Raw genomic sequence first — 72,089 nt, forward strand, 5'->3', positions numbered from 1 at the left:
AGTCCGGCGTTGGAGCTCGGACGCAAGAGGACACTGCCGCCCGGGAACAACTTCAAACCCGAGGTGTGGCATAAAAATAACAAGGCATTGATAAAGGCCAGAAACTTAAAGGGGCTCCTCGGATACCCGACGTGTAAACTCTTCGGATGCACTTCGGCGATCCTCAAGATCGAAGATGAGAAGATTTGTTGAACCAGTTTTCAAGACCGACGACCGAAGACGAAGAACAGTTCGGAAGAATCGAGGAGCGTCCCCAACTTGAAGACCGGTTCAGGGGGCTACTGACGGTGTCCTGGACTAGGGGGTACTCACCACGTCGTCTCTCGATCAGTTGGATTGGGCCGAGGACCCCCATGGCCGTATACTCATGGGCTAGTTCGGACAGCCCCTGCCGCATACAAGGAAGACTCCACAAGACTTGGCGCCCAAGACAAGGACACTCCTAAACCCTAGGTCTCCGATGTCTTATATAAACCGAGGCCAGGCTAGTCAATAGACAATCTCATATTCATTACTACAATCTCGTGGTAGATACATCTACTCTATACTACACCCATATGAAAACAATCAAAAGCAGCATGTAGGGTATTATCTCTTTAAGAGAGCCCAAAGCTGGGTAAAACCCCGTGTCCATGTTACCATCGCTCCAAGACGCCTAGATTAGGGCCCCTACTACGAGATACGCCGGATATTGAACCGACAGTGGGCCCCTGGTGTTGATTCTTTCGCCGGTATTTTTCATTAATTCCAAAAATATTCTCCGTGAAGTTTCAGGTCATTCCAAGAACTTTTATTTCTGCACAAAAATAACACCATGGCAATTCTGCTGAAAACAGCGTCAGTCCGGGTTAGTTCCATTCAAATCATGCAAGTTAGAGTCCAAAACAAGGGCAAAAGTGTTTGGAAAAGTAGATACGTTGGAGACGTATCAACTCCCCCAAGCTTAAACTTTTGCTTGTCCTCAAGCAATTCAGTTGACAAACTGAAAGTGATAAAGAAAAACTTTTACAAACTCGGTTTGCTCTTGTTGTTGTAAATATGTAAAGCCAGCATTCAAGTTTTCAGCAAAGATTATGAACTAACCATATTCACAATAACACTTAGGTCCCATGTTTAGTCATATCAATGGCATAATCAACTAGCGAGTAATAATAGTAAATCTCGAATGACAACACTTTCTCAAAACAATCATAATATGATATGACAAGATGGTATCTCGCTAGCCCTTTCTGAGACCGCAAAACATAAATGCAGAGCACCCCTGAAGATCAAGGACTGACTAGACATTGTAATTCATGGTAAAAGAGATCCAGTCATACTCAATGTAAACTAATAGTAATGCATGCAAATGACAGCGGTGCTCTCCAGCTGGTGCTTTTTAATAAGAGGGTGATGACTCAACATAAAAGTAAATAGATAGGCCCTTCGCAAAGGGAAGCAGGGATTTTTAGAGGTGCCAGAGCTCGAGTTTTGAAATAGAGATAAATAATATTTTGAGAGGTATACTTTCATTGTCAACATAACAACCAAGAGATCTCGATATCTTCCATGCTACACACATTATAGGCGGTTCCCAAGCAGAATGGTAAAGTTTATACTCCCCCACCACCAACAAACATCAATCCATGGCTTGTCCGAAACAACGGGTGCCTCCAACTAACAACAATCCTGGGGGAGTTTTGTTTGCAATTATTTTGATTTAAGCATGGGACTGGGCATCCCGGTTACCAGCCATTTTCTCGTGAATGAGGAGCGGAGTCCACTCCTCGTGAGAATAACCCACCTAGCATGGAAGATATAGATAGCCCTAGTTGATACATGAGCTATTCGAGCATACAAAACAGAATTTCATTTGAAGGTTTAGAGTTTGGCACATACAAATTTACTTGGAACGGCAGGTAATTACCGCATATATGAAGGTATGGTGGACTCATATGGAATAACTTTGGGGTTTATGGAAGTGGATGCACAAGCAGTATTCCAGCTTAGTACAAGTGAAGGCTAGAAAGAGACTGGGAAGCGACCAACTAGAGAGCGTCAACAGTCATGAACATGCATTAAAATTAATCAACACTGAGTGCAAGCATGAGTAGGATATAATTCACCATGAACATAAATATCATGGAGGCTACGTTGATTTTGTTTCAGCTACATGCGTGAACATGTGCCAAGTCAAGCCACTCGAATCATTCAAAGGAGGATACCACCCTATCATACCACATCATAACCATTTTAATAGCATGTTGGCACGCAAGGTAAACCATTATAAACTCCTAGCTAATTAAGCATGGAATGAGCAACTATAATCTCTAATTGTCATTGCAAATATGTTTCATTCATAATAGGTTGAATCAGGAACGATGAACTAATCATATTTACAAAAACAAGATAGGTCAAGTTCATACCAGCTTCTCTCATCTCAATCAGTCCATTATATATCGTCATTATTGCCTTTCACTCGCACGACCGAACGGTGTGGATAATAATAATAGTGCACGTGCATTGGACCAAGCTGGAATCTGCAAGCATTTAATACAAGGGAGAAGACAAGGTAATATAGGCTCTTTGTTAAATTAACAATAATGCGTATGAGAGCCACTCAACAGTTTCATCATGGTCTTCTCCTCTCGACCCCCAAAGAAAAGAAAAGAAATAAAACTATTAACACGGGAAAGCTCCCAACAAGCAAAAGAAGAATGAGAAATCTTTTTCGGTTTTCTTTTAATTACTACTACTACAGGCATGGAAAGTAAACTAGCTAAAAGCTACAACTAATTTTTTTTTGGTTTTTCTTAAGGTTTTTCAAACACACAATAAAATAAACTAGCATGGATAGTACAATGAAAAAGTATGAGCACCGACAACTAGAATGAGTGTGTGAACATGAATGTAATGTCAGTGAGAAATACGTACTCCCCCAAGCTTAGGCTTTTGGCCTAAGTTGGTCTATGGCCACGGATCAAAGCTACTCTCTCCGGTGTACGGAGGAGTGTCCTCTGGGTGCCACTGGTTGGCGATCTCCTCCGGATCTCATTGATAAACAGACTATCGATAAGGGTCAAGGGGTGGCTCTGGAACTTGTGTCAGGCTCCAGTATGCATAAATGGCCTCCGGCAAGATGAGGTACGTGCCTGAAAGTATGTTAAACAGAGAGGGTGTAGGAAAGGTAACAATCTCACAGTAATTTTTATCAAATATCAATTTATACTTAAGCATCTTCTTCTTATCTTTAACAATAAAATCATGTGCTACCATACTCTTATAATCTAAAAAAACAGGGGGCAGCAACTTTTCCTCTATCTCATAATGCCTAATGGGTATCTCAAAGTGTTCAGCAAGGCGTGAAGCAAAGATGCCTCCGAAGATGGGGCCCTTTGTACGATTCAGACTTAATCGTTTAGCTATAATAGCGCATAAGCTAAAAGTGGTATCACGAAACAAAGCATGGTGCAAAATGACAATATCAGGGGCACTAAGATTTCCACTGTTCCCGCGACCAATTAAGCATCTACTAGCCACTATCACAAAGTAACGTAGAACAGGAAAATGTATACTAGTAATTCTTGCATCGGAAACTTTCCTCGTTTCCCCTACAGCAATTGTACCAATAAACCCCTTCACATCATTACGATGTGGTTCATCTATGTTGCCCGCAAAGGGTATCTTACAGACCCGACAAAAATCATATAGTGACATCTCCTTAACCTCATCATATAAGTGAAACTCCACTGAAGGTGGTGATTTCTTAGCATGGAAATAAAAAATTTGCACAAAAATATTAGTGAGTAGGAGATACTGTTCGCGTGGGTCGTTGAGGAAGTCGGTGAGGCCTGCATTCTCAGCCAAGTAATAAAAATCATCATAAATTCCGCCGGCTCTCAAGAATTCTTCGCAAGGCCATTCGCACGGCCGAACCTCCGCAGTGCGAGGAAGATTGTATTTGGGCTTTTTATTTTCCTCATCCTGCTTAGCCTTCGAGCTTCGGCTCGAAGAGCCTCTCAACAATCTCTTCAACATTTTCTTCCTCTGAAAATTTCTGAAATTTTTAGTGACTCAAAATAAAAGTGAAACAAACTCAACAAAATTGATAGCAACTACTCCCACAAGTTCCTAGAGACTATATCATGCATTAAAACTACTTTTGACCATATAAATTTGACATGCAAGCTCAAGAACAGGGTCACATAAGCAGCAAAAATTTGCAATAAATAAAGCACTAGAACAAAAACTAATTGGACCATTGGATGACTCACATACCGAAGAACAATCTCCCTAAACAGTTTTGTGAATGGAGCTTTGAGCTAGGAGATCAAAAATGGTAGCAAGATGAGCTAGAACACGGGTTTGAGCTATGGGAGGATTTTTCTAGAGGAAGACGAAGTGAGTGGGTGCTGGAATAAGTGGAGGGGGGCACGTGGGGTCCATGATACGTCTCCAACGTATCTATAATTTTTTATTGTTCCATGCTATATTATATTCTGTTTTGGACATTAATGGGCTTTATTATACACTTTTATATTATTTTTGGGACTAACCTATTAACCGGAGGCCCAGCCCAGAATTGTTGTTTTTTGCCTATTTCAGTGTTTCACAGAAAAGGAATATCAAACGGAGTCCAAACGGAATGAAACCTTCGGGAACGTGATTTTCGGAACGAACGTGATCCAGAGGACTTGGACCCTACATCAAGACATCAACCAGGAAGGCACGAGGTAGGGGGCGCGCCCTCCCCCTCGTGGGCCCCATGTTGCTCCACCGACGTACTTCTTCCTCCTATATATACCTACGTACCCCCAAACTACCAGATACGGAGCCAAAAACCTAATTCCACCGCCGCAACCTTCTGTACCTGTGAGATCCCATCTTGGGGCCTTTTCCGGAGCTGCGCCGGAGGGGGCATCGATCACGGAGGGCTTCTACATCAACACCATAGCATCTCCGATGATGTGTGAGTGGTTTACCTCAGACCTTCGGGTCCATAGTTATTAGCTAGATGGCTTCTTCTCTCTTTTTGGATCTCAATACAATGTTCTCCCCCTCTCTTGTGGAGATCTATTCGATGTAATCTTCTTTTGCGGTGTGTTTGTTGAGACCGATGAATTGTGGGTTTATGATCAAGATTATCTATGAACAATATTTGAATCTTCTCTGAATTCTTTTATGTATGATTGGTTATCTTTGCAAGTCTCTTCGAATTATCAGTTTGGTTTGGCCTACTAGATTGATCTTTCTTGCAATGGGAGAAGTGCTTAGCTTTGGGTTCAATCTTGCGGTGTCCTTTCCCAGTGACAGTAGGGGCAGCAAGGCACGTATTGTATTGTTGCCATCGAGGATAACAAGATGGGGTTTATATCATATTGCATGAGTTTATCCCTCTACATCATGTCATCTTACTTAAAGCGTTACTCTGTTCTTATGAACTTAATACTCTAGATGCATGCTGGATAGCGGTCGATGTGTGGAGTAATAGTAGTAGTTGGAGGCAGGAGTCGGTCTACTTGTCTTGGACGTGATGCCTATATACATGATCATACCTAGATATTCTCATAACTATGCTCAATTCTGTCAATTTCTCAACAGTAATTTGTTCACCCACCGTAATACTTATGCTCTTGAGAGAAGCCACTAGTGAAACCTATGGCCCCGGGGTCTATTTTCCATCATATTAATCTCCCGTCAACAAGTTATTTCTAGCGTCGTCTTTATTTTGCTTTCTTTACTTTGCATCTTTATCATAAAAATACCAAAAATAGTATCTTATCAAATCTATCAGATCTCACTCTCGTAAGTGACCGTGAAGGGATTGACAACCCCTTTATTGCGTTGGTTGCGAGGATTTATTTGTTTGTGTAGGTGCGAGGGACTCGTGCGTGGCCTCCTACTGGATTGATACCTTGGTTCTCAAAAACTGAAGGAAATACTTACGCTACTTTGCTGCATCACCCTTTCCTCTTCAAGGGAAAACCAACGCAGTGCTCAAGAGGTAGCAGTCCACGAGGCAGGGGGCGCGCCCAGGGGGTGCGCGCGCCCTGGACCATCGTGGCTAGGTGGTTGCTCCCCCTGGTGTGTTCTCAGTGCCAGATATTCTTAAATATTCTACAAAAAATCATATTTCATTTTCAGGACATTTCGAGAACTTTTATTTTCGGGGTATTTTTTTATTGCAAGGGTAATTCAGAAAATAGACAGAAAATACTATTTTTGCTTTATTCAATCTAAATAATAGAAAGTAAAAGGAGGGTATAGAAAGTTGTGCTTTCTAACTTCATCTACCTCATGCTCATCAAAAGGAATCCACTAACAAGGTTGATCAAGTATTGTTAACAAACTCTTTCCGAATAACATGGAACTGGAGAATTTTCGAATAACACTAGGTTACCTCAACGTGGATATGCATGTCCCCAACAATAAGAATATCATATTTCTTCTTGACAGTAGGAAGAGGGAATTCAAAACCTCCAATAATAATCGTTGGAATTTTTCCAATAGAATTGATACTATGGACTTGAGGTTGTTTCCTCGGAAAGTGTACCGTATGCTCATTACCATTAACATGAAAAGTGACATTGCCTTTGTTGCAATCAATAACAGCCCCTGCAGTATTCAAAAAGGGTCTACCGAGGATAATCGACATACTACCGTCCTCGGGAATATCAAGAATAACAATGTCCGTTAGAATAGTAATGTTTGCAACCACAACAGGCACATCCTCACAAATACCGACATGTATAGCAGTTGATTTATCGGCCATTTGCAAAGATATTTCAGTAGGTGTCAATTTATCCAAATCAAGTCTACGATATAAAGAGAAAGGCATATCACTAACACCGGCTCCAAGATCACATAAAGCAGTTTTAACATAGTTTCTTTTAATGGAGCATGGTATAGTTGGTACTACGGGATCTCCTAGTGTCTTTGGTATTCCACCTTTAAAAGTATAATTGGCAAGCATGGTGGAAATTTCAGCTTCCGGTATCTTTCTTTTATTTGTCACAACATCTTTCATATACTTAGCATAAGGATTCATTTTAAGCATATTAGTCAAACGCATACACAAAAATATAGGTCTAATCATTTCAGCAAAGCGCTCAAAATCCTCATCATCCTTTTTCTTGGATAGTTTAGGAGGAAAGGGCATGGGTTTCTGAACCCATGGCTCTCCTTCTTTACCGTGCTTCCTAGCAACGAAGTCTCTCTTATCATAACGTTGATTCTTTGATTTTGGATTATCAAGATCAACAACAGGTTCAATCTCTACATCATTATTATTGCTAGGTTGAGCATCAACATGAACATCATCATTAACATTATCACTAGGTTCATGTTCATTACCAGATTGTGTTTCAGCATCAGAAATAGAAATATCATTGGGATTCTCAGGTGTGTCAACAATAGGTTCACTAGAAGCATGCAAAGTCCTATCATTTTTCTTTTTCTTCTTCTTAGAAGGACTAGGTGTATCTACATTAGTTCTCTGAGAATCTTGCTCAATTCTCTTAGGGTGGCCCTTAGGATACAAAGGTTCCTGAGTCATTCTACCCCCTCTAGTCAGAACTCTAACAGCATTATCATTTTTCTTATTATTTAATTCATTGAGCAAATCATCTTGTGCTTTAAGCACTTGTTCTACTTGAGTGGTAGCCATAGAAGCATGTTTACTAATGAGTTTAAGTTCACCTTTAACTCTAGACATATAATCACTCAAGTGTTCAATCATATAAGCATTACGTTTCAATTGTCTACCAACATAAGCATTGAAGTTTTCTTGTTTAACAATAAAATTATCAAACTCATCTAAGCATTGGCTAGCAAACTTAGTAGATGGGATTTCACCCTTATCAAATCTATAGAGAGAATTTACCTTTACTACCTGTGTCGGGTTATCAAGACCATGTATTTCTTCAATAGGTGGTAAATTCTTAACATCTTCAGCTTTAATACCCTTTTCTTTCATAGATTTCTTTGCCTCTTGCATATCTTCAGGACTAAGAAATAGAATACCCCTTTTCTTTGGAGTTGGCTTAGGAGTTGGTTCAGGAAGTGTCCAATCATTATCATTACTCAATATATTATTCAATAGCAATTCAGCTTGCTCTGCAGTTCTTTCCCTGAAAACACAACCAGCACAACTATCCAGGTGGTCTCTGGAAGCATCGGTTAGTCCATTATAAAAGATATCAAGTATTTCATTTTTTCTTGAGAGGATGATCAGGCAAAGCATTAAGTAATCGGAGAAGCCTCCCCCAAGCTTGTGGGAGACTCTCTTCTTCAATTTGTACAAAATTATATATTTCCCTTAAGGCAGCTTGTTTCTTATGAGCGGGGAAATATTTAGGAGAGAAGTAATAAATCATATCCTGGGGACTACGCACACAACCAGGAGCAAGAGAATTAAACCATGTTTTAGCATCACCCTTTAATGAGAACGGAAATAACTTAAGGATATAGTAGTAACGAATTTTTTCCTCATTAGTGAACCGGGTGGCTATATCATTTAATTTAGTAAGATGTGCCACAACAGTTTCAGATTCATAGCCATAAAGAGGCTCAGAATTAACCAAAGTAATTAACTCAGGATCGACAGAGAAATCATAATCCTTATCAGAAATACAGATAGGTGAAGTAGCAAAAGCAGGGTCATATTTCATTCTAGCATTCAAGGACTTTTCTTTCAGCTTAACTAACAGTTTCTTAAGATCATATCTATCTTTGCAAGCAAAAAAGTCTCTAGCAGTTTCTTCATCCATAACATAACCCTCAGGCACATCCGGCAATTCATATCTAGGGGGAGAATCTTCATCATCACTTCCATCAATATTATCAGTTTCAATAGTTTCATTCTCTCTAACCCTAGCAAGCTGTTCATCAAGAAATTCACCTAGTGGCACAGTATTTTCCAGCATAGAAGTAGTTTCATCATAAGCATCATGCATAGAAAAAGTGGCATCATCAATAACATGCGACATATCAGAATCAATAGCATGTGTAGGTTTAGGTGTCGCAAGTTTACTCATAACAGAAGGTGAATCAAGTGCAGAGCTAGATGGCAGTTCCTTACCTCCCCTCGTAGTTGTGGGAAAAATCTTAGTTCTTTCATCTTTCAAGTTCCTCATAGTGATCAGCAGATATAAATCCCAAGTGACTTAAAGAATAGAGCTATGCTCCCCGGCAACGGCGCCATAAAATAGTCTTGATAACCCACAAGTATAGGGGATCGCAACAGTTTTCGAGGGTAGAGTATTCAACCCAAATTTATTGATTCGACACAAGGGGAGCCAAAGAATATTCTCAAGTATTAGCAGCTGGGTTGTCAATTCAACCACACCTGGGAGACTTAGTATCTGCAGCAAAGTATTAAGTAGCAAAGTAGTATGGAAGTAACGGTAACGGTGGTAAAAGTAACAGTAGTAGTTTTGTAGTAATTGTAACAGTGGCAATGGAAAAGTAACTAAGCAAAGATCAATATGTGAAAAGCTCGTAGGCAATGGATCAATGATGCATAATTATGTCAGATGCGATTCCTCATGCAACAGTTATAACATAGGGTGACACAGAACTAGCTCCAGTTCATCAATGTAATGTAGGCATGTATTCCGAATATAGTCATACGTGCTTATGGAAAAGAACTTGCATGACATCTTTTGTCCTACCCTCCCGTGGCAGCAGGGTCCTATTGGAAACTAAGCGATATTAAGGCCTCCTTTTAATAGAGTACCAGACCAAAGCATTAACACTTAGTGAATACATGAACTCCACAAACTACGGTCATCACCGGGAGTGGTCCCGATTATTATTACTTCGGGGTTGCCGGATCATAACACATAGTAGGTGACTATTGACTTGCAAGATAGGATCAAGAACTCACATATATTCATGAAAACATAATAGGTTAAGATCTGAAATCATGGCACTCGGGCCCTAGTGACAAGCATTAAGCATAGCAAAGTCATAGCAACATCAATCTTAGAACATAATGGATACTAGGGATCAAACCCTAACAAAACTAACTCAGTTACATGGTAAATCTCATCCAACCCATCAGCGTCCAACAAGCCTACAATGGAATTACTCACGCACGGCGGTGAGCATCATGAAATTGGTGGTGGAGGAAGGTTGATGATGACGATGGCGACGGATTCCCCTCTCCGAAGCCCCGAACGGACTCCAGATCAGCTCTCCCGAGAGAGATTAGGGCTTGGCGGCGGCTCCGTATCGTAAAACACGATGAATCCTTCTCTCTGATTTTTTTTCTCCCCGAACGTGAATATATAGACTTGGAGTTGAGGTCGGTGGAGCCTCAAGGGGCCCACGAGGCAGGGGGCGCCCCGGGGGGTGGGCGCGCCCTCCATCCTCATGGACAGGGTGTGGGCCCCCTGGTGTTGATTCTTTCGCCAGTATTTTTTATTAATTCAAAAAATATTCTCCGTGAAGTTTCAGGTCATTCCGAGAACTTTTATTTCTGCACAAAAATAACACCATGGCAATTCTGCTGAAAACAGCGTCAGTCCAGGTTAGTTCCATTCAAATCATGCAAGTTAGAGTCCAAACAAGGGCAAAAGTGTTTGGAAAAGTAGATATGTTGGAGACGTATCATGCATTGCCCTTTCTCACATCGAGACGTGGTGCAAACTTCGCCGGTGCATCCAAACCCCTTGATATGATACGCTCTATTACACATAAGCCTTATTATATCTTCCTCAAAACAGCCACCATACCTACCTATTATGGTTTTTCCATGGCCATTCCAAGATATATTGCCATGCAATTTCCACCGCTTTCATTTGATGACTTGAGCATTCATTGTCATATTGCTTTGCATGATCATGTAGCTGACATAGTGTTTGTGGCTCAGCCACCGTTCATCATTTTTTATACATGTTATGCTAGATCATTGCACATCCTGGTACATTGCCAGAGGCATTCATATAGTCATACTCTGTCATAGGTATCGAGTTGTAATTTTTATTTCTTTTGAGTTATAAGTAAATAGAAGTGTGATGATCGTCATTATTCATTTTTAGAGCAGTGCCCCAGTGAGGAAAGGATGATGGAGACTATGATTCCTCCACAAGTCGGGATAAGACTCCGAACAATGAGAGGAAAAAAAGAAAAAGGAAAAAAAGAAAGAAAAGAAAAAAGAAGAAAGAAAGAAGAGAGAAAAAGAAAAGAAAAGAAAAAAATAAAAAAAAGAGAGAAGGGGCATTGTTAGTATCCTTTACCACACTTGTGCTTCAAAGTAGCACCATGTTTTTCATATGGAGAGTCTCCTATGTTGTCACTTTCATATACTAGTGGGAATTTTTCATTATGGGATTAGATGCACATCCACGTAGTTTTAATATTGAGCTTTCATACACTTATAGCTCTTAGTGCATTCGTTGCATGGCAATCCCTACTCCTCACATTGATATCGATTGATGGGGCATCTCCATAGCCCGTTGGTTAGCCGCATCGGTGTGAGACTTTCTTACCTTTTTTTCTTCTTTATACATACCCCTATCATCATACTCTATTCCACCCGTAGTGCTATATCCATGGCTTGCGCTCATGTATTGCGTGAGGGTTGAAAAAGCTGAAGCGCGTTAAAAAGTATGAACCAATTGCTCAGCTTGTCATCGGGGTTGTGCATGATAAATACTTTGTGTTAAGAAGACAGAGCATGACAAGACTATATGATTTTGTAAGGATAGCTTTCTTTAGCGTTCATATTTTGAAAGACATGATTGTTTGTTGGGATGCCTGAGTATTGATGTCTTTATGTCAAATCATAGACTATTCCTTTGAATCACTTATGTCTTAATATTCATGACATGATTAGATATATGATCAAGTTTATGCTAGGTAGCATTCCACATCAAAAATTATCTTTTTTATCATTTACCTGCTCGAGGACGAGCATGAATTAAGCTTGGGGGTGCTGATACGTCTCCATCGTATCTATAATTTTTGATTGTTTCATGCCAATATTATAGCACTTTCACATACTTTTGGCAACTTTTTATATGATTTACTGGACTAACCTATTGATCCAGTGCCAGTTCCTGTTTTTTGCATGTTTTTTGTATCGCAGAAAATCCATATCAAACGAAGTCCAAATGCAATAAAATTTCACGGAGAATTATTTTGAAATATATGTGATTTTTGGGAGTTGGAATCACCGCAAACGTGAGGGGCCACCACTGTAGGGTGTTGCAATATATTCATGGTTCGCTTATGGTGGGTTGCGAGAGTGACAGAAGTTTAAACCCGAGTAAGTGGGGTATGACGTATGGGAGTAAAGAGGACTTGATACTTAATGCTATGGTTGGGTTTCACGACCTTAATGATCTTTAGTAGTTGCGGATGCTTGCTAGGGGTCCAATCATAAGTGCATATGATCTAAGTAGATAAAGTATGTTAGCTCATGCCTCTCCCTCATATAAAATTGCAAGAATGATTACCGGTACTTGTTATCGATTGCCTAGGGACAAATAACTTTCTTGTTGACACAAACCCTTCTTTCTAAACACCTAACTTTTATTATGTTGCAAAGTACTTCTAGTTTTATTCTTGCAAAGTAGTTCTAGTATCACACCTACAAAACAGTTTCATACTTGTTGTAGGTAAAGTAAACGTCAAGTGTGCGTAGAGTTGTATCGGTGGTCGATAGAACTTGAGGGAATATTTGTTCTACCTTTAGCTCCTCATTGGGTTCGACACTCTTATTTATCGAAGAAGGCTACAAACGATCCCCTATACTTGTGGGTTATCAGTATGCAAATCACATTGCTACACACAACATTGGGGATAAAACAAATTCCCAAATGATAACGCCCACACGTGTGGCATGTTTGCACATCGCCCACACGCCTTGATCCATGTTGATTCTATTTTGCACGAATCCTAAAGGAATATGTTAGAGTCTGAGTGCCACATGGGCATCATCGTGTGTGTGGGCGTTGAAGAGTTCGCCCACACACCCCGCAGCACGCGGTTTGCCAACTGCGCTGTGTGGACGAACTAGTTTCTGCCCACACCGCCACCACCTAGTCCACCCGTATGTGGGCGAACTGCTTTTCGCCCACACAACACCCGTACATTGTTGGATGGCAACTGCAGTTGCGCGTACGTGGCAACTAGGTAAACACACATGGAAACTATGATTCGTTGCTAGACGGCAACTACAGTTGCGCGTACATGGCAACCAGATAAACACACATGGGTGATAAACCATACATGGCAACTATGGTTAAACCACACGTGGCAACTAGGTAAACACACATGGCAACTATTGTTTGACCATATGTGGCAAGTAGTTAATCATACACGGCAACTATGGTTTGGTTACACGCGGCAACTATCATAAATTAGACATGGCAACTATAATTAACCAAAAGAGAGAGTTGCCATGCTTTTACAGCTACATTTGCCATCTTGAATAACTACATCTGCCCACCCGGATGGCAACTAAATCGTCATCCCACGGGTACCTAACGTAGCTGCGCCAGGACGTGTGGGCATATTTGCTTCGTGCCACGTGCTTGGGGTGGGGATGAGTAGTACTTGTTGGGCGTGTGGCACGAAGTAGCTGCGCCCACACGTGTGGGCAATTCTAATGTTCGCCCACACACAGCCCGTGTGGGCTGCCTCCTGCTCACGCCACACACGGTGTGTGTGCGGATGTCTAGTATGCCACACGTGTGGGCGTTATCAGGACCCAACAAATTCAGTCCTCATGTCTTTGTTATTTTTTAGTTATGATTCATTACAACATTTTTCACTTGCTTTTGTTCTAACATAAATATTCAATGGATTTACATGAGGTAGCCGAACTCATAAGTGGATACCGAGGATCTGCTTTTTCAACTTTCTTATTCACTAATTCCATAGGCATTGCATGATCATCTTGCACGGCGGATCATCGAGAAAGGAGGGACATGGCTGGCTGCATGAGGAGGGCGATTAGATTGGCCTCTTCTTCTTCTTTGTGTTCTTCACCAATTGTTGTTGTTGCTGGTATGGTGGATTGTCACTTTCTTATCCTCTTGCATTTGTGATTGAATCTTTAATTTTCTATCCATCTTGATGCAAACAACGCTGACACAAGAAGTTAAACTGGTGCATTCTATACAAGCACTTGAAGTCTTGAACTGGTGCTTTGCGTCTCCCTTTCGAACATGGTGCAATGCTGACTGCTTTTGTTCTCGCCATTTGTCCATACAGTAGATCAAATAGCTGATACCAAGTGAACCATTGAAGTGAACTTGATTACTGCCTTGATGTCTTATTCAAATTTATTAATGCCTTAATGCCTAATAATTACCTAAATAATCCTGCCATTTAATTACTTCTTTTGGTTTGTAAGCTAACCTTTTAATAGTTGATGAGTTTTTTGGTTGTTACAGCAGAGGAGATGGATTTCGGGCTATTGTATTTCGGATGCCTGTAACGCAGAGTTGCAGTCTCAAGGATGATAATATGCTATGTTCTTTTCGCTTCAGGTATATGACTATTTGGTCTGCTACATAGTACATGTGTTCACTCCCAAGTTTTGGCATTACTATTATCATATTTACTCTTTTTGGTATTAATTTATACCAAGTCGTTGGTAAAATCCTACTAGAAAGATCACTTAACCAATATTGTTGCCATAAGATATGTGTACAACCATAACTAAATTAGGACAAAAGGGATTTTGAAATATTCTTGAGTTCAATTGTTATAAATCAGCCTGATGTGCGTGTTTGCTGGCGGAGATAGCCTGATGTGTGTGCCTGCTACCGAAACAGAGACGAGAGATTTGGGGCAATTTATACGAAGGAGAGTTCAATTGCTCTGTTGTGTGCTGCGTATGAATACTTGTATATGTATGCTTCAATGATTGCCTGATTAACTGCAATTCAGAGATGAACATAATTCTGCTTACTATTCTAAATGGACAAGCGAGACAAAGAATTTTGTGTGTGCTAATTTGTACTTCTGTAAATGTTTACAAGATTGCAGGCTTTGGCTGGTCTATTCATACCTTTAACTGAAGAAGGACCAACTATGCCTCCTGAAATGGGCACTTCCCTTTCCATTTACTTCAATGTCAGAACGGATTCATGGTGGAATAGACTAGCACAACTTGCAGAAAACTGAAGGGCAAGAAGTTGGTGCCTCAAGAATGATGTAAGTGATGTAGTTGGTGCTTATAATATTGTCTTAGCACCTAAAGGGCAAGAAAGGGGATGAAAGGAACCTGATGGATGACATACTGCGTGTTGTTTGTGCCAGTCGAAATCTGACAATTAAGTTGTTGGTCACATTGCAATAGAGGTACGTGAGGGTAAGCTTTTTGAAACATGGACAAAAAAGTTATGTTTTCTGACCCGTCCCTCTTTCCGAACAGCAGGAATATGTAGGTTTTAAACCTAAATGTAACCAATGGCTTTTCTGTCTTTTTGCTGTAAAGGGTGCCACGGAGATTATATGAACGAAATGTCTACTTATCTAATTTCATTTGTAATGAAGAACTCCGTGGTTCCAAACATGGAGAACTTTATAGATGAGGTGAGGAAATTCTCACTCATTGACAGATGACACGTAAAAGATTATCCTTGATCATTCATGACCAATGTAAACTTGAAGGCTGAAAATATTGATATCGAATCATCATAGCATGACAACACATAGCAAACACAGTCCTCTCGTGTGCGGCACATGATATTGCAACCAACGAGGCTGCCACCGACATCAGTTTTGCTACGTGTAAATTTCTCACAAATGAGAAAAACGTGTCTACATACATTCAATTAATAGGTAAAGAATTCGTATTGGGCGGAGCCTCCTCTAATCTATCGTTTTCTTACTAGCCCATGCAATGGCATGGGCTGATGATTAAATTTTTTTTATGCCGGTCTATTATAAATAAATTGATATTACATTGATTGTACACTTAACATGCCACGCATTATATATTTACAGAATGCACTACTCTAGTGTGAGTAGCGTGAGATGATACACGATGAGTAACAAATCATAATGCATAGAAAGAAGAACAGTACAACAGATAGCAATCTACACTATATATATATACTCTATGTGGTAGTTTCAGGGCTTAATTCCAGCCCTTGTTCATCTGCTCCAACGCCGACTGGACGAGGGAACAGACGCTGGTGTCTCTGCGGCTGAGCCCGACGCTGCCGGAGAAGACGTTGAAGCACTCCAGCTGTGAGGTGGTCATGGCCACGCGCCTCAGCTCGCTCTCCATGCCGAGCTCCACGAACAGGACCACGTAGCGTGCGTCCGACTGCATCAATGCCATGGCAAGCTCTATGGTGTACCGTCGGGCCCGGGGCACGTCCATGGACGGGCGGCTGTACTCCCGCAGCACCTGCACCAGCGACCTCGCCAGCACCGTGTCCACCACGCCCGCTGCGGCGAGGCTCCCCCGGAGCTCCCCGGGCTCCATGAAGCGGAGCATCTGCGCCGCGAGCCCGATAAAGATGTTGAGGATCTTGGCCTTCTCCACCGTGATGGACCTCAGCACCTTGTCGGCGCCGACGGTGACCCCTCTCAGAGGGAGCTGCCACTCGTCGCCGGAGTAGGAGCAGAGGTTGTGCATGATCCTCGCGGCACCGACGACGACGACGGGGTCGTTCAGCGCATCAACGAGCCGCCCGATCCCTCCGCCAAGAGCCATTATGATCGCTCCACAGTTCTTCTTGTTCTCGAGGGCCAGCATCGCGAGCGCCTCGCCGGCCTCCACCCGGACAACGTCCGCCCGTTGACACTCCTTCGTCGTAAACGCCGCCGGCAAGAACGTGGTGACCAGCACGCTCACCACGTCCCCCGTCCCGCCGATGATCTCCCTGGCGTCCTCGTCCATCGCGAGGCTCGTGAGTATCTCGATGGCTAACTGGTGCAGCTCCGACTGGAACTTATTGTCGTGCCGCTGCAGGATCTCCCTGACGTTGCTCACGGTGAAGACGATGTCGGTGAGCTCCCGTCGGAGCAGCTTCCCGGTGTCCCCCCTCGTGCCGGCCAGCCTCTTGACAACGCGGAGCGACTTCTTGACAGCCTTGAGCCTCATGTCCCTCTGCGAGGGCGACGCCAGCGCATGGTCGATGCTGGAGTAGGAGATGATGGTTTCGAGGAGGCCCCTGGTCTTGCCAATCTTGTCGCAATTGTCGTGGTCTTGCGCCAGCTTATTGAGGGTGGAGAGGCCGAGGATGTTGAGCTCGTCGAGGTCGGCATAAAGCAGCGAGGCGACGGACTCGATGGCACCTGGAATGCCGAGGACGCGGAGCGCGACGAGCTTCCTCCCGGTGAGCATGGACACGACGGCGGCGGCCGAGCGCCGGACATCGCGCTCCGAGGAGTCCTTCCAGCTGAGCATCTCGATGAGGCGCTGGATGGTGGGCGCGGAGACGCTGATCCTGCGGAGCGTGGCTTCGGCGAAGCGGTCGGACTCGACGAGCGCGACGAGGATGCCGGCGCCGAGGCTCTGCTCGTCGCGCGAGCCCGCGGTGATGAGATCATCAGCGTAGGAGACGAGGCCCATGTGGAGGCCGTCCAAGATGCTGCCGTTGAGGCAGCGCGAGTAGGAGTCGTAGAAGAAGCGGCGTACGGCGACCTGGCCGTAGGCACCGGCGAGATTGCAGTCGTCGGCGACGCACTCGAGGAGGCGGCGGTGGCCCACCTTCCACTCCCATAGCGCCTTCTCGACAAGGAAGAGCAGCGCCTCGGTGAGCGCGAGGCCGTAGAAGATGTTGAGCGCTGCGGCACGGTTGGAGCGGGCGTCCTCGGTGCCGCCGTAGTGCTGGTGGATGAGGCGGACGAGGGAGAGCAAGACGCACGCGGACGCCGAGAGCAGCTGCATCCAGAAGAAGGCGGGGACGGCGGCGCGGGTGGCGGGGCGGGCCTGGCTGGCCTGGTGGCGCTGCCACTCCACCTCATGGTTGCGGCCCAGGATGCGGATGCCCTCGATGACGAGCAGGCCCGTGATGCACCAGAAGTCGCTGCGGTCCAGCGTGATGGCGAAGCCGCCCAGCAGCACGACCGTGGCCCAGATGAAGGCCAGCGTGCCCAGCCGGCTGGCCGCCTTCTCGAGCACGGCCAGCTGCAGGGCCAGCACGGTGAGGCGGTGCTCCGGCCACGGCGGCGGCGCGTCGCCGGCAGCCTCGGCCTCGGCGGTGCTGCCGGAGCGGGTGGTGCGCGGGTTCGGCGTGGCCTTCTGCGGCTCGAACAGCGTGGGCAGCTGGTCGGGGATCTTGACGCGGATGCTCGGGGCGTGAGGATGCATTGGTTCAAGGTGTTGTTTGCTTCACTATGTAAGGTATGCGTGTGCTGATGATTGCACTGCCCAAGTGGAGCGATGCTACACACACTTTACACGATTCACGGGATGGCTTAGTCGGGATCTGTTGATTGGATAAAAATCAGGGTGTGGGGCCCACCCCCACTGAAAATAGGGGGCAGAAGACTAGTTTAGAAGGACAATCCGTGAAACACCCCGTGCGTCTAGGATTTTCAAGGCAAGTGTGGTGTGTGTGCGGCGCTACCTCGGTACTATTTATAAGCGGGCGTCCAATGTATGCATGTGAATGTGAGGATGATCGTAAGCATTTTGAAGTGGTGGTTTCTTGCTTGCGTACATGAGGGTGAGTGTCCGTGTGGAGAGAAATTGAGATGGACACTCTCCTACTTTTTTCTTGTTAGTGGAGAATATTGCTATTGAGGCAATAGCAGGGACGGAACATGCCTAATGGTCTCTAGATTTTTTTTGTTTTTGGATCTGCCATTGGGTAATAGTACCACACTAATAACTTCTTAGTTATGGACTATTCAAATGAGTGCGGCGAATCTGCACCCGCTCTCACGGAAAAAATCAAAACAAATACTAGAAAAATTCAAAAAATCTAATTTTTTGTGTGGTAGATAATTTGATGTGTGAGGTCCGTTCCAAATTTTAACTCATTTGGAAATTTGAGGAGCTCTGGCAAAAAAGACAAAATCGGGGTTTGTAAAACAGTTTATTGCTCGGGAACTGTTTTAACCTGATTGTCTTTTTTGCCCAGAACTGCTCAAATGTTCAAACGAGTTGAAATTTGAAACGGACCTTACGCATCAAATTATCTACCACACACAAAAAAATAGATTTTTTTTTGAATTTTCTAGTTTTTTTTTTCTGAGCGGGTGCAGCTGAGCCCGTGCTCAGATGCAGATTTTCGTATTAAAGTACGCAAAAAAAATACTTCCTCTGCTTCAGAATAGATGATTCGAGCTAGTATAAAATCGAGTCATCTATTTTGAAATGGAGGAAGTATGTTTCAAACTCTTAAGGCCACGGGAAACGAGGTACATCGACGACGGGGAGGCAAGGGAAACCCCATACATATTTTTTTTCGAAGCACCCTAGACGCTTTGGAGTCTCTCGTGAGGGAGATGAAAACGTTTGAAGCTTTCTTCGCTTGGGTAACCTAGCAAGGGTTCACGGGAAAAGTAAGGTCGGTTGGCAGGAGGCTGCTAACCATGGCGCACCTCTAACCACCCTTTCATAAGCAATAATCCTACACCTATACAAAGACTAACGCAACCTTTTACGTAACTTTCCATCAATACTTCTCCCTCCCTCTGAATTTAACTGGGGTTAGGCCCTCCTTCCCCCTAACCCCAATCATAACTTGCGAGCTGTCTAATCACGTAAGAATTACACAACCCCTTCGTAGGTGTAGCATTACTTCTTTCATCAGCCATGAGATCCGCATGCATAGTCATCTGACTCAGTCAAGCTAACTTTGTATAGAAATGTCGTTGAGGGCACATATCCAGAGGTATTGACGCGTGTCCATTTTTAAAATTGACGACATCCAATACTGGAGCCGAAGAGGCCAGGACCCACGGTTCCGAAAATCCACTTTCTGTTTCGCTCACGCCATCATGCTCCAACGACCTCCACATTGGAGAAAATGAGAATCATGCGCTCAAATACCGTTCTCCACAAGTTGTGTCATTTGTGTGATGAAATAAGTTAAGGTTGCTGCATCGCCCAGCTCTCCTGTTCAATAAGAGCAAGCGTCTTTCTGTTAGGCCCAACTATGTTTATCTTCCTTCAGTTCTCATGCTACAATGATCATCTCGCCTCGGTGGCTGCCAGACTTCCTCCAGTTGTGATATGATGAAGATGAATATGTTGGTTTCCAAATTCTTCCAGATGTGATATGAATATGCACATGTCGTCGTTACAAAGTCGATACACATCATATTCACTAAAACAGATCATAACGTCCAGACTTTTACAATCATTGATCGTGTAACAACTCAGTGAAATCTACTTAATACTAGCAAGATGCTCGTGCATTGCACAGAACATCAAGATGCATTTTTTTTACAAAACACCTGTTGTGATTGACACATGCAGGAGTAATCCCATGTGTAAAAACTAACGATATCTCGAGAATTTTATCGAAAAAATGTATCTCGAGAATTTCATAGAAAAAATGATATCTCAAGAAAGATGAGAGATAAGGTGAGGAGGAGTGGGGCGTGGTGGTGACTGGTGGTCGGACTGGGCGGAGGCATGGGGATGAACTGCGCCGGCAGTGGCCACCATGCCAGATTGTTCCAGAGACTTCCTTGCTCATCAATGAGGTTGTGGGAGATAAGGATGAACAAGGCAAGGCCTTATCTGTAAATGTGGAGAGAGGTGCGGGTATCTTTTGTAAAATTGTTATAGTTTGCTTTCTATCCATCGGATATAGATCGGACGGTTTATACTACAAGATGGCAGGCACACCATCATCACCAACTCGGTTTTTTACAAGAGTAGAGATTTTTCCCTGCGGTATCAGAACTTGAATCGATTACTGTGCGCCTGGAATTCCAACCACTGTTCGCAGAACTAAATGGGAGCTGAGAACCGGGCAATAGATAAGCTCATCTTATTTACACGGTTCTTTTCACTATATATACATATATATGGGCCTGCATGGCACAGAAAGGACCAGACTTGGAACAAAACCCCACCTCTAGTGCAAGTACACAGCAACTGTAACATTTCTATTTGGTCCATATATACTCATTAAGGGCATGTGCATCGCATATTTTTGTGAACGAAAAGGTAGAACGCTCTCTACCGAAAACTCACTCTCTACCTTATATGTACATCCCATTTAAAAGATTGGGTTGCATCATATTCTACTTTTGTTAACTGGGAGCAACCGATGGTTGTCTTCTTACATTAGGCAAGCCCTACCATTCAACGGACTCGGCCACTTGTGCACAGTCCAATCCTCTATTCTCAGTAGGTGTGCCCTGCTTTCTTTTTCCATTTGTCCAATCAATCGAAGTTCATATTCTGATCTCCAGCTGAAGCAAAGCCCTGTGTGTGCTCGTTTTCAAATGCGGCAAGTCGAGAATCTGATAGAACAGAGAACATCTGTGTTTCCACGAAGAGCTGGAAAACATATCGACTGCTATAAGAATATGTGGGGACAACAGTGGCACATGCATATAGGAAGGAAATCACTCAGTAAAACTCGATTGACAAAAAACCTTCATGAACGGTCGATCTTTCGAGGGGAAGGAATCAATAAAACTGTCCTTCAGAAGCAAGGAAACCTGATCAGACAGAAGACCAACATCGTTTAGTGCATTTTTACGGTGTTTAAAAAAGGTAAAGCACTGAAGCAGCGTCATGGTGTAAAGTGCAAACAGAACTGTATAATTCTAACCCTGTCATTATCTGACTGTACATTGGTGATGGTATGATAGCGCAACTCAGAACAAAGTGACTCCAAGTAGGTTCTCAGAACATTTAAGAACTGACAAGATGCCTTAGCCTGCAATATCAGCCAAACAAGTACCATCTTTACCTTAAAAACTACAAACATGGAGTATAGGCAAATTTGCTGTACATGAACAGGATCTGGGGGTAAAACTTTCTTCTCGATGAAGAAATAATGGCTTCCAAAGAGGATGGAGCCGCACTCCACATAGTAAACAAAAATTAATACCTGAACTTCGTTGCATTTATACATAGGATGTTTCTTGGCCAAAGCATTCTCACATGAAAGTCTAGCATGAATTGGACTGAGATCAGAAACAAGGTCCTTGTAACGTGGAAGTTGAGGCAATAAATTTGCCTTGACCTGTATTATTAATAAATAAAAACTAACATTCAGTACGAATGAACCTTTTCTGCCATTACATCACCAAATATGCTCGCATTGTAGTGTGCATAGTGTGTGATAGTATCTACTCATGAATGCTACTTCATACAAGTAAAATACTGCAAATCAGACATGATCAGATCAGGAGATACTTGTTGTCATTACACAGACGTGGAATAATTAGACTGGATAGTTTATTCCCCTAGGGTGGACCATGCTCATATAGTAACAAACAGAAAAAGAAAGCCTTTGTAGTTCTTGTTTATGCTGGATTCTGAAGTGATATGGCACTTGTGGGGTAAAATCAACTCCTACCTACTAATATTGACCATGTTCTCTTGAACACTTTCCTAGGGCTCACAGGTTCACGTGTGAACATATCAACAATACAATAGAGAGAGAAAAAATAAAGACTCCATTTGTTACAACAAAAGAAAGGTTCGGACATCCTTTTCCAAGACAGTTCTAATATCAGGAAAGAACATGTCACACTTGCCTGATCTTTCTGTACATTGATTCTGACAAGACTAGACGCTTTCATCTTGATATCAGGGGGTTTATGTTGGATACCAGCCTGTAGAAGAGAACATACAATCCCTGAAAATTTGGCTAATAGTGACTACCTATCATAAGACTGGTTCAAGATTGCTAACATGCAGAAATTGGCAATTGCAGTAACTGGTAGTTCTTTTAAATAGCAGCAACCCAATAAATGAGTTTAAAAGCATAGTCAAACTTACAATGAAAGGGACAGGGGCATCGATGAAATCAATCAATTTTCTTGGTAGAACCTGCAAAGCAATTGTTTGTACCTTAGAACAGAATACTGTTGGGAGACATGTATAAGCTAAAGATCTATCATTCTTTTAGTTGAACATAATCTCGACAAGTATGTATATGTTCTGGTAAAACATATAAGTATGGTTGGGTAACATGTGCAAATACACAAAACAATCCAGCATATTTTACTGAATTTGGTGACATGTGAACCAACTCTTTTGAACCATTACCAATTCATTGTTTGACGAAATATCAGTGACACTTTGCGTCATAGTGAAATGTAACAAGAAGGCACACCTGCTGATCAACTTTACAAACCACAGACCTTGTTCGCGATTGTCTATTTAAGTTGCCAGTTTATTTGCCAAAATAGAGTTACCAGTTTATATTCTTCAAAAAATGTCCATCTACAACTTGATTGGATAGCTTAAATAAAAGGGTGGTGGATCATTTGAAGAGAAAATAGTATTAATGGCAGCCAGACAGCCAGTAGTTTCACCAGTTTCTAGCTAACACAATCCTTACGGCATATTGACATATAATAAGATGCAACAGAGATGAGCAGAAGAATGGACAAAACTGAGCAGAATGCAGACCAAAGCAGATGAAACCCATGCTCCCAGTCCCACCCCCAAAAAAACTGATATACTAACATGGTATTACTAAAATCAAAACAGGATAGAAACTTCAACAGCTACAGGATACAATATAACTTACAGGAAGCAGTAAACTTTGCCACTGGAATGGCCTAATCATCGGTATAATTGACAAAACAATTGCTGACAGTACACCCTGCAGTTAAGCATTCGAGAGAGCTGCTAGAATCAGCAGGATCAAGTATAGCATAAAACCAGAACACATTGTCACAAAGCTAAGGTACTTGAAAGACCATACCAGATTTGGGCATATTACCACAATTTGCTTCTCCAACAGAACTCCAGTGAATAATGCTAGTATCTGCAGGAGAACAGAAACAACTTAACATACACAAAGCCAACAAATGATGGCAACTAATCACTTATATAATGTATAGGGAGTTATTACAGGCCTCAAAAAAGGAAAAGAGAAGGGGAAAGAAGTAAGTCTTGCTGCAATCTTCTTAACAAATTTCCTTGATATATGATAAATAGTAATGCAAACTCATGGACCTCCTTAACTGAACCAAAAAGGGGTAATGCAACATACACTTTCCAGAGATAAAGCACGGCAAACTGTAGCCATAGTCCATATTGATAATGCAAGAGCTTCTTCTGCAGCGACCAAGCGGGCATTCACAATGACCTAAATAAAATTGATGATTAGTGAAGGGGCGAGGTGCTATAGATAATGCCGTAAAAAGTCAATTATCTACCAGATTTGTTTCTGCCGAATTCAAATCATTGTCCAAATTTGTGTCTCCTAACCCCAATGATGATAATCCAGGTCGGGAGTATTTAACAGGCTGGAGATGTTCAAGGGGTTGGAAGACAATTTCTCCTCCGCGAGGTGGCAGAGGAAGAACATGGTAACCACAAACAATTTGTAGAGGTTCATTATTGTGTGCCTAAAATAGGAATGATCAGTATGGACAAGAGCCATCAGATGGAATTCTTCAAACTTGATATTACAGACAAACCTTAGCCCATCCCAGAACTTTGCCATCATCAACACCACTTTCATTCTTCACATTTACTTCATCGTCTTCTTCATCTGACCCAGCACCTTTGACTGAACTGTCACAAACCATAAGGATGCTTAATTAATAAGGTAAATGATGTGATAATACTGGACGTATCATAGTTCACAATGATCTATGCATTCCAACATCATCATTAATAAGATCCTAAAACAGATTATTTATCATTTCAGATAAATCCTAGCAGATGTGATCGACACCATAAATTGCACTCCACAATTGCAGGAATTATTTTTCAAATTATCAGGGTTACCTGTGTAAAGACTCCATACTCTGTGTGCGTTCTAATCTTGTAGAGATAGGAGAATGCATGGACAGAAGATCTGGGGAAGTATGTCCATTCTCAGAAGTACTACTTGCTCTTCCAAAGCTATCACAGCGGGATTCCGTGTTCTGTGATATACAATCTTCATATTGTTGGAAACTATGTCTTCCTTCCTTCTCAGGTTCTTTTGCATAACTAGATTCTGAAGTCTCACTAGCAGATATACTTTCAGGAGAATTAGGTTCCCAACTCCTGAACAAATATGAAGGGGCGTCTCTTTCTGATGTAAGTCCTGGTGAAGAAACAAGACCTGATATACTGTCGACAGGTACAGCATATTCTGTCCAGTCATTGTACGAAAGCCCATTTGGAGATTCAAAATCTCCATCTGATTGATCTTGTAACTGTTCTCTCAAGGAACGGGGGACTGGCCCTGCCAGAGCAATTTCACTGGCAAACTGTGTTATCCTTTCGAGCCTCTCCTGTGAAATTATGCTGTTCATATAATTGACAGCCAACACACAGATCACATCTTAGTACTGAACTCGGGAGATAGAAAACTAGGAATGTTACGCATGGTTATTAGCTCAGACAAATAGAAGTATATACACTGGACAAACCTGTTTAACATCTCATAATGTAGCTCAAAAAAAGGTACTCTTGTGAGTAAACAGTAACAACGTGGTGCAGAAACCAAGAAACGGCTTGGCTTGTAGGAAGTCTGATTTAGGGGTGAGACTGCTCCTAGTATACCAGGGGCTCTTTGAACAATTTCCTGGACATGAAGGCAAACACCATATAGTGGTGCATTGTCCGATACCTGGTGTCATCAACAATAATTAATAAGAAAAGAACAATCGAGAATACCTGAATACAATCATCCAGGAATGTCAAAATTTGAAATGAATAAACAAACAAACCTTTAGGAAGAAGATAAAGGACAAATCATCTCGGCACAGATGTTCCTATGTAAAATATGCATACAATTTAGCAAGTTTGATTCAAAAGAAAGCCTCCACTAACTGGAAAGCTCAAGTTGGAACCTCATGTGCAAGGAACCATCAGAGATAAAGTTGAGAAGTACTCCCTCTGTAAACTAATATAAACAAACACTGGTCTACACTTTACACGAGAGTCATGTTCTCAACGAAAATAAGGTTAGCAGATTATTCATTGACCCTAAACAGGATTCCTAAATACCACAGGTGGGCGGTAAGACGAAAAACTGCCAATATAAGGAGGTTTCCCAAAACCTGCTACAACTAATTTTCACCTGCCCAAATATCACTTCATTTAGATCACTCATGGAAGGAGTCCTCTCGACTAAGCGAGCCTGAAATTTTGAATTAAAAAGAATCAAGAAAATTGCAGCAGAGCATATCTAAAAGGATTAAAACAAAGAGAGAAGGGAAAGAACTTTCTTAAAGAAGCCAATAGGAGCAGTACAAATTCAGCAAGAACATTATTTATCTAACCTTTACACCTTCAGGAAAACAGAACGAGGGTAAATCAGCCTCTCTAATATCCTCTTTCTTTCCAGGTGGATATTTGAAAAGAATCTGCAAGTAAAAAAGGGGAAAAGTAGATCAGAGATGATTTATCAGAACAGGCAAGTGAGTCTACAATCTAGAGGCCAAGCTCCCAGAGAAATCAGGATTAAAGTTTGCTGTCTGTCCCAGTGTAAACTAGGATACTGAAGTTTCCAGAGCTTAGCTATCAAGGCTTTACAAGATGGAAACCAATATTACTGTCAACGAACCAGGCTTACAAGATGATGACACACAGGGCCGGCGTCAGGGCCCTAGGCAGCCCAGGCCGCCGCCTGGGGTGTGGCCAAGAAACTCAGGGGTGACTGTAGATACAGTATCTTCTGTAGTGCACTGTAGCGCATGTGCCTATAGGGCTGGCCTGGGCATGAGCTCAGCCTGGCTCCGCTACTGGTGAAACAGGTACTGAAAGTACATGTGCGGACCTTCAGATGAACTTGAAATGAAATTTGTGATAAGGAGACCTTAAGCTTGTTACTCTGGGATTATTTCCAAATAATCTGAAATTTCATCCAGATCATGATTCTTACTCCTATGAAAAGAATTAACTACAAAGTATGCAGAGCCAACTCACACAAGCACAACAGTTCAGCACTCAATTGAGAACACACAGTTGTTTATCCTCTCTCCCTACCCAAAAAGAATAGCCACCGACCATTGATCCAAAGTGCAATTTACTCTAAAAAATGCCCACAAGCTGCATCCATTAAAAAAAGGTAGTACATTCAGTTTCTTTAAACAACGGTTATTGCGTGCTTTTTGGTATTACCATGCTGCAGACATATAGGGGTGCTCTATAAGTTTTTTCATGCTATGGGAAACATATAGTAACATTAATACACAAAAAGAACTTGTTATGGTAAATAACTTTGCATGCATTATCAATAAATACAGTTATCATTGATTACTGACCTTGGAGATAATTAATATGTATCCTTTGTTATGCTGTGAGTAAATAAATTTATGGATGGATGAACAGTGGTCCTATGTAACTATGACATGATCCAGCTACCTAACCAATTGGCTCAAACACCTCTCTTATGTTTTGTTTTGTTTTGTTTTTGCAGAGTCTCTTATGTTAATGTTAAGTATGCCCTAATGTACAGAAAACCAAAAGACAAATAAGAGGATAGCTAACTACAAAGAATCATCTAGAGAAGACGAGTGTATTCTCAGCTAAAATTCGATTTAACACACAACATTTGCGAAATAGACGGGGCTGAAATAGAGAATTTCCCTTAAAGCATAAGAACACCTAGTAGTCAACAAAGCACCCTACCTGTGGTTCCATGGTTGGTATTGGTCCATGGTACTGAATTTTACTAAGATCAACAACCTCTGAGCATGCTACATTAGACTCCCAAGCTTTCTTTTTTGCAAAAGCATCCTCAACTACTGCAACATTTGCATAAGAATGGAGTCCAACTACGAAAAAATGTTCAAAGAGTGATGATGGTTCCTTAAATTGATTCTGATCCTGCAAGAGACGTAAACATAGCTTTAAAAAGGGAAAGTTCATGGTAAGTACAGATAAAAACTGCAAGAGAAACTAAAGGAGCAGGTGAATGTAGCTAAGTCTCAAAGCCCTCTCTATAAACTTAAAAGTGCAGGAGAAATTCCACACACTACCAGGAAAGCACTCTTGTAGTTGGACATATGCTCTCAAGAAAACATACTTGGACATATTTAGCAATTAAATCCAAGCAGTAAGAGATAACTTCACTTTGGCTGCTCCGCAATCACACACTCAAATACCGCAAAGATAGTCTGTTCATGGTATGCCAAATGTCCGAAGAGAATGAAAAGCATCGTCACGCATCAACTGCCTTGCTAAGAGTATGCAAAATTTCTCCAATGCGGCCCTAAACAATAAAGTATGGTATAGTAATTCGATCATCTGCTTACCAACCTGACTAGTGACTGTTGCTGAACCGTATATAACAAACAGTGAAAATAGGAAAAGGAAGTGTTAGAACTCCATCTGTCAGCTGCTATTTCACATCTTCTTACAGTGTGAACCTGCCCATTTCTAAGTATGCGAAGACTGTCGAGCTAGTTGCATTGATTTACCACTTAAGCTATCATTTATCTATGCAGATCACCCGGCTACACAAAAGTTGCATCCGAACGCACAAGTATATGATGAGCAGGATTGAACAAAACAGCAGTCAGTGTACCCGCACCTTGGCGTGGACTTGATACCACTGCCGCTTCTGGTTCGCCATAGCCTCAATGTTCACCGTAGTGCGCAGCAACTGCTCCCTGGGGCTCCTCTCGGCGTCTCCTCCACCTCCGACGGGCCCCCACTTCCACGCGCGCTGCATCTGCTGCCGGAACCGCTGGAAGCTGCTGGTCCGCACGTGCCTCGGGTGCGGCCTGGTCTGCGGCGCAGGCGACGACGGCGGCCTGGGCGAAGGCGGTGCCGACGAGGACCTGGACCTCGAGTCCTCCATCCCTGGCGAGCCTGCTGCCCCCGACGGGGCCACCCAATTCCCCACCTCCTCGGCGCGCTGCCCCAACGTCGAGGCGCTGCCCTCTCGCGATTCGGAAACCGAAGGCGACCACCCCGGGCCGTCAATCCCCGTATGCCCCGACGCCCCCGACGCCGGAGGTGACTCGTACGCCTCCTCCTCCTCGTCCGCGGCCCCCGCCTCGTGGCGGTGCGGTATCGACACCGACATCGACGGCGACGACGACGGTGCGGCCTCGCCCTCGCGCCATGTCACCGGGTGCGCGGAGGCGGTCGGCGACACGTCCACCGCATCCTCGAACAGCTCCGCCTCCCGCACCTCCTCCTCCGCCAGCCTGAGCGGCTCCGGCTCCGGCGTCGGCGCGGCGGGGCCGCCGGGGAGCGCCATACGCGCCGCGCGATCGGAGCACGGGCTACGCCTCGCGCGCAATTGAATGCCAGGGATCAAACCAAACGGAAGGGGGAGGGGAAGAGGACGAGATCGTAGAGAGAATTAATAATAAATGGTAAAAACAGAAACGAAAATGGAAAAGAAAATAGCCCGATGGAAAGGGAACCGGGAACGGGAACGGGAACGGGAACGGGGGTCACGTGGACGGAGGGGGAGGTGGGCGAGCGAGGTGGCCCACCTGGCAGGTCTGCTCTTTGTAAGGCTTGTCTCGCTGACAGGTGGGTTCACAATACGGCCGCATCACGTGAGATTTTGCACATACTGTATCATACTGTATACACCAACGAAGCCAAAAGGCACGAACCTTTTCCGGTGTGAGCTTCGTTCGAGCTTTTTCTTTATTTTATTTATTTCGAAAAATAGCTCAACGTGAGAGCAAGTTGTGCGTATGTTTCCATTTCAAAAAAAACATGGGCCTTCACCTCCATCTCGACAAAAAAGGAGAAAAAACCTCACATTCATCTTTAAAAAACTTCCTCACTCAGCCAACCAGCAAGTGACACGTGGTATGCTTGTTTTCATCTTAAAAAAGCACATGGGTCGTCACCTCCATCTCAGAAATAAAAGTCGCACGTTCATCTTTAAAAAAACATCTCAAAGAAAAACCTCAACTCCGTCAGAAAAAGAGAAAAGAAAAAGAAAAGGTTCCCACCGCAGCCAACGAGCGGACGCCACTTGGCATAGCCCAGCATTGTTCGTTTCTTTCTCGAAAAGAACCCTCACCTCTATCTAAACAAAGAAAAAGAAAACGTTCCCCTTGTAGCCAACCAGCGGACGCCATTTGGCATAGCCTAGCACAGGCCCTTTCTTTCTCTGTAGTCGGTTTAATATGCGAATTTGGTTTATTTTTTTTGGAAGGTACACTTTTGAATTTGACAATCTCAGGTTAGTCTCAAATTTGGATTATTTTTGTGTGCTCAAATTCTCAGAGCTCAATATTATCTCCCCAAAGAGCATGGTTGAAAAGTAGAGATGAAGTATATTAAAGCATCTCCAACGCGGACCCTTATTTTCTTTGCTATATGTCTGGATAGAACGATTCGAACACTTTTAGACCTTTAATGCTATTTCTCATTTCAGTTGAAGAAAAATGTGTCCTCCTTTGTCCGTGGACTGGACTGGACGTCTGAAATGTACCGCTCTATCTACAAATTGAGGGAATGAATAGGGGAGTCTGGACAATCCGCCCGACCCGCTGTCAGTCCAGCCACACCTTCCCATAGCACACATCTTCTCGCTCGACTTTTTCTCCTCACAGTTCGTCCGGCTCATAGTCAGTCACAGTCCACGGCCAAAAATGAGGGATACTGTTGGAGGGCCTCCGCCCGACCAACCGTCCGTGGACGGAGTGGGTGCAAACTGTGCTAGAGATTTTTTTTCTACATAACTAAACGATCAATGACAATTGCCAAGCATGTGAAACATGGGACTCTAGAGACCATAGTAATAAGATGCTATTCTATAAATACACCAATAGTATACAAATAATTTTGAATATTAACCGTTGGATAAAGCCAGTCCAATGTTGTATAGCTTGCAAATTCAAGCACTATTACTCATTTGTTGTCATCTTCACTTCATAGATTCTATCACATCTACTATTAAAAAAACAGTACAACGGAGCGACCACCGAGCCACCATAGCGCTTTGCTGTTCGAGCCGTTAGATTGTACTGTTGTACGTCCCAGATTGTCAAGTCATCCCGCTGATCGTCGCTGTGACTTTATAATGGTACGAGTCCATACGTTGGCCTAGCCCAACGTTCTTGGGCAGCTGCTGTGACGCCCCCATTTTGACCGTACACTAATCATACATGCAAACGTGTACGATCAAGATCAGGGACTCACGGGAAGATATCACAACACAACTCTAAAAATAAAAATAAGTCATACAAGCATCATAATACAAGCCAGGGGCCTCGAGGGCTCGAATACAAGTGTTCGATCATAGGCGAGTTAGTGGAAGCAACAATATCTGAGTACAGACATAAGTTAAACAAGATTGCCTTAAGAAGGCTAGCACAAAAGTAGCAACGATCGAAAAGGCAAGGCCTCCTGCCTGGGACCTCCTAACTACTCCTCGAAGCCGAACTGCACGTAGAATCATCCTCGGGATCTCTAGCTCCTGGACTCCAGCATCTGGTTGTGACAACCAGGTATAGAAAGGGGAAAAGAGGGAGAAAAGCAACCGTGAGTACTCATCCAAAGTACTCGCAAGCAAGGAGCTACACTACATATGCATGGGTATATGTGTAAAGGGCCATATCGGTGGACTGAACTGCAGAATGCCAGAATAAGAGGGGGATAGCTAATCCTGTCGAAGACTACGCTTCTGGCCACCTCCATCTTGCAGCATGTAGAAGAGAGTAGATGGTAAGTTCACCAAGTAGTATCGCATAGCATAATCCTACCCCGCGATCCCCTCCTCGTCGCCCTGTTAGAGAGCGATCACCGGGTTGTATCTGGCACTTGGAAGGGTGTGTTTTATTAAGTATTCGGTTCTAGTTGTCATAACGTCAAGGTACAACTCCGGGTCGTCCTTTTACCGAGGGACACGGCTATTCAAATAGATAAACTTCCCTGCAGGGGTGCACCACATAACCCAACACGCTCGATCCCATTTGGCCGGACACACTTTCCTGGGTCATGCCCGGCCTCGGGAGATCAACACGTCGCAGCCCCACCTAGGCACAACAGAGAGGTCAGCACGCCGGTCTAAATCCTATGGCGCAGGGGTCTGGGCCCATCGCCCATTGCACACCTGCACGTTGCGAGGGCGGCCGGAAGCAGACCTAGCCTAGCAGGCGTTCCAGTCCAATCCGGCGCGCGCCGCTCCGTCGCTGACGTCACGAAGGCTTCGGCTGATACCACGACGTCGAGTGCCCATAACTGTTCCCGCGTAGTTGGTTAGTGCGTATAGACCAAATGGCCAGACTCGGATCAAATACCAAGAACTCGTTAAGCGTGTTATTTTTAAGTATCCGCGGACGCCGACCAGGGCCAGGCCCACCTCTCTCCTAGGTGGTCTCAACCTGCCCTGTCGCTCCGCCACAAAGTAACAGTCGGGGGCCGTCAGGAACCCAGGCCCACCTCTACCGGGATGGAGCCACCTGTCCTTTCAGCCCCCTCATCAGAATCACTTGCGGGTACTCAACGAGCTGACCCGACTTTAGTCACCACATGTGTCATGTATATAAAGTATATAGTATATACCCGTGATCACCTCCCTAGTGATCACGGCCCGATAGTATAGCATGGCAGACGGACAAGAGTGTAGGGCCACTGATGGAACACTAGCATCCTATACTAAGCAGTAGGATAGCAGGTAAGGGTAACAACTGTAGCAACAATGACAGGCTATGCAGCAGAATATGATTAACCGAAAGCAGTAACATGCTACACTCTTCTAATGCAAGCAGTATAGAGAAGAATAGGCGATATCTGGTGATCAAGGGGGGCTTGCCTGGAAGCTCTGCTAAAAAGGAAGAAGTGTCGTCGTCGACGTAGTCGATCACAGGGGCAGCATCGGTCTCGGGGTCTACTGGAGAGAAGAGGGGGAAGAAACAGTAAATATAAAGCAAACATAGCATCACAAAACATAACGTGGCAATATGTTGTGCCGGTTGTGACCTAATGTATGGCTACACGATGTAGGTGAAGGGGGAATTCAACCGGGAATGTATTCCCGGTTCCGGACCTGTGTCAGACAGATAACCGGAGGGGGAATGTTCCATGTTCAGATAGTTAGAGGCATCTGACAGGTAAACGGACCACGTATCCGGATTCGTTGGATTTTTCTGAGCAACTTTCATGTAGAAAACATTTTCATCGGAGTTACGGTTTAATTACTATGAATTTTCAAAGTTTAAACAATATTATGGAATTATTAATATTAACAGAAAAGGAATTATGATGTCAACATTTCGTGGGGATGATGTCAGCAGTCAACAGACTCGTTGACCAGGTCAAAACTGACATGTGGGTCCAGCGGGGCCCACATGTCATAGACAGAGAGTTAACAGAGTTTTAAAACTAACTAAACAGAGTTATTTAGCAGGTAGGTCCCGCCTGACATGGACTAATTAACTAAACTAATTAGTTTTAATTAATAAAATGTTTAATTAGAAGATTAAGCGGCGGGGCCCGCATGTCAGTGTCACAGAGACGCCCAGTCAGCACGTTGACTGGGTCAACCCAGTCAACGGGGCCCGCGGGGCCCGCTGGCAGTGACCCAGGGGAGGCCCCAGGTGTGCCACGTCAGCGGCGGCCGGCGGCACGTCGCCGGTGACGCCAAACACGGCGGAGGGCCTCGGACCTCGTCGGATTTCGCCTACGGGCAACCGTTTCGCGCGCGCGAGGGCGCGTTCGAACGAGCGGAGCAGCGCGCGTCGAACATCGGTGGTGGCCTGGCCGGAAATGCACTAAAACGATGGCGGCGCGCACCGCGGTGGTCGTCGGAGTTCGGGCAAACGCGCGGTTGGCGCTAGAGGCTACGGGGAAGGGACCTAGCGGCACGGGCGGACGCGGCGAGGTGGCCTGGGCACTCTCGAGTGCTCGGGCGAGCGTGACGATGCCCATGGCGATGGCGGCGAGCTATGCGGCAGAGCTGAGCTCGGCCCTGGCGGACGCGGTGGCTACGGGAGCGCAAGAGGCCAGGGGAGCGATGGAAGGGGAAGAGGGGCTCACCTTGCGGCACGCACGGTGGCCCTCGGGGGTTTAGTAGCTGCAGATTCGAGGCGGATCGAACGACGGCGTAGCGGTGGCCGCAGTTGGGGAAGAAGATGCGAGCGACGACGGTGGCGCTCCTCGGGATCGATCCGGTGACGAGGATGAAGAAGCAGTCCACCCAGACCTCCTGGACACCTCGGAGGGAGGAATGGGCGTCGGTGACCGTGGTGCAGCGCGATGCTCGGTGGTGATGGCGTTCAGTGGCGATGGGGAATGAAGGGGAGAGGCGAGGAGCGAGCGGATGGAGAGAGGGGAGTGGATCTAGGAGAGGCGAGTGGGAGAGGGCGGGGGGAGCTCGAGGGGGCACGGTTGTCGGCCTTATCCCCTCGGGACGGCGCCGACGAGGTGGGTTCGGTGGCGACCGCGCCCTGTAGCGGCGCGCGACCGAGGAACAGGAAGGAAGGGTGCGGTGCGGGGAGCTGGGCCGACTGGGCCGACCAGGCTGGTTGAGGTCCAGAGGGACAGGGGGGGTTCTCTCTCTCTATCTCTCTCTTCTGCTTTTCCTTTTCTTTTCTTTAATTACCAGAGAAGGAAAATGATTTATCTGGGGACCCTAATGATTTAGGAAAAATGTGGAACTGGATCATAAAGTTCCAGTGCATTTTTAGGCACTATCACAATTATTTTTGGGAGAGGTTTAGATTCATTTGGAATTTTCATAAGTGAATTTGCATTTTAAATTGCTGGAATGGCACTGTTATAAATGTTAGTGTCCATTTTAGCATAGGAGTGATGTTGTTTTTAATTACATCAAATTGTATTGGAATATTTGCTAAATGATGAACATTTTTCCAGCAACTTTTGTGCAACTTCAAATTTCACTTATGATTTGAATTTGAATTCAGATGGGAGTTGAAAGGAGATATTGAACAAAGGTGATTAAGCATTCTTTAGCCAAATGATTAGGCTTAATCACAGAGAGTTACTGTAGCATGACACTGGGGGTGTTACAGCTGCTCCGAAGAACGACCTGGGAGCCGTCACGTGAACTGGGCCGATTTTGATCACATACATAAGCCGCTGATTAGCTGATGGGCCGCTGTGCTCTGCAAGCCTGATTTCGTTGCCGCACTGTTCTATGCTAAGGACAAGGGCCTTAAGGTTAAAAAAAAGGACAAGGGCCTCCCCCAAAAAAAATACTTAATGTCAGAGTGGAGGTGCGTAACCTATGGTAAATTCAAGAATTGTCTTACTAGACTTGTGTTAGATATTTTTCTTAAGTTTCAACTGAAATTTTGCACTAACCCCTTTGGTAAATTTAATAACTATCTTACTAAAGTTTTATTATGGTGCCCAAGAGTTAACATGTAGCCATTTTACAGAAAATGCATGTTGGATGCTCCAAAGATACCAAAGAGGAAATAGTCAAGAGACAACGAGTGTTGTACTACACGTTGATCAATAAAAATTCAGAATGAATATTGTGCCACATTGCATTGGCACAAGTAAACCTTGATACCAGACACGAGCAAATAATGGAGTTTTGACTTCAACTTATTATGTTGGAGATGACTTATTTTCCGTTTTTACTGTTTCGTTCACCAAGGTCTCTAAACAACCACTTTACTGAGGTCAATGGTGGAAGACTCGTATGAAATTTTATTATTTCTTAGGTAAAATATATTATTTAGAGATACTTGTACCATTTATATTTTTTTCAAATATTTTGCACGTCTTAAATAGATGAGGGCAACAACACGCGCTTTTATGTTCTTGAGGGGTTGTGTAGACCTTCTTTTCTAACTGCTCACACCGGGTCATTTTCAGCTCTATATAGAAATTGTGCTGCATACTTGGATACACACATGCACATGCAAATTGTACTTAACGTTTTCAACCAAAAAATCAGAAGGAGTAAAACTTCCCATCAATTTCAAACAATAGATACAACCCATGCGACTTTTTTAATAATCATATTTCAACCCTACATAATGGTACTAATCATGTACTGCATTCTCACTGTATCTATATCCGTACAAAATTAGATCATGTCATCAAACATGGACAGGGCGCGGCAACGCGAGCCATCATGGTCTAGTCTAGAAGATAGTATATCATGGTTGAGATTAAGTGCAATGTTCAAACCTTAAAACACATGTATTTCTCCTTTTTTTCAATATGCCATTGAAAGAACATGCGGTGCCCCCATGTTTGGTTTTGGTAATTGATGACAATCTCTATGGACTAATGGTTTCCTTGAGTTATATTTGAAGGATTTGTCCATAGGCATTTCTTGAAGTCCATGTGTTGGTTTCAAGGAGTTTATGTGGTGACCAAGGTGTTATTAAGGAATTATCCAAAGATTGGTCATGTGAGAATTGAGCTTATTGCAAGCATGTCTTGAAGAAGAAGATTGTGTGATCATTCATGTTTACCTTCAAGACATCATCCAAACGAAGAGAGTTGGAAAGAGTCAAGGTTGATCAAGACTAAGTCAAGAGTGAATCAAGTTGATCAACACACAAAGCGCACAAGATGTACCGAGGGATCAAGCGATCCCATGGTATGGTAAGCATTGTCAATTACGCTTTGTGTACTAACACATGGTCTTCGTGAGAGTTCTTTGTGGGGTTAGGTTGCGGTGTGCAAGTTCAAGTGAAGCGGGCAAGTTCAAGTAAAGCATCACGAAGAGATCAAATGCTTGAAGCCATTGTGGTGACAATGGACTTGTGAAGATGTGCGGAAGGGTGGCTCACCCATAGTGGAGTATGGGGGAGCAATCAACTAGTCTTCATCGAGCCAACGCAATCAAGAAAGGTGGTCCATCTTGAGGGAGTCAAGATCGTCATCATCTAGCTCAAGTGGACCATGTGCAAGGCAAAGGTTTGCTCTTGATAGGTTTTCTATTTTACCGGTCTCATGATGGTAGTTGGGAGACCGGGTTATAGGATCGATTGACGTACTATCAAGGGGGCTCTCGATGAGTAGCTTGATCGTATCGTTCATAGAGAGCTCAAACCATTTCATCCTTGCATCATCTTTATTGGTTGTTTGGTTCTTCTCTTTATGAGTTTTGGAGATTATGGTCATCTTGATGACAAGCTCGAGTTCATCACAAACGGAGTTCACTCGCATCTTCTATGATGTTTTCGATGTTGGAAGGTTATGCCAGTTCTTCTCGGTTGGAGGTTTCACTCCTCTATTTGTTGGCATACCTTCCCTGCCTCTTCTTACTCCTCTATTTGGAGTTTACTCGCATCTTTATTGGTCGTTGTTTTGATGCTACTCGTCGTCTTGTATCCAACAAGCTTGAGTTTGCTCAATTCGGAGCTCATATGAAGAAGTTTTGGCAGTTCTATTTTCTCCCTGCGGTAGTACCGCGGTGGCAGCGGTAGTACCGCTTGTAGCGTCAAGCGATAGTACCGCTCCAGTACCGCTCTACTACCGCCTCGATTTTGGGTTTGCTCTTTTCGTGTCGGGTTCAGCGGTAGTCGCGCGGCAGTAAGGCATGGTAGTACCGCCTATAAGCGGTAGTACCGCTCCGGTCGAGCGGTAGTACCGCTACTGCATTACTGCCACCGTACTCTGCTCTGTCCTGCCTCCTTTTGTCCCGTGTTCTGCTCCTCCAGCGGTAGTACCGCTGGGGTGAGCGGTAGTACCGCTTATCGGCGATACTACCGCCCCAAGGTTCTTGGTTTGTTGCTCCTTTTCACTGCTTCTTCCGCCCGAGCGGTAGTACCGCTCGTGCAGCGGTAGTACCGCTCGTGTGCGGGCTGAGCACATAACGGTTGGATTTTCCCCCTCCTATAAAAGGGGGTCTTCTTCCCCAATGAACCTTATCCTTTGAGCTCATGTTCTTCCCCCATTGTTGACCTTCTTCGAGCTTGCTATCTCTCAATCCCTCCATGGATTCTTGCTAGTTTTTGGGGGGAAAGAGAGAGGAGATCTAGATCCACATTTCCACCAATCACTTTCTCCTCTAAGTGAGGGGAACCCCTTGGATCTAGATCTTGGAGTTCTTGGTGTTCTCCTTCTTGTTCTTCCTCTCTTTTCCCTCCCTAGCATTAGTTGCTTTGGTGGGATTTGAGAGGGAAGGACTTGGGCACTCCGTGTGCCCTTGCCATTACATTTGGTGCATCGGTTTGAGTTCTCCACGGTGATACGTGGAAGTTACAAGTTGAGAAGCTTATTACTCTTGGGTGCTTGGTACCCTTGAGCTTGTTCCTCTTGGGTGCTTGGGCGCCCTAGACGGTTGGTGGTGTTCGGAGCTCAATCATTGTGGTGTAAAACTCCGGGCAAGCGTCGGGGTCTCCAATTAGGTTGTGGAGATAGCCCCGAGCAATTTGATGGGTACCGGTGACCGCCCCCAAGCGTTGCCAAAGTGTACGGGTTCGGTGACCGCCCCCAAGGGTTGCCATTTGTACGGGTTCGGTGACCACCCTCAAGGGTCCCTTAGTGGAATCACGGCATCTTGCATTGTGCGAGGGCGTGAGGAGATTACGGTGGCCCTAGTGGCTTCTTGGGGAGCATTGTGCCTCCACACCGCTCCAAACGGAGATTAGCATCCGCAAGGGTGTGAACTTCAGGATGCATCGTCGTCTCCGCGTGCCCCGGTTATCTCTTACCCGAGCTCTTTACTTATGTACTTTACTTTGTGATAGCCATATTGTTTCTTGTCATATATCTTGCTATCACCTAGTAGTTTATCTTGCTTAGCATAAGTTGTTGGTGCACATAGGTGAGCCTAGTAGTTGTAGGTTTTGTGCTTGACAATTTAACCGCTAGGTTTATTCCACATTTGTTCAAGCCTAAACCGTAATTATTTTAAAGCGCCTATTCACCCCCCTCTAGGCGACATCCACGATCTTTCAATACTTTAATTGTTTACCAAATCTTCTAAATGAATTACCATTCCTTTTTTGCATTTTGAATTACAATGTACAAACCTCAAACACACAAACATTTCTCATTTGTTCTAGAACCTTTCATATTTTAATTACCAAAACATTCTCTTTCAGGTGTATTACTATTCATTTTTTTACTTTGTAATTTACTGTGCGCAATATGCACGAAGCCTCACATCATAGACACTTCTCATTTTGTTCTTCTTTCATATGTTATTTTTTTAGGCATTTTTCTTTTTAATAATTATGATATTTTTTGTTCAAGCCTATGACAACACGTTAGATACTCAAAAACTGCAATGTGTGATACCTAAAGACAAATGTGCGGGATATATTTTACTTGAGTTTCCGTTAGTACCATGCCATGAAGTTTTTTGATATTCTTTACCTATGGTTTGATTTGTTTATGAATGAACTACGGGAATTAAATCAACATCAACGTCATGCATATACAAAACTCACATGTTTATCTGTTATAATATGGTCATTCATACTTTGGTTATCTAAACTTCTTATCCACGTCAGCTTGCCACGTTGGATCCTACGTGGCCTGGGGAGGCTGCTAGTGACCAAAAATTTGGTCGCAGAACCAACAACCTTTTACATATCACAAAGAAGGTCGTTAATTTCAGTTTACGATGGCCAGCTTTTGACCATTTGTTTTTGGTCACAAAAAGGTCACAAATGAAAACACAATGACCATTCAGCGACCAATAGTGATGGTCGCAACTTGACATATTTCTTGTAGTGATATTCAGTGGTTATGCGCCAAACTACACACACACAGAGAGGATGCGTCTCTCAAGTGGCTATATGAGCGATCTTAATCCTCTGCTTTGTCGATGAATGCAGCCAAGGTAAACGTTAGGGATAACATGCTAAGACTAGACCTGAAGCAAAACATGTCAAATTGAATGTTGGTGCAGCTTATCATGAAGATGAAGGTTTTGGTACAACCGCATGGTTCATTACATTTGGCTAATTCTCCGGGGAATCATTTGGTGTAGATAGCACTGGATTCAATGGTCGTGATCAATTTATATACTGGACAACCTCTGCATGGAGTGTATACACGAATACAATGATTGTGAAGGTCGATTGTATACATTATCAAAGAGTAGTGAATGGTGTGGCTCATGAACTATGTAGATTTTATTTTCGTGACAAAAAATCATGTAATTGGATCAATGAATTGCTGAAATTTGGGATGGGCTTTAGGCCCATATAGCAATTTCTGAAAATCTCTAAGGGCCCATGTGGGTTTATTGGCACTAGGTGGAGGTGGGAAGTTTAGTCCCACCCCGGAAGTGGAAGAGGAGTTGGACCTTTTTATAAGGGATGTTCTTCCACATGCTATTGGAGCTTGAGAATAGAAGAGGCCCTCGCGCACTCCTCCTCCGCAGCCTGCCTTGCCACGCCTCGTCATGACGCGCCGCAGGTTGCAGGATTGAGCCGAGCCGAGCTCACACCTACGCGCTTATTTTTGCCAGTCACTAACGGAGAGTTCTCTGACAGCTGGGCCACGATCTGAGACGTCGGATCGTGGGCTGTCACGGACTCGGACGTGGGTCGAGCCCACATCTCTCCACGCGGCTGCGCCTATATAACTGTGCGGTGTCTCCTAACCCTAGTCGCCACGATCAGATCGCATCGCATCTGCTCCACTCGCACGCCCACTGTCGTTCCTTTACTGCTGCTGCCGTCGGTGACTCCATCCCGTCCGCCGCGTACACGGTCGAAGGGAGAGCAGGTCTCCGAAACCCCGCCCTTTCGGTTCCTGTATGGGAGAGGGGCGAATAGGTTTTTGGGAAGCGACTACACGACTGCTCGCTGTTCGTCTACTTCCTCTACGTCCGCTTCGTCCTCGTCATCATCATGTCCACCGACGCCGACCGTGCTGCCACCGAGAAAGCTGAAGCCAACAAGAAGGCTGCCGAGGATGCCGCTGCTCCTGTCACCACCGCCGGGGCTTCTGCCTGGCCTACTGGAGGGTATAACATGTTTATCCCGCTCCTGTTTACTTTCGTATTAGCAGTGCTAGCAGTATGTGTAGATTTGTCTACTGTTTGCTTAGTACGTGCATGTTTAGATCAGAACCAGTATGTCGTCAATTTAGTCAATGCCATGCTAGTGATTTATCTTTGGATTAAATTAGTCAAAAAATTGCCTATTTACTCAGCAATCCAAAAACCTATTATGTGTAGGAATTTTTCGGCAAGTGGCTTTGCCGCTGCACTGAAACCGGATAAGTTTACCGGTACGTATTTTAAGCGTTGGAAGACTAAGACCACTTTATGGCTCACGGCTATGAACATGTTCTGGGTCACCGGTGTCTCCACGGGAACGATTGCTCCTGAACAGGAGAAGGCGTTTAGGGAGGCCACCATTGTGTTTCTCAGAGCAGTTCTTAGCGTGATCGGAGATAAACTGGTCGACGCATATTTACATGTGCATGTCGTGAAGGACTTGTGGGAAGCGCTCGAATCTAAGTTCGGGGCCGCCGATGCCGGGAGCGAGATATATATATTATGGAGCAGTTTCACGATTACAAGATGGTTGAAAACCATCCTGTTTTGGAGCATGCTCATGAGATAATATGCATCGTTAAGGAGCTTGAGCTTCTTAAGTGCGATTTACCGGGCAAGTTTGTCGCGGGCTGCATAATCGCTAAGCTCCCTAATTCCTGGAGGAACTTTGCCACCACTCTGAAACATCAGAGGCGTGAATTCTCTGTGGAGGATGTCATTGGCCATCTGAGTGTTGAGCAGAATTCGAGGGCAAAGGACTCGCACGGAAAAGGGGCCGAAGGGACTTCTATCGCCAACATGGTGAACCAGAGGAACTTCAACTCCCACAAGCCCAAGGGAAAGAACGGTGTCCAACACAATACCGACTTTAAGAAGAAGGGTAAGAAGACCTTCAAGAAGAACAAGAAGGATGAGGGCTGCTTTACTTGTGGTTCGGTTGAACATTGGGCCAACAAGTTCCCAAACAAGTACAAGAAGCCAGGACAGGACTCCAAGTCTGTCAACATGATTGTGGGCAACAACGAGAATGGTGCATCTGGGTACGGTAATTTATTTACTGTTTTTTCAGTGTTTCAGCCCACCGATTGGTGGGTGGACACAGGTGCAAGTGTTCATGTGTGTGCTGGCATTTCATTGTTTTCTTCTTACCAGGTCACAGGCCACGGGTCCGTATTGATGGGGAATGGCGCGAGTGCTTCTGTTCATGGTGTTGGCACGGTCGATCTAAAGTTTACTTCGGGAAGGATCGTGCAGCTGAAGAACGTGCAGCATGTCCCCGCCATCAAGAAGAACCTCGTTAGTGGCTCCCTTCTATGTAGAGAAGGGTTTAAGTGGGTTTTCGAGTCTAATAAATTAGTTGTTACGAAATATGGACTCTTTATTGGAAAGGGTTATGAGAGCGGAGGGATGTTCCGCCTTTCCCTCACAGATTTTTGTAATAAAGTCGTGAACCATATTCACTCGAATGTTAATGAATTTGAAGTTTGGCATTCACGTCTTTGTCACATTTGTTTCGGTGTTATGATGCGGCTAGCTAAGTTGGATTTAATCCCGAGTTTCACTTCAGCCAAAGGTTCTAAGTGCCTTTCATGTGTGCAAGCTAAGCGACCTCGCAAGCCTCACAAGGCCGCGGAGGAGAGACACTTAGCACCATTAGAACTCATACATTCTGATCTTTGTGGGATGAATGGTGTGTTGACTAAAGGTGGAAAGAAATACTTCATGACAATGATAGATGATTCCACTAGATATTGCTCTATGTATCTGTATACTAAAGATGAGGCTCTACACTACTTTAAAATCTATAAGGCAGAAGTTGAGAATCAACTTGAAAATAAAATTAAACGAGTCCGATCAGATCGTGGTGGAGAGTACTTCTCTAGCGAGTTTGTTTCTTTTTGTGCGGAACATGGCATTAGTCATGAGAGGACGCCTCCCTATTCACCCCAGTCAAATGGGGTGGCCGAGCGAAAAAACCGTACTCTAACTGATTTAGTTAACGCCATGTTAGATACATCGGGTTTATCCAAGGCACGGTGGGGGAGGCTATATTGACAGCATGTCATGTCCTGAATAAAGTTTCAACAAAAGATAATGAGATCACTCCCTATGAGAAATGGGCGAAGAGAAGGACAACACTCTCGTACTTGCGCACTTGGGACTGTTTGGCGAAAGTCAATGTGCCGATCCCCAAAAAGCGTAAGCTTGGACCCAAGACTATGGACTGCGTTAATTTGGGCTACGCTAAGAACAGCGTTGTCTATAGATTTCTAGTAGTTTAATCTGAGGAACCTGACCAGAAGGTCGGTACAATTATGGAGTCTAAGGATGCTACATTCTTCGAGGATATTTTTCCTATGAGAGATATGCAAAGCACTTCTAGACAGGAATCTGAGGAGACTCATGAGCCTGCCATTCCTATGGAATATTATTAACAAACACATGATGAAAATCCTGAGGATGATGATGAAGAAACCCTTGGTAGGGGCAAGAGATAAAGGATTGCAAAGACCTTTGGTGATGATTTCTTCGTGTACCTCGTGGATGATACTCCCACTTCTATTTCAGAAGCGTATGCCTCTCCAGAAGCTGACTACTGGAAGGATGCGGTCCGTAGCGAGATGGATTCCATCATGGCTAACGGGACATGGGAGATCACTGAGCGTCCCTATGGTTGTAAACCATTGGGATGTAAGTGGGTGTTCAAAAAGAAGCTTAGGCTTGATGTTACGATTGAAAAGTACAAAGCTAGGCTTGTGGCCAAGGGCTATGACCAGAAAAAAGAGGAAGATTTCTTCGATACTTATTCACCTGTGGCCAAACTGACCACCATTCGAATATTACTCTCGTTGGCGGTCTCGCATGGTCTTCTCGTCCACCAGATGGATGTTAAGACGGCTTTTCTGAATGGAGAGCTAAACGACGAAATCTACATGCAACAGCCAGATGGCTTTGTGATAGATGGTCATGAAAGAAAGGTGTGTAGGTTGTCGAAATCTTTATATGGCCTGAAGCAAGCACCTAAGCAATGGCATGATAAGTTTAATACAACTCTGACATCTATTGGCTTCGTTGTTAATGAAGCTGACAAATGTGTATACTATCGCCATGGTGGGGGTGAAGGAGTTATACTGTGCTTGTGTGTTGATGACATACTGATATTCGGAACCAACCTGAAAGTCATTGAGGAGGTCAAGTCGTTTCTATCTCAGAACTTTGAGATGAAAGACCTTGGTGTGGCTGATGTTATCTTGAACATCAAGCTACTGAGAGAAAATGAGGGTGGGATTACACTTCTGCAATCCCATTATGTTGAGAAGGTGTTGAGCCGTTTTGGATACTCGGACTGCAAACCATCTCAAACACCATATGATCCTAGTGTGTTGGTTCGAAAGTTCGAAGGCACAGCTAAGGATCAATTGAGATACTCTCAAATCATTGGTTCACTCATGTACCTAGCAAGCGCAACGAGGCCTGACATCGCGTTTGCTGTGAGAAAACTGAGCCGTTTGTTTCCAACCCGGGTGATGTGCATTGGCATGCTATTGAGAGAGTTATGTACTATCTGAAGGGTACTATGAACTACGAACTTCACTATACGGGATACCCGTCGGTACTTGAAGGGTATAGTGATGCGAATTGGATCTCTGATGCTAATGAGATGAAGGCCACGACTAGGTATATGTTTACTCTTGGAGGTGGCACTGTTTCCTGGAAATCTTGCAAGCAAACGATCTTAACGAGATCGACAATGGAAACAGAGTTAACAGCATTAGACACATATGGTGTCGAAGCAGGATGGCTTCGAGATCTTTTGATGGACTTGCCATTGGTTGATAAATCGGTTCCGGCTATCCTTATGAACTGTGACAATCAGACTGTCATCACCAAGGTGAAGAGTTCAAAGGACAACATGAAGTCCAACAAACACATAAGAATGAGATTAAAAGCTGTCAGAAAATTAAGAAACTCCGGAGTGATAGCGTTGGAGTATGTCCATACGGCTAAGAATCTCGCAGATCCCTTTACAAAAGGGCTATCACGTGTTGTGATAGATAGTGCATCGAGGGAGATGGGTATGAGACCCACATGAGTTACCATGGTGGTAACCCAACCTATGTGATCGAAGATCCCGTGAAGTAGGACCTGGGAAAACAAGTCAGTGGTGAACTGAGGACAATAACTATACTAACCCACTCCGTTGGAGATGCAATACTCTCGATACTGTATGGTAGGATGACTATTGTCTTAATGTGTTCCAAAGCTTATGTAAGCAAGATGCTATCCATCGGAGCGATCTTTGGAGGAACACACACCTATGTGAGCCCGACTGCTGGTGACAGTCTATGAGATTGGGGTGATCTCTAGTAAGCTCATGAATAGGCCAGGAGTGTGACTTATATGCTCCACCCGAGGGGTCAGCCTTTGGCAGCCTAGTACTAGTAAGACATATGGTGAAACTTCTTTACGCCAAACTGACAATTCAAGGCATAGTCCATTGTTCAGTTGTGAAGGAGTGTAGCTGCTTGCTCTAGGTGAAGTTCAACCTTAACAGGTCTTCACTGAAACACTGGTATATCGAGACAACAATTGAAACAGAGGACACAATGGGCCCTCGAGATCTGGTGGGGGATTGCTGAAATTTGGGATGGGCTTTAGGCCCATATAGCAATTTCTGAAAATCTCTAAGGGCCCATGTGGGTTTATTGGCACTAGGTGGATGTGGGAAGTTTAGTCCCATCCCGGAAGTGGAAGAGGAGTTGGGCCTCTTTATAAGGGATGTTCTTTCACATGCCATTGGAGCTTGAGAATAGAAGAGGCCCTCGCGCACTCCTCCTCCACCGCCCGCCTCGCCTCGTCACGACGCGACGCGCCGCAGGTTGCGGGATTGAGCCGAGCCGAGCTCACACCTACGCGCTTATTTTTGCCAGTCACTAACGAAGAGTTCTCTGACAGCTGGGCCACGATCTGAGACGTCGGATCGTGGGCTGTCACGGACTCGGACGTGGGTCGAGCCCACGTCTCTCCACGCGGCTGCGCCTATATAAGTGTGCGGTGTCTGCTAACCCTAGCCTCCACGATCAGATCGCATCGCATCTGCTCCACGCGCACGCCCACTGTCGTTCCTTTGCTGCTGCTGCCGCCGGTGACTCCATCCCGTCCACCGCGTACACGGTCGACGGGAGAGCAGGTCTCTGAAACCCGCCCTTCCGGTTCCTGCACGGGAGAGGGGCGAATAGGTTTTTGGGAAGCGACTACGCGACTGCTCGCTGTTCGTCTGCTTCCTCTACGTCCGCTTCGTCCTCGTCATCACCATGTCCACCGACGCCGACCGTGCTGCCACCGAGAAAGCTGAAGCCGACAAGAAGGCTGCCGAGGATGCCGCTGCTGCTGTCACCGCCGCCGGGGTTTCTGCCTGGCCTACTGGAGGGTATAACACGTTTATCCCGCTCCTTTTTACTTTCGTATTAGCAGTGCTAGCAGTATGTGTAGATTTGTCTACTGTTTGCTTAGTACGTGCATGTTTAGATTAGAACCAGTATGTCGACAATTTAGTCAATGCCATGCTAGTGATTTATCTTTGGATTAAATTAGTCGAAAACTTGCCTATTTACTCAGCATGAATCTCCTGGTTTTGGGTTTGAGTAAACTTGATATAACAATGATTTCATATTAATAAAGATAGCTTTGACGAGAACTTCTTTCCAAAGCTAGCTGGGCTCAGGGAAGCCCACGGGGGCGCGTCAATATATTGCAACCAATTCCCGCATGTTCTCAATGCAACAAGCAGGGGTATCATCTAGTTCCAATGAAGGCAGAGTCGTATGAATCTTTGTTTTGTGCAACGCAACTAAAACATAGCAAAAGTTTCCCGGTCATCGGAAGTGAATGTAACCATTTAACATGAATACATAGAATTATGTAGCAAACGTAATAAAGCAGATGTAATGAGAATCCAATCATGAATGCAGTTTCCTCCCTCCATCAGTTGGTCGTGGGGTCAAGGACGTGCCCCGCGAACAGGGTAGCACCGGACACCTCCTCGATGACGAAGAAGCCAAACGGATGGTCAGCCACGAAGTCCACATGCGGCGCATCACTAGTTTTCCAAGAACATAACGTCACAGTCTCAACGGTGGCAGCCGCGGCCTCGGTGCCTTCCTCGTTCACCTCGATGACGGCCCTGTGGATTACTTTCTCCAGCGCCAGCTTCCTTGCGCCGTCTTCCGCCATGTCGGACAAGTCGGCCTTCCCCGGCTCGAACGCCTCGTTGAGGCCCATGTCCTGGAGAATGCCCTCCATTTTCATGCCAAAGTTGACCTTGAATTTAGGCAGCCGGAAATCGCTGACCATGACATCGCCACACGGCAGGTGCTTGCGCACAAAGTCGGGGTTGCAGGCGATCTTGTCGGTGAGCTCCCACAGCCCGTCGCGTGCGTCGGGGAGGAAGACACACATCGAGTAGATCGGCGGCTGGCCCTGCGAGGAGTGGCCTTGCACGTAGCGGAGCTGGAGCACCTTGAAGCCGTCGTGGCAGGCGATGTCGTGCCAGCCCAAGCCGCGCACGAAGGGCGCGTCCACGGCGGTGCCGTCGAGGCGGTGGAACTTGTCGTCCTTGGTGAGCTCCTTGTCGAACGGCTTCGCCCACATGCCCTTGAAGTAGATGGCGTTAGCGAGCACCAGGACGGTGCGGCTGGACAGCGCGTCGGGGCTGAGGATGGAGGGGATGAGGTCGTTCGTCGCAGCCGCCACCCATGCGTTGATCTGCTCCCTTGCCTCCTCCGGCTGCACGTACCACGATCGACGTACATAATGACAATCGTATACGTACTATAACTATACTAGTGCATGCCATGCCACAGATCGATCACGGTCACGGCCGATGTGCACTAACCTTTTGGAGGAAGTTGACGGCGCAGGCGACGGCCTTGTACGACTCGGCGGCGGTGGCGCGGTAGGCGGGGCGGAGGGGCATCGTCACGTCGTGCCACACGCTGCAGGCGAAGCTGACGCGCGGGCCGCCCGTCCGGGACCCGTCGGCGAGGGCATGCTCTGCCAGCGCGCGGACGTGGCCGGCGAGGAAGTCCCGGGAAGGCGCGCCAAGGACGCGGAGCAGCTCGTCGAGGGTGCCCTCGCGGGCGCCGGCGGCTACCAGCGCCAGCGCCGCGTAGACGGACAGCGGCGACGTGACCAGGTTGCCGCTCCTGCCGGCGTCGTCGTCGGCGAGGCGCTTGTTCAGGCCGAGGGCGAACGCCTGCAGGCCCTCGCTGGCGGCGGGGGCGAACGCCTGCAGGCCGTCGCTGGCGGCGAGGGCGTGATCGGGCTCGGCTTCCGCCTCCGTGCAGAGCCATAGGCAGCGGAGGACGAGCTCCTTGGCAGATTGCATCTTGCCTTGCGTTGACGCGCACTCGCTGCGGCCTGGCGATTTTCTTTGCCTATGGCCCGAAGAAAACTACTATAGCTGGCAATGGTGGGTTGCCCCGTCTCCTCTGTTCGTGTGTGGTTGCCGAGAAATGGCTGCTGATTCGGCAGGTGCCCAACATCCAATTGGTCCAGGCATAGACAACAGCAGCATTTCAAGAAGAAAAATTTGCAGCTGAGAAATTGCACAAGGTGAAGAAGTGCTGGCGCACGACGGGTATGGAAGACTTGCAAGTGCAGCTCGCTGGTTGCGCCAACGGCTAGATGCCTGTGGGGTGCAGCTGAGGGCATGTGGAATGCGAGGAACAAGAACAATGTTAACGCCATCGCTCCTTCAACGCTTATAAAAATGCTTCCCCATGTATCTCCATGTCCGTCTCCACTCTACTATTGAACAAGCGAGTTATGACCGAAACATTGTAGGGGGTCGACTTTCCCCTCCCCTCCCGGGTCGCACGCGCGGGCGGCCCGGGGGGGCGGCGCGGGGGGGGGGGGGGGGGCGAAACCTTAGTGCCCAGCTTCCCACCCACTCCGAGCTCCCCTAGTCGCCCCCAAAGGTGGCGGGCACGGTCGGCGTGCCCCGACGGGCCTCCTTCGCGCGGGGGAGCGGCGTCATTTGGGCAGCGTAGGGCGGATCTGATGGCGCACGACGGAGCTCATGGCGCGCGACGGAGCAGGCGACAGAGAGGAGGAGGCTGCTGGGGCTTGCGGGAGAGTTGGTCGCGGTGCGGTGGATCCTCCAGGAGGTGACAGCGCGGGACAAGCGGGCGACAGCGCGACGAGGCCATGGCGGCGGGGCGGCGCTCGGCTAGGAGTGGCTGCCTTGCAGCGGCCAAGCCGGCTTCGTCCTCGGACGCCTCCGTCGCAGTGCCTGCTCCAGGTCGCGGTCGTGGAAGATGGAGGTGGAGGCGCGGGCTGGATGGGCCCGATCTGGACCGCAGGGGCTCGGCATGGGCGTCTGCCGGAGTTGGCTTGACGGCTGTTGGGTGCGGCTCCTGGCGGTCCTTGATGCCGGGAGGGAGACCTGCAAGCTCGCAGCCGCAGGAAGGTTTGGTTTGTCGGGTTGTTTTGCTTATGCCTGTGCGGACTCGATGGACCACGACAGCTCGGCTACGCCGGCGAAGTGCTGCTGCGGCGGCGGAGTGGTCAACCTGGACGGTGTGGCCCCAATCCGGAGGGCAGGGATGGAGGTGCGTGGCAATTCGGAAGAAAATCCAGCCAGTATTCAGTCGGTGCAGGGGGCGACGGCGTCCGTGGGTGTCGTTTCCCTCCTTGGAGGCGTCACCAAGGTGTGTCGGCATCTCCCTCGCTCGCTCATGGGATTGGCAGATGTCTTCGGGCGAAAGCCTAGGTTCGAAGTTGAACCAGCATGATGACGGCGTCCTCATCGTTGCTACTCTATTGGGAGCATTGCGTTTGAAGACCGGATCTTGAGGTTCGTTGTTGCGCTACTCCGGTGCTCGCTGCTGTCCAAGGTGAGCTTCTGAGGCGCAATGTACGTCGTAGCCGGTGATGTCTACTACGTAACCTTTTTCTTGTAGACGTTGTTGGACCTCCAAGTGTAGAGGTTTTTAGGACAGTAGCAAATTTCCCTCAAGTGGATGACATAAGGTTTATCAATCCGTGGGAGGTGTAGGATGAAGATGGTCTCTCTCAAACAACCCTGTAATCAAATAACAAAGAGTCTCTTGTGTCCCCAACACACCCAATATAATGGTAAATTGTATAGGTGCACTAGTTCGGCGAAGAGATGGTGATACAAGTGCAGTATGAATGATAGATATAGATTTTTGTAATCTGAAAATATAAAAACAGCAAGGTAACTAATGATAAAAGTGGGCGTAAACGGTATTGCAATGCTAGGAAACAAGGCCTAGGGTTCATACTTTCACTAGTGCAAGTTCTCTCAACAATAATAACATAACTGGATCATATAACTATCCCTCAACATGCAACAAAGAGTCACTCCAAAGTCACTAATAGCGGGGAACAAACGAAGAGATTATTGTAGGGTACGAAACCACCTCAAAGTTATCCTTTCTGATCGATCTATTCAAGAGTCCGTAGTAAAATAACACGAAGCTATTTTTCCGTTCAATCTATCCTAGAGTTCGTACTAGAATAACACCTTAAGAGACAAATCAACCAAAACCCTAATGTCACCTACATACTCCAATGTCACCTCAAGTATCCGTGGGTATGATTATATGATATGCATCACACAATCTCAGATTCATCTATTCAACCAACACAAAGAACTTCAAAGAGTGCCCCAAAGTTTCTACCCGAGAGTCAAGACGAAAACGTGTGCCAACCCCTATGCATAGATTCCCAAGGCCACGAAACCCGCAAGTTGATCACCAAAACATACATCAAGTGAATCAATAGAATACCCCATTGTCACCACGGGTATCCCACGTAAGACATACATCAATTGTTCTCAAATCCTTAAAGACTCAATCCGATAAGATAACTTCAAAGGGAAAACTCAATCCATTACAAGAGAGTGGAGGGGGAGAAACATCATAAGATCCAACAATAATAGAAAGCTCTCGATACATCAAGATAGTGCCGAATCAAGAACATGAGAGAGAGAGAGATCAAACACATAGCTACTGGTACATACCCTCAGCCCCGAGGGTGAACTACTCCCTCCTCGTCATGGAGAGCGCCGGGATGATGAAGATGGCCACCGGTGAGGGATCCCCCTCAGGCAGGGTGCTGGAACAGGGTCCCGATTGGTTTTTCGTGGCTCTGGAGGTTTGCGGCGGCGGAACTCCCGATCTAGGTTATGTTCTGGAAGTTTGGGTATATATAAGAGGTGTTGGCGTCGGGTGAAGGAAATATGCCCTAGAGGCAATAATAAAGTTATTATTTATTTCCTTATTTCATGATAAATGTTTATTATTCATGCTAGAATTGTATTAACCGGAAACATGATACATGTGTGAATACATAGACAAACGGAGTGTCACTAGTATGCCTCCACTTGACTAGCTCGTTGATCAAAGATGGTTATGTTTCCTAGCAATAGACATGAGTTGTCATTTGATTAACGGGATCACATCATTAGGAGAATGATGTGATTGACTTGACCCATTCCGTTAGCTTAGCACTTGATCTTTTAGTATGTTGCTATTGCTTTCTTCATGACTTATACATGTTCCTATGACTATGAGATTATGCAACTCCCGTTTACCGGAGGAACACTTTGTGTGCTACCAAACGTCACAACGTAACTGGGTGATTATAGAGGTGCTCTACAGGTGTCTCCAAAGGTACTTGTTGAGTTGGCGTATTTCGAGATTAGGATTTTTCACTCCGATTGTCGGAGAGGTATCTCTGGGCCCACTCGGTAATACACATCACTATAAGCCTTGTAAGCATTGTAACTAATGAGTTAGTTGTGGTATGATGTATTACGGAACGAGTAAAGAGACTTGTCGGTAACGAGATTGAACTAGGTATTGAGATACCGACGATCGAACCTCGGGCAAGTAACATACCGATGACAAAGGGAACAACATATGTTGTTATGCGGTTTGACCGATAAAGATCTTCGTAGAATATGTGGGAGCCAATATGAGCATCCAGGTTCCGCTATTGGTTATTGACCGGAGACGTGTCTCGGTCATGTCTACATAGTTCTCGAACCCGTAGGGTCCGCACGCTTAAAGTTCTGTGACGATCGGTAATATGAGTTTATGTGTTTTGATGTACCGAAGGTAGTTCGGAGTCCCGGATGAGATCGGGGACATGACGAGGAGTCTCGAAATGGTCGAGACGTGTAAAGATTGATATATTGGACGACTATATTCAGACTTCCGAAAGGTTCTGAGTGATTTGGGTATTTTTCGGAGTACCGGAGAGTTACGGGAATTCGCCGGGGAGTATATGGGCCTTATTGGGCTTTAGGGGAAAGAGAGAGGGGAGGTTGCGCGCCCCCCAAGGCTTAGTCTGAATTGGACTAGGGGAAGGGGCGACGCCCCCTCCTTCCTTCTCTTCTCTTTTCCCCTTCCTTCTCTCCTACTCCTACTACTTGGAAGGGCTCCTAGTTCTACTAGGAAAGGGGGAATCCTACTCCCAGTGGGAGTAGGACTCCCCTAGGGCGCGCCATAGAGAGGTCCGGCCCTCCCCCTCCTCCACTCCTTTATATACGGGGAAGGGGGCACCCCTTGGAGACACACCAATTGATCATTGATCTCTTAGCCGTGTGCGGTGCCCCCCTCCACCATATTCCACCTCGGTAATATCGTAGCGGTGCTTAGGCGAAGCCCTGCGTCGGTAGCATCATCAACACCGTCATCACGCCGTCGTGCTGATGGAACTCACCTGCAAAGCTCTGCTGGATCGGAGTTCGTGGGACGTCATCGAACTGAACATGTGCAGAACTCGAAGGTGCCGTGCGTTCGGTACTTGGATCGGTCGGATCGTGAAGACGTACGACTACATCAACCGCGTTGTCATAATGCTTCCGCTTACGGTCTACGAGGGTACGTGGACAACACTCTCCCGCTCATTGCTATGCATCACCATGATCTTGCGTGTGCGTAGGAAATTTTTTGTAATTACTACGTTCCCCAACAGTGGTATCAGAGCCAGGTTTATGCGTAGATGTTATATGCACGAGTAGAACACAAGTGAGTTGTGGGCGATACAAGTCATACTGCTTACCAACATGTCATACATTGGTTCGGCGGTATTGTTGGATGAAGCGGCCCGGACCGACATTACGCGTACGCTTACGCGAGACTGGTTCTACCGGCGTGTTTTGCACACAGGTGGCTGGCGGGTGTCAGTTTCTCCAACTTTAGTTGAACCGAGTGTGACTACACCCGGTCCTTGAGAAGGTTAAAACAACATTAACTTGACGAACTATCGTTGTGGTTTTGATGCGTAGGTAAGAACGGTTCTTGCTCAGCCCGTAGCAGCCACGTAAAACTTGCAACAACAAAATAGAGGACGTCTAACTTGTTTTTGCAGGGCATGTTGTGATGTGATATGATCAAGGCATGATGCTATATTTGTATGAGATGAGCATGTTTTGTAACCGAGTTATCGGCAACTGGCAGGAGCCATATGGTTGTCGCTTTATTGTATGCAATGCAATCACTTTGTAATTGCTTTACTTTATCACTAAGCGGTAGCGATAGTCGTAGAAGCAATAGTTGGCGAGACGACAACGATGCTACGATGGAGATCAAGGTGTCGCGCTGGTGACGATGGTGATCATGACGGTGCTTCGGAGATGGAGATCACAAGCACAAGATGATGATGGCCATATCATATCAAACTTATATTGATTGCATGTGATGTTTATCCTTTATGCATCTTATTTTGCTTTGATTGACGGTGGCATTATAAGATGATCTCTCACTAAATTTCAAGATAAAAGTGTTCTCCTTGAGTATGCACTGTTGCCAAAGTTCGTCGTGCCGAGACACCACGTGATGATCGGGTGTGATAAGCTCTACGTTCATCTACAACGGGTGCAAACCAGTTTTGCACACGCAGAATACTCGGGTTAAACTTGACGAGCCTAGCATATGAAGATATGGCCTCGGAACACTGAGACCGAAAGGTTGAGCGTGAATCATATAGTAGATATGATCAACATAGTGATGTTCACCATTGAAAACTACTCCATCTCACGTGATGATCGGACATGGTTTAGTTGATTTGGATCACGTGATCACTTAGATGATTAGAGGGATGTCTATCTAAGTGGGAGTTCTTAAGTAATATGATTAATTGAACTTTAATTTATCATGTTCTTAGTCCTGGTAGTATTAGCATATCTATGTTGTAGATCAATAGCTCGCGTTTAGCTCCCGTGTTTTATTTTTTGATATGTTCCTAGAGAAAACTAAGTTCAAAGATGTTAGTAGCAATGATGCGGATTGGATCCATGATCTGAGGATTATCCTCATTGCTGCACAGAAGAATTATGTCCTTGATGCACCGCTAGGTGACATACCTATTGCAGGAGCAGATGCAGACGTTATGAACGTTTGGCTAGCTCAATATGATGACTACTTGATAGTTTAGTGCACCATGCTTAACGGCTTAGAATCGGGACTTCAAAGATGTTTTGAACGTCATGGACCATATGAGATGTTCCAGGAGTTGAAGTTAATATTTCAAGCAACAAATACCCGAGTTGAGAGATATGAAGTCTCCAACAAGTTCTATAGCTAAAAGATGGAGGAGAATAGCTCAAGCAGTGGGCATGTGCTCAGATTGTCTGGGTACTACAATCGCTTTAATCAAGTGGGAGTTAATCTTCCAGATAAGATAGTGATTGACAGAATTCTCTAGTCACCATCACCAAGTTAGTAGAATTTTGTGATGAACTATAGTATGCAAGGGATGACGAAAACGATTCCCGAGCTTTTCATGATGATGAAATCGATGAAGGTAGAAATCAAGAAAGAGCATCAAGTGTTGATGATTAACAAGATCACTAGTTTAAAGAAGAGGGCAAAGGGAAAGAAAGGGAACTTCATGTAGAATGGCAAGCAAGTTGTCACTTTCGTGAAGAAGCCCAAAGCTAGACTAAAGCCTGAAACTGAGTGCTTCTACTGCAAAGAAAATGGTCACTGGAAGCGGAAATGCCCTGAATATTTGGTGGATAAGAAGGATGGCAAAGTGAACAAGGGTATATTTGATATACAGGTTATTGATGTGTACCTTACTAGTGTTTATAGTAGCCCCTGGGTATTTGATACTTGTTCGGTTGCTAAAAATTAGTAACTCGAAACAGGAGTTACAGAATAAACAGAGACTAGTTGAGGGTGAAGTGACGATGTGTGTTGGAAGTGGTTCCAAGATTGATATGATCATCATCGCACACTACCTATACTTTCGGGATTAGTGTTGAACCTAAATAAGTGTTATTTGGTGTTTGCGTTGAGCATGAATATGATTTGATCATGTTTATTGCAATACAGTTATTCATTTAAGTCAAAGAATAATTGTTGTTCTGTTTACATGAATAAAACCTTCGATGGTCATACACCCAATGAAAATAGTTTGTTGGATCTCGACCGTAGTGATATACATATTCATAATATTGAAGCCAAAAGATGCAAAGTTAATAATGATAGTGCAACTTATTTGTGGCACTGCCGTTTAGGTCATATTGGTGTAAAGCGCATGAAGAAACTCCATGCTGATGGGATTTTGGAATCACTTGATTATGAATCACTTGATGCTTGCGAACCATGCCTTATGGGCAAGATGACTAAGACTCCGTTCTCCGGAACAATGGAGCGAGCAACTGACTTATTGGAAATAATACATACTGATGTATGCGATCCGATGAGTGTTGAGGCTCGCAGCGGGTGTCGGTGTCAAAACCGGCGGATCTCGGGTAGGGGGTCCCGAACTGTGCGTCTAGGATCGATGGTAACAGGAGACGGGGGACACAATGTTTACCCAGGTTCGGGCCCTCTCTATGGAGGTAATACCCTACTTCCTGCTTGATTGACCTTGATGAATATGAGTGTTACAAGAGTTGATCTACCACGACATCGTAATGGCTAAACCCTAGAAGTCTAGCCTATGAGTATATGGTAATGAATTTGCCCTATCCGAACTATGCCCTCCGGTTTATATAGACACCGGAGAGATCTAGGGTTACATGGAGTCGGTTACATAGGAGGAAATCTTCATAATCGGTCGCCTAGCTTGCCTTCCACGCCAAGTAGAGTCCAATCCGGACACGGGTATAGTCTTCGGCCTTCATGTCTTCATAGCCCATCAGCCCGGCCCAATAGATAACAGGCCGGACGCCCGAGGACCCCTTAGTCCAGGACTCCCTCAGTAGCCCCTGAACCTGGCTTCAATGACGAGGAGTCCGACGCGCAGATTGTCTTCGGCATTGCAAGGCGGGTTCCCCCTTTTCCGAACTCCAAGATAGTCTTCGGATGCGATGATTGTATCCGGACCTGTTACACACCACGCACAACCGCAGAGAGAATTTATATATTTTACACGAGTCCCATCCGCTGACAACTTTCTACAATGTGACGTCACGTCCGTTCGGTCATAATTTCAAACCGTTTGTCCCACGTTTCAAGACGCGGTTGCAATTGGCACGTCTTGTCGAAGCAGAGATCATGTCCCCTTATCACGGGATTCTCATCAATGCGGGCATGGGTAACCCAACTGTGCCGGTTACACAGCCCTTGGGAATAGGCGAATCTCAAGGCGAGTGAGGAGGCGTTTAATATTTGTTGCCTTTATAAGGAGATAAGGATTCCCCCTTCCTCTTCTCACGCTTTCTCTCTGTCTCTGCCTTCCCAACCTTGAGCTGCAGCGCCCAAGTTCCAATCTCCTCTCCACCCCAGCAACCATGTCCAGATCTGGTGGTCAGGGCAAGTGGATGGTCTCCTCCGTCACGGAGGAGGACATTACTGAGCTCCGAGCGGCCGGATATTTGGCGAAAGAGATCGCCCACCGTCTGCCGGCCGAGGGACAGATCGTCCCCACGCCGGAGCCCACAGAGAGGGTGGTGTTCATCCCCCATTTCTTCCACGGGCTAGGGTTTCCACTTCACCCCTTCGTCCGCGGGCTAATGTATTATTACGGGGTAGATTTCCATGATCTGTCCCCGAATTCTTTCCTCAACATTTTGGCGTTTATCCTCGTATGCGAGGCCTTCCTCCGCATCCACCCCCACTTCGGATTGTGGCTCAAAGTCTTCAACGTGAAGCCGAAGGTGGTAGATGGCCAGCACGCGAAGTGAGGAGGGGCAATGGTGAGTAAATTGTCCAACGTCTCTTGGCCCAAAGACACCTTTGTGGATACGGTAAAGGAGTGGCAGAAGTAGTGGTTCTACGTCACAGAACCACGCGGCACCTCCTGGGCCGCGGCTGCCGAATTCCGCTCCGGCGCTCCTATGCGACTCACCTCCTAGGTCGAGAAGAGTCCGGACTGGTGTTCTCTTGACGAGCTGATAGCGCTGCAGACGCGTGTTCAGAGCATGGTAACCAAGTGCGTCAAGCTCGTTGATGTGATCCAGGTGATCTTAGTTCGCTGGATCCTTCCATGCCAGCGCCGAAGTCGGCCGCTGTGGGAGTTCAATCCAAAGAAGCACGGACCCTGGTGAGGCTCTTCGATACTACGCATGAGGGCGCATGGAAATTGCTCTTCAAGGGCAATGAAAAACCACCGGCCACAGATTCGGACCGTGGTCACGATTGTACACACCCCGCCAGCAAGGTATGTTATTTCGAACGAGTCCTCAACCTAATTGCTTCAAGGATGATGTCTGAGCTTTTGTTATTGCTCCTTCAGGACTGGACGGAGAGGGCGAAGCGCATCCAGTGTCCGGCTCCGCTGCCCGAAGAACCAGTCATCCCGTGCTTGGTGGAGATGCTAGTACCGGCGCGTATAAGGCACCGGAGAAGAAGGCCAAGAAGGCAAAGGGGGCCCAGAGCAGCCTCCGTTGTAAGGGTACTTCGGACGCGGCGTCCGAAGACGACGAAACTCATTCCTCTATCCCTGAGGACAATGACGGGGGAGAGGAGGAGGAGGAGGAGGAGGAAGAAAACAATCCTCCCCCTGAGGAGAGGAAGAAGAAGAGGGAGGCTCCGGCGCATCTGGAGGCGGAGGCGCCTAAAAAGGGGAAGGGCGTTCCGGCGGCCAACACTGCCTGGGACGTTGGCAGTAGTCCGGAACGACGCCTCCACAAGAAGCCCCATGCCGCATCGTAAGTGACATGGCTTATTTATGCGTGCATCCAGCCCTTTCTCTCCATTATCTTGATGTAGTTAGCTGTACTATTACAGTCCGGCCCGCGACCTAATCCAGCGATCCTCGTCTGGAAGTTCGTTGGCTCCGTCGGAGATGGCGAGCCAGTCGCCACCGCCTGCTTACTCCCCCGGGGCCGGGGACGACGCCGAGGCGCTGTCCTGGAGGGCCGATCCGAGCCGGGGAGGAACCCAGGACGCTGTCCGGGAGGAGCCACGAGGCGAAGCCTCCACTGCCGGACACATGTGTAACGCCCATGATGCGGCTATATCTCCCACGTGTCAAGGCACGACTTAGAGGCATAACCGCATAGTGGTTTTGTCGCAAGAAGGGTCATCTTCACATAATCCCATGTAATGAACAAGAATGGGATAAAGAGTTGGCTTACAATCGCCACTTCACACAATACATAAATATTATTCATACATCATCCAAAATACAATCATATAGACCGACTACGGTCAAAATCCAGATGAAAATAAGACAACCCCAAATGCTAGATCCCCGATCGTCCCAACTGGGCTCCACTACTGATCATCAGGAAAAGACACATAGTAACGACCACGTTCCTCGTCGAACTCCCACTTGAGATCGACGCCATCATCTGCACTGGCATCGTCGGCACCTGCAACTATTTTGGTAGAATCCGTGAGTCACGGGGACTCAGCAATCTCACACCCGCGAGATCAAGAATATTTAAGCTTGTAGGAAAAGATGGTGTAAACAGGTGGAGCTGCAGCGGCAAAAGCATATATGGTGGCTAACTTGCGCAAAAGAGAGCGAGAAGAGAAGCAACGGAACGGACGTCATCTAGCAATGACCAAGAAGAGGTCCTGAACACCTACTTACGTCATGCATAACTCAGACCGTGTTCACTTCCCGGACTCCGCCGAGAAGAGACCATCACGGCTACGCACGCAGTTGATGTATTTTAATTGGGTCAAGTGACAAGTTATCTACAACCGGACATTAAAAAATTCCCATCTGCCTCATAACCGCGGGCACGGCTTTCGAAAGATAATACCCTGCAGGGGTGTCCCAACTTAGCCCATCATAAGCTCTCACGGTCAACGAAGGATAAACCTTCTCCCGGAAAGACCCGGTCAGTCTCGGAATCCCGGTTTACAAGACATCTCGACAATGGTAAAACAAGACCAGCAAAGCCGCCCGAATGTGCCGACAAATCCCGATAGGAGCTGCACATATCTCGTTCTCAGGGCACACCGGATGAACACTACGTACAGCTAAAACCAATCCTCGAGTTTCCCCAAGGTGGCGCTGCAAGTGGCTCTAGTTTGGACCAGCACTCAGAGGAACACTGGCCCGGGGGTTTAAGTAAAGATGACCCTCGGGCTCGCGAAAACCCGGGGGAAAAGGCTTAGGTAGCAAATGGTAAGACCAAGGTTGGGCCTTGCTGGAGGAGTTTTATTCAAGGCGAACTGTCAAGGGGTCCCATAAATCACCCGACCGTGTAAGGAACGCAAACTCAAGGAACATAATCCCGGTATAACAGTAACTAGGGCGGCAAGAGTGGAACAAAACACCAGGCATAAGGCCGAGCCTTCCACCCTTTACCAAAATATATAGATGCATTAATTAGATAAGAGATATTGTGATATCCCAACATATCCATGTTCCGACATGGAACAACTTCAACTTCACCTGCAACTAGCAACGCTATAAGAGGGGCTGAGCAAAAGCGGTAACTTAGCCAAACAATGGTTTGCTAGGAAAGGATGGTTAGAGGCTAACATGGCTAAAATGGGAGACATGATATAGCAAGTGATAGGTAGCGGAGCATGGCAATAGAGCGAACAACTAGCAAAGCAAAGATAGAAGTGATTTCGAGGGGTGGTCATCTTGCCTGCAAGGTTCTCAGAGTTGTCGAAAGCTTGATCCTCGCAAGCGTACTCAACAGGTTCCTCGTTCACGAACTCGTCTCCCGGCTCTACCCAAGACAAGAACACAACAAACGGAACCACAATCAACAACGAGAAATGCGCAAGCAACATGATGCAAAACATGTATGATATGCGAGATATGATATGCGATGCATATGCGTGCTCCGGAAGGAAAATAATGAACATGGCAGTAACTTGGCAAACCAAGCATGCCACTGGAAAGATGAGATTATTTCGGTCGAAATCGATATAAGGATCACCGGAATCGGATGCACGGTTTGCAAATGGCAAGCAAAACAAGAATGACACGAATCTGCGATTAACAGCATGATAGCACTTAAAATGCACCAAGTAACAATGCTACAGCACCCCAACATAACAACAAAGGACATGGCAGTAATCTACAGGAGATGCTTGACAAAATATGAACACTGAGCTACGGCTAGTTCACAACATATCAAGCTCAAACAAGCATGGCAAAAGTGCAAAAGATTACAGGTTCACAGACGGTGAAAAACTGGACATGGCAGAAAACAGCATCAGATAGCAATGTTCAGAGCATGAAATCAACATGCTACAGGAACTTAACATAGCAAAACAAGGCATGGCAGTGTTCTACTAAAATCACATGACAAAAGTCCCTTACTGACCATAAGCCAAAAAGGACCAGAAGATATGATGGCAAGCATGTAAACATAGCAAGTTTCGTTATCAGGTTTCAGACTTAGCAGAAAACAGAGCATGGCAGAAATATTAATATGTAGGCCTCTTTGTGAGCATGATGCACTCACTACAGAGCAATGCACTACAAACCAGGCATACCTACCGCAAGATGGCATGTTGATGAAGCTATCCATGGCAAGAACAATTGCATAGCATGTATGGATCAACTGCAATAAGCTCGGCAAAATTCTATATCATGTTAAGGATCTGCCAGAAATATTTTATAGCAAAAGTAGAGCAAGATTGAGTCATGCTATGGCACGTCATAATTGCAAACAATTGCAGGAATGGATCTATTACAACTATAGCTACAAAACATCCTTACTGAATATCTCCAAAATATGCATGGATCTCTCTGTAGCATCAAGTTTACATGGCAACAAAATTACAGCAGACAAGGACTTAAGAGAAATTAAAGTCCCTGAAATCAGAAATATTACGGGGCCTACTTTTCATGCTTGTGCTAGTCACCACAGAGATCACAAAAATACATGGACTACACCACTGGAAAGATGGCATGGCATACTTCAAAACACATGTAGAGCTCATGCTCAAAAGATGCACAGATTAAATGATACAAAAATGGCAAATCTCCAAGTTCTGATAAGAACCAGAGAATAACAGCAACTAGCCCTCTTCCACCAGAGATTTGGGCATCAAGATGACCTCTAATGAACATGGAGCAATTGAACAAAATGTAGAGCATCATGAGGCGAACAATTTGACATATTATACGCGCAAATCGGAGCTACATGCACGGAATTATAGCTATACGAACAGAGGCATTTGCTGATGAAATTTGAGGACTTGAAGAATTCCGGGGTCGCGAGAAAAGTCAACGGCTACCAGATCGGATCGAGCCCGTGGCTCTCGAGCTCGTGCTCGTCGGCCTCGCCGGCGATGGAGGAAGAGGCGGCGAGGGAGGGAGGCGGCGCCGGTGGAGGAAGGAGGCGCGGGGCCTCGGGCGGCGCCTCGGGTGGCCGGAGGAGGGGCGCCGGCGGCGGAGCTCCGGCGGCGCGACGGTTGGCGGCGGCGGGGAGGCCGCGGCGGCGCGGTGGCGGCGGGGCAGGCGCGGGCGGCGCGGGCTCGCGGGGCCCGACGTGGGCTCCGCGGGCCGGCGCGGTACGGCGGCGGCGGACGCTGACGTGGCGGCGTGCGATTCATCCGCCGGCGCGGGTGGACGTTGTCCGGCGGCGCGAGGTGGAGGACGCTAGGGTTAGACTGCGATTTCGTTTTTCGGGATGCCCACATATTTATAGGTAGAGGGAGCTAGGAGGCTCCAAATGAGGTGCGGTTTTCGCCCACACGATCGTGATCGAACGACCTAGAGCATGGAAGCGAGTTTGGTGGGTTTTGGGCTGGTTTTTGAGGGGGTTTTTGCTGGACACTCAAATGGACATTGCGGATGCCCGGTTAACCGTTGGAGTACCAAACGACCTCCGAATGGGACGAAACTTGACCGGTAGTCTCCGGGTGGTATAATAAGGCCACTTGACAAGCCTCGGTCCATTCCGAGAAAGTTTGACACACGCACACGAAAGAAAACAAGAGGGGTGCACCGGAGGAGATAGGAGCGCCGGATTGGAAAACGGACAACGGGGAAAATGCTCGGATGCAAGAGACGAACACGTATGCGAATGCAATGCTCATGATGACATGATATGAAAATGCATGACATGACAAAATACAAAACAAAAAACAAAACCCGACAACGGAGGGAAAAACATATCACATAGCCGAAAATGGCAAGAGTCGGAGTTACAAATATGGCAAGTTACATGCGGGGTGTTACAACACTCCACCACTACGAGAGGATCTCGTCCCGAGATCTAGGACTGAAAGAACTCCGGATATTCGGAACGGAGATGGTCCTCGCGTCCCCAGGTGGCTTCCCGGTCGGAATGGTGCGACCACTTCACTTTCAGGAATTTGATTGACTTGTTGCGAGTCTTGCGCTCAGTTTCTTCAAGAATAGCAACGGGGTGCTCATGATAAGACAAATCTTCTTGGAGGTCAATCTCTTCGAAGTCGATAGTGCGCTCAGGCGTCTTGAAGCACTTGCAGAGCTGTGACATGTGGAACACATCGTGCACGTTCGCGAAGTTGGAAGGAAGCTCAAGTTGATAGGCGAGGTCGCCTCTTTTGCCAACGATCTAGGACCCACGTATCTAGGGGCAAGCTTCCCTTTGATACCGAAACGACGAGTGCCTTTCATTGGAGAGACGCGGAGGTAGACATGGTCTCCGATCTCGAAAGCCAAATCACGATGCTTACTATCATAGTAACTCTTCTGGAGCGATTGCGCGGCTTTGAGATTATCACGGATGACTTTACACATTTCTTCAGCTTCAGTGATTAAGTCATTGCCAAGAAGTTGGCGTTCACCAGTCTCTGACCAATTAAGAGGAGTACGGCACTTTCTGCCATAGAGAATCTCGAATGGGGCCTTGCCCGAACTCGCTTGGAAGCTGTTGTTGTAGGAGAATTCAGCATATGGAAGACAATCTTCCCATTTCATGCCAAAGGAAATGACACAAGCCCTGAGCATATCTTCAAGAATTTGATTGACTCGCTCGACTTGGCCATTAGTTTGAGGGTGGAATGCTGTGCTGAAGCGAATGTTAGTGCCCATGGCCTTCTGGAAGGAATCCCAGAACTTAGAGGTGAAGATGCTTCCACGATCAGAAGAAATCAATTGTGGAATGCCGTGCAAAGAGACAATTCTGGAGGTGTAAAGCTCTGCCAGCTGAGCTGCTGTGATGGATTCTTTGATTGGAAGGAAATGAGCCACTTTAGAGAGCTTGTCGATGACAACGAAGATAGCATCATTTCCGCGCTTGGACTTGGGAAATCCAGTCACGAAGTCCATTTCGATATGATGAAACTTCCATTCTGGGATAGCAAGAGGTTGGAGGAGACCAGCTGGTCGTTGGTGTTCTGCTTTCACTCTTCGGCAGACATCACATTCATTCACGAATTGAGCAATTTCTCGCTTCATTCGAGTCCACCAATACGACTGCTTGAGGTCATGATACATCTTCGTACTTCCAGGATGAATGGAAAGGAGAGAATTGTGCGCCTCGTTCAACTTTCCGTAGATCACCTTTAGGAACCACAATCCGGTCCTCGAAGAACAAAGTGTCTCTGTCATCAATGCAATAGCACTTGTATTTGGAAAGACCCTTGTCGATACCACGTTTCACCTTCTTCACCATGGCATCAAGGAGTTGTGCCTCACGAATTTGATCTTCCAAAGTAGGAGATACTATGAGGTTGGCAAGAAAGCCTTGAGGAACAACTTGGAGATTCAGCTTGCGGAAGGCTTCACAAAGATCCGGTTGGAAAGGCTTGAGAATTAAGCTGTTGCAATAAGCCTTCCTGCTTAAAGCATCTGCAATGACATTTGCTTTGCCTGGAGTATATTCGATACTCGGATTGTACTCTTGAATCATTTCGACCCATCGAGTCTGCCTGAGGTTGAGGTTGGGCTGAGTGAAGATATACTTGAGACTCTTGTGATCAGTGAAAATGTCCACTTGTCTTCCCAACAAGAGATGTCTCCACGTTATTAATGCATGGACAACTGCCGCCAACTCAAGATCGTGAGTGGGGTAGTTCTTCTCGTTGGGCTTCAACTGACGAGAGGTATAGGCCACAACTTTCTTCTCTTGCATTAACACAGCACCGAGACCTTGGAGAGAAGCATCACAGAAAACTTCATACGGCTTGGATTCATCAGGAGGAGTCAAGACAGGAGCTGTGACTAGTTTCTCTTTGAGAGTGTTGAAAGCAACGTCACACTCAGGAGACCAGACATACTTCACATGCTTCTGTAGGAGGTTGGAAAGAGGCTTCGCAATCTTGGAGAAATTCTCAACGAATCTTCGGCAATAGCTTGCAAGACCAAGAAAACTGCGAAGCTGCTTGACATTTTGAGGAGGTTCCCAATCCACAACTGCGGACACCTTCTCGGGGTTAACAGCGATGCCCTTGGCAGAGATGATGTGACCAAGGAAAAGAACTTCATCGAGCCAAAATTCACATTTGGAGAACTTCGCATAGAATTGATACTCTCTGAGCTTGTCGAGCACCAATCGCAAATGTTTGGCATGATCCTGCTTATTCTTGGAGAAGACCAAGATATCATCGAGATACACCAGAACGAATTCATTGGTATAGGGGTTGAAGATGAAATTCATCATCCGAGAGAACACTGGAGGAGCATTGATAAGGCCGAAAGACACGACAGTATATTCATAAGAACCAAAGCTTGTTCTGAATGCTGTCTTGGGAATATCTTCTTCACAAATGCGAATCTGATGATAACCCATACGAAGGTCAAGCTTCGAGAATACTTTAGCCCCTTTGAGTTGCTCAAATAGCTCATTGATGTTGGGAAGTGAATACTTGTTCTTGATTGTCTTCTTGTTCAATGGACGGTAGTCGACACAAAGTCGGTCCGTGCCATCCTTCTTCTTGACAAAAAGAACACCACAACCCCATGGAGAAGAACTCGGTCTGATCAAACCCAGACGTTCTTGTTCATCGAGCTGTTTCTTCAATTCCTTCAGCTCGTTTAGTCCAAGCTTGTATGGACGCTTGCAAACGGGTTCAGTGCCAGGCTCTAGTTCGATAACGAACTCAACTGGCCGATGAGGAGGCATACCCAGAAGCTCTTCTGGAAAGACATCTTGATACTCGCAAACAACTGGAATTTGAGAGATGGCATTCAATTCGCCCTTCTCATTGAGAGAGAAAAACCGAATGGTTTCATCACGAGCAGCAAAAATAATCACATCCTCAGACGAGTGTGTCAGTTGAATTTCCCTGGCAGCACAATCAAGTTGAGCCTTGTGCTTAGAAAGCCAGTCCATCCCGAGAATAAGATCAATATCCGAGTCACCAAGAACAACTGGTTTAGACAGAAATATATAGTCGCCCATCTTGATGGAAACATCCGGGACACAATTATTAGAAGTCATTTGTTTGCCCGGAGACACAATCTTCAACGGGATAGGGATCTTTTCCGTCACAAATTCATGCTTGGCAACAAAAGGTCTTGAAATGAAAGAAAGAGATGCACCAGTATCAAAAAGAACTTTTGCAGGAATATTGTTAACAGGAAGATTACCCATTATCACATCAGTAGATTCCTCCGCTTGAGCTGCGTTCATCATGTTCACCTTTGCAGACTTTGGATTATGCTTGACCACTGCATTGCTGGAAGATCTGACAGGAGGAGGAGGAGGAAGACGCCTTTGGTTGAAGCACTTGTTAGCATAGTGACCTTTCTACTGACATTTGTTGCAAGTCACCGAGCATTGGCCTTGGGAGCTTGATTCTGAGACTTGTTCTAATAGCCAGAGTTGGAAGAGTTGGACGAACCATGGCCACCTTTGTTCTTCTGCTGATAAGGCTGACGAAACGGAGGAGGAGGAGGCAACCAGAACTTCTGTTGCTTAGCTGTCACAAGTGAGGAAGAAGAAGACTGAACTGCGTCTCTGACTCTCTTCTTAGAAGCCTCACACTTGAGCTGAGCAGCCTCTTGCTTCAGTGCCATATTGTAGAATTGATCAAACTGAGTAGGCTCAACAAGAACGAGAGCTAACTGCAGATCCTCTTTAAGGCCACCTCTGAAGTGATAGATCATACTCTTTTCATCAGGAACGTCTTGTTTAGCGAAGCGAGCAAGTTTCTGAAACTGAATGTTGTATTGATACACAGACATGTTGCCTTGCTTGAGATTGCGGAACTCCTCACGCTTGCTCTCAACAACACTTTGTGGAATGTGGTGCGCTTTGAAGTCCCGACAGAAGTCAGTCCAAGTGATCACACGACCTCCTCTGGAATCTTTGTATTGCTGAAACCAATCAGCAGCTTGGTCCTTGAGCTGGAAAGAAGCGAACTTGACATAGTCCTCAGGCCTGACATTGCTACATTCAAAATGCTTGTTGATGTCCACGAGCCAATCATCGGCATCCGTGGCCTCGGCACAGTAGCTGAAAGACTTGGGCTGATTTGCGAGAAACTGGTTGAGAGTGGCAAAGTGAAACTGATTGTTGCCTTGACCTTGATTGCCTTGATTGCCTTGCCCTTGAGTACGTTCTTGCAAGAGTTGCAGAATCATCTGAGCATTGGCGTTGGTGGCTGCCATGATTGCTTGCCATGCCTCCGGAGGTGGAGGTGGTGGCGGAGGGTTCGCTTGACTCCCTTCATTGCGATCCGGATTCTGACGCGTTGGCGGAGCCATCCTGAAGAGGGTGACATCCGTTAGCATCTTGATAGACAAATAGATAAGTAGAATCAACGGATAGAAATTGCAACATATAGTCTTCACAATAAACATTCGAACGAAGATGAACGAATGAATTCCGTAGTAAATCATCACACTTCCATAAGTTGAGAAGCCACTTGAAAAAGATATGGAATGAACATATGAATTCGAAGCAACTCGAATACCACAATACAAAATAAAACAAAGTATTGGCTTGCAGAATAAGCCGGAACAAACATATGATAGATATTTCGTCCGAAGTTTTCGTGGTGGGGCCCACACGGGCTCAATCGTACAGCACCATCATGTACAAGGCTGTGCACATGACATACGAAGCGTCCCCGAGTCGGCAAAGCCATGGACTCTTTAAGACACAACGAGACCACTGTAAAATCAACCGTATACAGGCGGACCACTAGACGTCGAACCCCAATCTCATATCATGCGTCTGTCGGAAAGATATCCTAAGGCTACTTGAATTCCCACTTATAAACTCCCGAAACTTTCTGGTTATGCAATCTGGTGTAGGGGATACAGGGGACACAAAATATATCACCCAAACTAACAATCCCTAGATCCAGCTGTATCCATCCGTCAACACATAACCAAGAAACCTTCGGAAATCGTTTACCTCAACCTTCGAAAAACATCCGTTATACAAGTTATGGCAATACTCCCGAACTCCCGCCCCAGTACTGGGTGGCGTCGAGGTGATCTCACCAACAACTGCATAAAAGAGATTTCGATGTCGGCGAAACTCAGGTATTCCAGAACTGCAACGATAAAATTGTGACGACAACACCTCGGAGCTCAACTCCCCGGGACACTGCCACAACCCCTAAATGTCAGGAGGCACCAAGAACAATGTTCTCGTCACAAAACCATCGGAACGATTCCAAGATACCCGCGTGATCCTAAAAATTTTTTAGTGAAATTTGAGGAGAGAGTAGTCAAAACTTCTACGTCAGGAGACCTCACCAGAGCGACGAAGGGACTGAGGAGTAAAAAGAATCCTACTCTCCGATATATATAATCCTAAGACTCAAAACATTTTTGTTCTAGACTCAACAACGCCAGCGATTCGATCAAGCAGGGGGCTCCTAAGTCGGGGATGGCTCTGATTACCAACTTGTAACGCCCACGATGCGGCTATATCTCCCACGTGTCGAGGCACGACTTAGAGGCATAACCGCATAGTGGTTTTGTCGCAAGAAGGGTCATCTTCACACAATCCCATGTAATGAACAAGAATGGGATAAAGAGTTGGCTTACAATCGCCACTTCACACAATACATAAATATTATCATACATCATCCAAAATACAATCATATAGACCGACTACGGTCAAAATCCAGATGAAAATAAGACAACCCCAAATGCTAGATCCCCGATCGTCCCAACTGGGCTCCACTACTGATCATCAGGAAAAGACACATAGTAACGACCACGTTCCTCGTCGAACTCCCACTTGAGATCGACGCCATCATCTGCACTGGCATCGTCGGCACCTGCAACTGTTTTGGTAGAATCTGTGAGTCACGGGGACTCAGCAATCTCACACCCGCGAGATCAAGACTATTTAAGCTTATAGGAAAGGATGGTGCAAAGAGGTGGAGCTGCAGCGGCAAAAGCATATATGGTGGCTAACTTGCGCAAATGAGAGCGAGAAGAGAAGCAACGGAACGGACGTCATCTAGCAATGACCAAGAAGTGATCCTGAACACCTACTTACGTCATACATAACACAGACCGTGTTCACTTCCCGGACTCCGCCGAGAAGAGACCATCACGGCTACACACGCAGTTGATGTATTTTAATTGGGTCAAGTGACAAGTTATCTACAACCGGACATTAACAAATTCCCATCTGCCTCATAACCGCGGGCACGGCTTTCGAAAGATAATACCCTGCAGGGGTGTCCCAACTTAGCCCATCATAAGCTCTCACGGTCAACGAAGGATAAACCTTCTCCCGGAAAGACCCGATCAGTCTCGGAATCCCGGTTTACAAGACATCTCGACAATGGTAAAACAAGACCAGCAAAGCCGCCCGAATGTGCCGACAAATCCCGATAGGAGCTGCACATATCTCGTTCTCAGGGCACACCGGATGAACACTACGTACAGCTAAAACCAATCCTCGAGTTTCCCCAAGGTGGCGCTGCAAGTGGCTCTAGTTTGGACCAACACTCAGAGGAACACTGGCCCGGGGGTTTAAATAAAGATGACCCTCGGGCTCGCGAAAACCCGGGGGAAAAGGCTTAGGTGGCAAATGGTAAAACCAAGGTTGGGCCTTGCTGGAGGAGTTTTATTCAAGGCGAACTGTCAAGGGGGTCCCATAAATCACCCGACCGTGTAAGGAACGCAAACTCAAGGAACATAATCCCGGTATAACAGTAACTAGGGCGGCAAGAGTGGAACAAAACACCAGGCATAAGGCCGAGCCTTCCACCCTTTACCAAAATATATAGATGCATTAATTAAATAAGAGATATTGTGATATCCCAACATATCCATGTTCCGACATGGAACAAACTTCAACTTCACCTGCAACTAGCAACGCTATAAGAGGGGCTGAGCAAAAGCGGTAACTTAGCCAAACAACGGTTTGCTAGGAAAGGATGGTTAGGGCTGACATGGCTAAAATGGGAGACATGATATAGCAAGTGATAGGTAGCGGAGCATGGCAATAGAGCGAACAACTAGCAAAGCAAAGATAGAAGTGATTTCGAGGGGTGGTCATCTTGCCTGCAAGGTTCTCAGAGTTGTCGAAAGCTTGATCCTCGTAAGCGTACTCGACAGGTTCCTCGTTCACGAACTCGTCTCCCGGCTCTACCCAAGACAAGAACACAAACAAACGGAACCACAATCAACAACGAGAAATGCGCAAGCAACATGATGCAAAACATGTATGATATGCGAGATATGATATGCGATGCATATGCGTGCTCCGGAAGGAAAATGATGAACATGGCAGTAACTTGGAAAACCAAGCATGCCACTGGAAAGATGAGATGATTTCGGTCGAAATCGATATAAGGATCACCGGAATCGGATGCACGGTTTGCAAATGGCAAGCAAAACAAGAATGACACGAATCTGCGATTAACAGCATGATAGCACTTAAAATGCAACAAGTAACAATGCTACAGCACCCCAACATAACAACAAAGCACATGGCAGTAATCTACAGGAGATGCTTGACAAAATATGAACACTGAGCTACGGCTAGTTCACAACATATCAAGCTCAAACAAGCATGGCAAAAGTGCAAAAGATTACAGGTTCACAGACTTGGTGAAAAACTGGACATGGCAGAAAACAGCATCAGATAGCAATGTTTAGAGCACGAAATCAACATGCTACAGGAACTTAACATAGCAAAACAAGGCATGGCAGTGTTCTACTAAAATCACATGAAAAAAGTCCCTTACTGACCATAAGCCAAAAAGGGCCATAAGATATGATGGCAAGCATGTAAACATAGCAAGTTTCGTTATCAGGTTCCAGACTTAGCAGAAAGCAGAGCATGGCAGAAATATTAATATGTAGGCCTCTTTGTGAGCATGATGCACTCACTACAGAGCAATGCACTACAAACCAAGCATACCTACCGCAAGATGGCATGTTTATGAAGCTATCCATGGCAAGAACAATTGCATAGCATGTATGGATCAACTGCAATAAGCTCGGCAAAATTGCATATCATGTTAAGGATCTGCCAGAAATATTTTATAGCAAAAGTAGAGCAAGATTTAGTCATTCTATGGCACTCCATAATTGCAAAAAATTACAGGAATGAATCAATTACAACTATAGCTACAAAACATCCTTACTGAATATCTCCAAAATATGCATGGATCTCTCTGTAGCATCAAGTTTACATGGCAACAAAATTACAGCAGACAAGGACTTAGAGAAATCACTAAGTCCCTGAAATCAGAAATATTACGGGGCCTACTTTGCATGCTTGTGCTAGTCACCACATATATCAAACAAATACATGGACTACATCACTGGAAAGATGGCATGGCATACTTCAAAACACATGTAGAGCTCATGCTCAAAAGATGCACAGATTAAATGATACAAAAATGGCAAATCTCCAAGTTCTGATAAGAACCAGAGAATAACAGCAACAAGCCCTCTTCCACCAGAGATTTGGGCATCAAGATGACCTCTAATGAACATGGAGCAATTGAACAAAATGTAGAGCATCACGAGATGAACAATTTGACATATTATACGCGCAAATCGGAGCTACATGCACGGAATCGGCGGCGGCGGGGAGGCTGCGGCGGCGCGGTGGCGGCAGGGCAGGCGCGGGTGGCGCGGGCTCGCGGGGGCCCGACGTGGGCTCCGCGGGCCGGCGCGGTACGGCGGCGGCGGACGCTGACGTGGCGGCATGCGATTCATCCGCCGGCGCGGGTGGACGTTGTCCGGCGGCGCGAGGTGGAGGACGTTAGGGTTAGACTGCGATTTCGTTTTTCGGGATGCCCACATATTTATAGGTAGAGGGAGCTAGGAGGCTCCAAATGAGGTGCGATTTTCGCCCACACGATCGTGATCGAACGACCTAGAGCATGGAAGAGAGTTTGGTGGGTTTTGGGCTGGTTTTTGAGGGGGTTTTTGCTGGACACTCAAATGGACATTGCGGATGCCCGGTTAACCGTTGGAGTACCAAACGACCTCCGAATGGGACGAAACTTGACCGGTAGTCTCCGGGTGGTATAATAAGGCCACTTGACAAGCCTCGGTCCATTCCGAGAAAGTTTGACACACGCACACGAAAGAAAACAAGAGGGGTGCACCGGAGGAGATAGGAGCGCCGGATTGGAAAACGGACAACGGGGAAAATGCTCGGATGCAAGAGACGAACACGTATGCGAATGCAATGCTCATGATGACATGATATGAAAATGCATGACATGACAAAATACAAAACGAAAAACAAAACCCGACAACGGAGGGAAAAACATATCACATAGCCGAAAATGGCAAGAGTCGGAGTTACAAATATGGCAAGTTACATGCGGGGTGTTACAACATGGAGGAGACGATCCCCATGGAGACTGGCGAAGAGGGCCGCATCCA

At 45.9% G+C, this 72,089-nt stretch overlaps 2 protein-coding genes across 2 annotated transcripts; both read right to left on the bottom strand.

The window, feature by feature from the left end:
• Positions 1-16,002: 16,002 nt before the first annotated feature.
• LOC123098762 (uncharacterized) lies at positions 16,003-29,405 on the bottom strand. Its single transcript, XM_044520841.1, has 18 exons — positions 28,584-29,405; positions 27,680-27,877; positions 26,329-26,412; positions 26,127-26,186; positions 25,774-25,818; positions 25,474-25,673; positions 24,842-25,348; positions 24,529-24,625; positions 24,265-24,456; positions 24,099-24,194; positions 23,808-23,870; positions 23,631-23,705; positions 22,874-22,924; positions 22,630-22,707; positions 21,978-22,112; positions 21,696-21,803; positions 21,517-21,582; positions 16,003-17,782 (listed from the first exon to the last, which is right to left on the bottom strand). The coding sequence occupies exons 1-18, from the start codon at positions 29,256-29,258 to the stop codon at positions 16,079-16,081; spliced, it is 4,434 nt and encodes a 1,477-aa protein (XP_044376776.1). The 5' UTR covers positions 29,259-29,405; the 3' UTR covers positions 16,003-16,078.
• A 17,324-nt stretch (positions 29,406-46,729) lies between these two features.
• On the bottom strand, positions 46,730-48,306 carry LOC123100399 (serpin-Z2A). The gene is made up of 2 exons (XM_044522338.1): positions 47,815-48,306; positions 46,730-47,705 (listed from the first exon to the last, which is right to left on the bottom strand). Exons 1-2 carry the CDS (start codon positions 48,304-48,306, stop codon positions 46,905-46,907), a joined length of 1,293 nt encoding a protein of 430 aa, XP_044378273.1. The 3' UTR covers positions 46,730-46,904.
• Between the last annotated feature and the right edge of the window lie 23,783 nt (positions 48,307-72,089).

This window comes from Triticum aestivum, chromosome 4D (assembly GCF_018294505.1).
Source record: "Triticum aestivum cultivar Chinese Spring chromosome 4D, IWGSC CS RefSeq v2.1, whole genome shotgun sequence".
Taxonomy (NCBI): domain Eukaryota; kingdom Viridiplantae; phylum Streptophyta; class Magnoliopsida; order Poales; family Poaceae; genus Triticum; species Triticum aestivum.

Coding starts and splice junctions, on each gene's coding strand:
- LOC123098762 (XM_044520841.1), bottom strand. CDS start 29,258: ATGGCGCTCCCCGGCGGCCCCGCCGCGCCGACGCCGGAGCCGGAGCCG. Junction 26,187..26,328: donor GTTTTCCTGAAGGTGTAAAG/GTTAGATAAATA, acceptor TCAAAATTTCAG/GCTCGCTTAGTCGAGAGGAC. Junction 24,195..24,264: donor ATTCGGCAGAAACAAATCTG/GTAGATAATTGA, acceptor AATTTTATTTAG/GTCATTGTGAATGCCCGCTT.
- LOC123100399 (XM_044522338.1), bottom strand. CDS start 48,306: ATGCAATCTGCCAAGGAGCTCGTCCTCCGCTGCCTATGGCTCTGCACG. Junction 47,706..47,814: donor CCGTCAACTTCCTCCAAAAG/GTTAGTGCACAT, acceptor TGGTACGTGCAG/CCGGAGGAGGCAAGGGAGCA.